This window comes from Silene latifolia, chromosome 10 (assembly GCF_048544455.1).
Source record: "Silene latifolia isolate original U9 population chromosome 10, ASM4854445v1, whole genome shotgun sequence".
In the NCBI taxonomy this organism is placed as follows: Eukaryota; Viridiplantae; Streptophyta; class Magnoliopsida; order Caryophyllales; family Caryophyllaceae; genus Silene; species Silene latifolia.
In genome coordinates, this window is record NC_133535.1 from 162,796,409 (window position 1) to 162,868,497 (window position 72,089).

The window sequence follows — 72,089 nt, forward strand, 5'->3', positions numbered from 1 at the left end:
TTCTTTGTCGGCATGATGGCTGCTAGCACCCAATGAGTCCTACATCAAGAGACATCATCATTATTAACAAGTACATATATTAGTTATGAAAATGCAATTGTAGGGGGAAACGTAATATTAATTTGTTTATTACCCTTTTTCATTATAAGGGGCAAAAATCGGCTTCTTGGTTGTCGCCAATTCTTTGAGCAATATAATCTACCCGATCTTCGAACGAGTATTCCGGAATAAATAAAGATAAAATATAGGGGCACAGGAATCCGTATTGATCAGATGGAATCTTCTTCTCGGGGATAACTCTCAATTTCAATATCCTACATTATTACGGTATTAATTCCGGTATTTAAAACACTATCTAGTAGTCAGAATATTAAAAATGAAATTATTTATTAAGAAACTTACTTCATCCAAACAAATAGGTGTTGGTCATCAATCTGGTCTAGGCCAGCCCAAATGGCTAGCATATCCCATGACATAAGTGTTTCGCGCTCAACCCCTAGAATATCCTCCTCGAGCGGAATAATTATCAATTGCTCGTTGGCTATGCGACGGCAAGCCTCCTCATGCAGTTTCCTCATCGTCACCGTTCTTACTTTTTGCATGTAATCCTTCCCATAATATTTTGTGGAGTTTAAACTCCTAACTTCTTTCAGTTCGGGGAAATAATGATTCTTTGATTTTGTGCTACTACCACCAGCCTACACATGTAGATAATTAAAATAATAAAAAATCCAAAGGTAACATATCCTAGTTGGAGTAATAAAAATAAAAGCAGGTATGACTGGGGACTTAGGCTTATCGGTCTTTTTTGTCCCCTACATAAAATTTTCATGCTTTTTAGAAATACAGACAAAATATAAATAAAGGGAGCGAGATTTTTAAAAAAATGGAGAAGTTAATTAAATACCTCATCAAGTTGTTGTCTGGACGAGGTAGTTGGCATGTCCGGGGACTTAAGCTTATCCGCCTTAGCCGACTTTTCTGTTCCCTACATACAAAAAATTTCCATGCTTTTTAGAAATACAGACAAAATATAAATAAAGGGAGCGAGGTTTTTAAAAAATTGGAGAAGTTGATTAAATACCTCATCAAGTTGTTGTCTGAACGAGGTAGTTGGCATGTCCGGGGACTTAGGCTTATCCGCCTTAGCCGGCTTTTATGTTCCCTACATACAAAAAATTTCCATGCTTTTTAGAAATACAGAAACAAAAAAAATTAAAGGGAGGTTTTCATAAAAATGGAGAAGTTAATTAAATACCTCATCAAGTTGTTGTCTCGACGAGGTAGTTGGCATGTCTGTGGACTTAGGCTTATCCGCCAAAACCAGCTTTTTTGTTCCCTACAAAAAAAAAATAACATATAAATTTAACATATAAAAACATTCAACAATTAAAAATGTAACATATATATAAAGGTATTTCTTCTAACCCTAACTGCTTTCGGCTACTGAGGCGGAGACGACCGAGCTAAGTAGATGTGAGTTTCAGGCCATTGGATGAAACTTCCAACCGCATCTCGCAGAATGGTAATGTCGTCACGAACTGGGACAGGCAGTTGAAAGTTTTCATGGCCTGGAAAGACTATAGTTATCTCTACTTTTCTATGATTCGGCAAAAGTTTTTCGCCATGAACTACAGTTTCCGCTACTGATTTGGTGTGCATTTCTACGAGACCTCGGCCAACACGCACATATGGATTTTCGAATTTAGGGTCAGCAAGAATAATAATCGGCCTCTTGTTTACTTTGAAGAATATACACATACATTATTATATCCCAAAATTTAATAGAATTCATATAAATTTAACTAATTAAACACTTCATGCATACCTCTTGAAAACAGTGAACCGACTTGAAGGGGATGTATGCTGTTTTCCATCAGCCGTCTTCTCAAGTTGCATCTCCTTTTCAGACCCATTATTTACCTAATAAAATTAACCAATGGCACGATGTCAGAAGTTATAGCATTAGAGCTAGCAGGGAACACACCCCCTGATCTTACCAAAAAAAAAAAGAAAAGAAAAATAAGGAAGTATTAGGTACCTGATCGGCTTTAGTTGTTACAACTTCAGAAGTATTAGGTACCTGATCTTTCTGAATCTCGTTGACCGATACTTCCTTCTCATGTATTGCCAAGGTAGTACCGGCCTCTTGACCAATCTGTTGTACCTTATTACCCCCTTTATAAATGACATCATCCATCATCTTCACTTCTTCTTCGGAAAGCTTGCCTCCAGCATTCAACTTTAGTAGTACGAATGCCATTAACTGAAGCTGCGTGCCAAGAATGTAATGTTTCAGCAATTTTATCCCAACAATAACATGTGAATTGAACTTAAATGAAAATAATAGAATAAATGGTACCATGTCAGCCTTCTCAGACTTAGTCTTCCTTTTCTTCTTTATCGGGGCAGTTGTCCCATAATATTTCGTTACTCCAACCTGTAACGGGACGCCCCTCAATCGACCTGGATGTTCGGGTCGGCCAATCGCTCTAGCAAGAACGTCATTACGACCATTGAGAGTGAATTTCCCTTCTTCTACCTCCTTCAATACGTTGTCCTATAATATATTAAATAAACTTCAAATTATATTTGTGACTAAAATAATAAAGTTAGTAATGAACTCGTCTTAATAAAATAATGCTTACTATGTTGGCCAACACTTCCTCATCATATTTGTCACGCGACCGGGATCCTTTAGGCGTGTGCCCTTCTTTATAAGTTACATGCCGATCCAAGTTGGTCACTCCCTTTGCCACCTACACATTAACATGGTAACATTTATACATGTAAATGTGTATCAATGCAAGTCCAAGTGTGATTAAAAAAATAAAGTCTCACAGGGGAATAATGCATGCTACTTACGAGGTTCTCTTCTATCTTTCTGTAACCGCCTCGAGAACCATACCATTTCCCCTTCTTGCATGAAATGTTAGCACGATTTCTTCTGCTAACGGCCTTCAAATAATTATATAAAAGCGCAAGCAGATGAGATAATAAAAAGATTATATAAAAGACTCATTAATTAAAAAAATGATAGGTAAATCGCTAAAAGGCGAGGATATTTAACCTGAAACTTCTCAGTAGTTCTCATCTCTTTGAAAAGATCCCATTGTTCCTGACTGATGGTGGGACACTTATTGTCTCCCGGTGGGTTCTTACGCATCTCCCCCGTTGCCTTGTCCACATACAACCAATCCCTAGCAACGTCACACTTCCACTGCCTTCGGACATCCGCTGCCTTATGCATTAAATACTTATCATGGCATTCATCGGGTATAATAAAGGCTTCCTTTACACGAGCCAAGTATAATTCCGCCAATTTTGGATTCAAATTTCTAATGTCATCTAAATGGATAGGCACAAACTGTCTTGTGCAACATCCAATCCAACTGGATAAATAACCCGCATTTGGACTAGTAGGGAAACCCTTCGAGCTCCATGTTATTTCCATCGGGTCTTTAGCGGCTATAGCTGCAAGGGCTTTCTGGCACTTCGTAGCACCCCTCTCACCAGGCTTATTATCCCAGGCTTATTATTCTTTTGACTTCTTTTCCGTTTTTCACCCATGATAATCCTAAAACCTAAATATGAATGATATAGGAAATGAACAACTTAACAACGTACATGCAGAGTATTATCTAAAACCCTAAACTCTAATAGGAATGAAAATTTAAAACAACAGATTGAGCTTCTAAAATCCTAAACCCTAATAAGAGGAGTAAAGTAGATGATGCGGGATGATAAAGATAACAAAGAAGACGAAAAACAAACAGATGCATGAAAAAGAAAAAAGATAATCGTCTTAAAACCCTAATGACGAAAAACAAAATTAAAGTGAACATACCTGATGATGATGACGATAAAGAGAACGAGCAGGATGATAAGGGAAGGCAACGAAATCTGGGCGTCGGAAACTGGGCGACGGCCGGCAACGATAATGTAGAAAGCGAGGAAGAGATAAGAATAAACTCAGGATACCAACGGTTGAACTGGTGTTGTGTGTGTTTGTGTGGTACGCTGTATGCGTTTGTAAATTAGTTTTTTATTAAGACAAACTATTGACAACGGGTGCTCAAAGCAAAACCGTTGTTATATGTTAATAACAACGGGTCAATAAAAGTCAACCGTTGTCAAAACTTTATTACAACGGTTAAAATATACCCGTTGTAATATATTTTCACCAAATTTGAGCCAAAATGAATTATGTCAAAAAAATCAATGACAACGGGTAGGGGTACTACAACCGTTGTTGAAAGTAATAACAACGGGTAATGTAACTATAACCGTTGTTGATTGTAATAACAACAGGTAATGTAACTATAACCGTTGTTGAAAGTATTAACAACGGGTAATTTAAATATAACCGTTGTTATTGTTGAACCTTTTTTTTTAAAAAAAAATTACTGTAATTCCATTACAGTCCAAACCTGTAACAATACATACTTTAACAGTAGAAGCACCATATACTGCAACATTATTCAGCAATTTCAACACCAGCATCCACATCTAATAATAAGATCAAGAAAATAAGACAACACCAGCATGCATGCATACTGCAAATCTAAGCTACATGATTTACCATGCCATGCAAATTTGGGAATTTTTATTTAACAATGACCATTATTGATTTACCAATAAATTAAACCATCAAATTATTGGTCTGAAAATGACTCAAAATGTTGGTCGTCCATATCACTGTGTCTTGATGAACCATCTCAGGATCGGGGACGTTTCTTGGATGTCATAATTTCTTCGTTAACCCAAATACCTTCACCATGGTCATCACGCATATAGATGCTTTCAGTGTCCTCATGATCAGTGTCAACATCGTCGAAATAAGATACAGTGGTAGAGTGATCCATTCCCTCAAAAACGACATCCTGATCATCACCATTATCGGATGGACTACTTCTTCTACTCCTTATAGACAGTACAACAGACCACTTCTTATCCATAGGATCGGTGACATAGAACACTTGTTTAGCTTGGGATGTCATTATGAAAGGATCATCCTTATTATTGCCAACCTTACCCAGATTGAACAACGTAAATCCCATCTTATCCTTTCGGACAAAATGGAAGTTGTTATCAACCCAGTTACATCGAAACAAAGGCATTGTGAAATCAATGTAATCTAGTACCAATATTTCTTGAATAACACCATAATAAAGGCATTTTCCCCAAATAGGCTTTTTATCTTTTGAAGTAGCAAAGTGCATTGCCTCAAATTCAGAACTCACACCACTATTTTGCATTGTGCTCAACTCATCTTGCTCACGGGTGTAAAAAGTATATCCATTAATGGCAAAACTGCTGTAAAAGGTGACCCTGGAATTTGGACCTAAACCAAGACGTAGTAACCTAGGAGAGATGTCATCACCAGTTTGATTCGTACACTCTAAGACAATATTCCTAAACCACTCTGCAAACGTCTTCGTATGCTCGTTTGCAATCTACTTCTCGGTCTTGTTTGGGTGATCGTATTTGAGTTCATCTTTGTGTTGTTGAATATAAGGTTGCACCTCATCTTCGTTGTTTAGCACATACGTATGTGCTAAATGCAACATTTCACGTGTCACAATTTTTTCAACCCGGCCCCTAATACCTTTTCCGGTCATCCAGTCACTATGACGATTCTTAGGAACGCCAATCAACTCCTCAGGGGAGAGATGAGCGTAACAATATGAAAGAGTTTCGTCTAAAATAGCGCGTTCAGCAATACAACCTTCCGGACGATACCGATTAGATGTATAGTCTTTGTAGACTTTCATCAATCTTTCGAAAGGATACTGGTATCTCAAGTACACGGGCCCAAGGTACAAAATTTCCCTAACCAAGTGAATGGTCAGATGAATCATGATAGTGAAGAAAGAGGGTGGAAACTACATTTCCAACTGACAAAGAGAGGTTACAACGAGGTCCTGCAATGAATCCGCGTCATCGGGATCGATGACTTTCTCGCATATGGACTAGAAGAAGAGACAAAGTCTAGTTATAGCATATCTTACCTTTTCAGGTAAAATGGAACGAATAGCCACAGGTAGTAATTGTTGCATCAAAGTGTGACAATCATATGACTTTAACCCGGTGAGTTTTAGGTCTTGCATCGACACTAGGCTTTTGATGTTCGGCGAATAACCATATGGCACTTTAATTCCATTCAAGCATGCACAGAACTCTTTTTTCTCATTCCGTGAAAGGGTATCAGCTGTTGGCGGTAAAAATGTACGATTACCTCTCTTCTGTGGTGCCAACTCTAGCCTAATACCCATCATTTTCATATCTTCCCTAGCTGCGGCGTTATCCTTTGTTTTACTAGGAACATTCAGAAGGGTATTGATAATATTATCACAGACATATTTCTCAATGTTCATGAAATCGAGGCAATGCCTGACCTCCAGGTCAGGCCAATATGGAAGTTTATAAAAAAATATGGATCTTTTCTTATACCCACGAGTAGACAATTTAGAGCCGCTCTTCTTCCCATAATCTATCTCAATATGCTTTACTTTCTGATAAACTTCATGCCCACTCAAAATTCTAGGAGGTTGACGAAGTTCTTGTCTTCCATTGAATGCTTTCTGCATCTTGCGATAACAATGGTCATGATACAAGAACCTCCTATTTTCCATATACACATACTTACGAGAAGATTTCAAGTATTCAGACTCGATATCTTCCCCACACAATGGACAAGCCTCTTTCCCATGAACTGTGTGCCCAGAAAGGTCGCCATAAGCCGGATAGTTAGATATTGTACACAATAACATCGCTCTCAAATTGAAAGTTTCGTTCTTAAATGCATCAAATACTTCTATCCCACTATCCCACAACAATCGCAAATCATCTAGAAGAGGTTCCAAATATACATCTATATCATTTCCAGGTTGTTTAGGGCCGGAAATTAACAACAACATCAAATACTTTCTTTTCATGCACACATATGGAGGTAAGTTATAAATAGCCAACACTACTGGCCAAGTACTATGTTGGTTACTCATGTTTCCGTGTAGGTTCATTCCATCAGTGGACAACGCTAGACGTAAGTTTCTAGGTTCATTGCCGAACTCGGGATACTTAGCGTCGAACGATTTCCATTGCATACCATCTACCGGGTGTCTTAGCTTTCCATCATTTATTCTTCCTGTTTTATGCCAAGTTAACATTTTTGAATCATTGGGATTCGCATAAATCCTTATGACTCTTGGTATCAATGAAAAATAGCACAACACCTTAGCCGGGATCCCTTCCTTATCCTTATAACGCCACTCCAAACATTTAGGGCAATTGATTAAGTTTTTATATAATTTCCGATACAATATGCAATCATTTGGACATGCATGTATTTTCTCATATTTCATACCCACTCCTCTTATTAGTTTTTCGCCTCATATGTCTTAACAGGTAGAACATTACCATCAGGAAGCAACTCCTTTATCAAGGCTAAAAAACAAGTGAAACACGTGTCACTCACCCCATTTGCCCCCTTGATATTATACAACTTCACCACAGCCGACATTTTTGTGAACTTACAACCAGGATACAGAGGTGCTTCAGACTCACACAACTTCTCATACATGTTGTTAAGGTCATCCCAATTACTAGTGTCATCACCTACATCTTCAAAAGCAATCGACTCATCATCATTCTCTTCATTATCTATAGACCCAACATTCAACTTCTCTACTTCCAACTCTTCCAACTCAAAAAACTCGGCAAACTCAGGATCATCAGTTAGCCTTTTGTGTACCTCAACATCATCTTCTTCAGAGTTATTCTCTTCATCTAATGATTCCCCATGAAAAATCCAACGTGTATAGGATCGACTAAATCTCCACTTTTCTAGGTGTATTTTAACGTCCGGAAAAGCCATATAGCTAATATTACCACATCTTTCACAAAGACATGCAATACTAGAAGAACCTTTCGAATTGTTCGAAACGAATTCATAAAATTCAGCTAAACCATCCTTATAGTTGCGGTCACTCATATTTGCATCAATCATCCAAGTTCGAGTCATTATTCTACATTCGTAATAATAGGCAACTAATTCAGAAAATACAATAATAGGCAAACAAATAAACGAAATTCAGGAAAGCAATTAAACTAAATTATCAACTACTTAGATAATAACCCAAAAAATCCTATATCTATAAGCGTTGCTAAGAAACATATATATACTTGATTGATAAACACGATGAGGGAGAGAATACGGTGACAACAGTGACGGAGATGAAGACAGAGAGACGATCAGGGAGGAATGGAGGATGATATAGTAGCAGTATTAGCTTGTGTTTGTGTTTTGTAGCGTATAGCAGAATAAAGAAATCTGTTGTTCTTAAGATTTTCATAACATTAATAACAACGGTTATTGAGTCTACAACCGTTGTTAAAAAGTATTAAAAACGGGTTCTAATATAACCGATGTGATTACTTTTCACTAATTTTGCGCCAAATTATTAACAACGGTTAAAATGTATTACAGATTCAACCGTTGTTATTAGTTTTTATATTAACAACGGTTTTTCAAGTATGACCCCTTGTTAAAACCAATAACAACGGTTAACAACACAGAACCATTGTAATTAAGTTTGGTAAAATTCGGGGCATCAATTCTACAACGTGTTTTGATGATTTTCGTGAATAAGCGTTGTTAAAGGGCCGTTGTAGTTGCCTGTATTTGTAGTAGTGATATAATAGACTATCACGTGCATTTTATATTAGCTTTAGATCTTCATATACTAAGAAAAATGTCGTCTCGTTCCGTCATAAGTGTATTTGTAAATTGGTGTATTACAATGTTGGAAAATAAAAATAGGGAGGAATAATTTCTCAATCATAAACTCCGTATATTTAAGCTACATATTAGTTATGAATAATACTTTTTGTAGAAAATTTAAATTTAGATGATCTTACACCATGAAATGGTTTTTCCTTTACAAAAATCATTTATTTATTATTGCTAACAAAGAAAGTGAATTTTATACAATTGGACTGTCTTAAAGTATGAGACCGTCTTATACGATAATCACTACTTTGCACCACATGTTAGTGATGAATAATACTTTTTGCACAAATTATAAATTAAGATGACCTCATATCATAAAAATGATCCTTTTCTATTAAAAAATAAATCATTTATTTATTGTTATGAACAAAACAGAATGAATCTTAATACTTTTTGTGCTTTGCTCAATTTTATTTAAATCTAGTATATATACTATACTAGTTTAGAACCCGTGCAAAGATGCACGGGTATATGCAGATAATATTTGTAAATAAGCTGTTAAGGCTTTGTATATAACATTATGAGCATGTTTGGCCTCGATTTTCAAAAATGAGTTTTTGCTTTTCAATTTAGGGTGTGTTTGGCCTATTTTGTAAACGTATTTTTTGGACTTCAAACATTTTTTAAAAGTTAAAAAAAAATCCCAAAAGCTAAAAATCCATTTTTTTTGTTCATAAAAATAGAAGCATCAATTTGGTGCTTCTGTTTTTGGAAAACACTTTTAAAAAATTAAGCTTGAAAACCAAAAATTCATTTTTGAGAATTCAGGCCAAACATGCTCTAAATTTTTCAAAGGTGTTTTTCAAAAGCAGAAGCAACAAATTGCTGCTTCTATTTCTATGGGCCAAAATATGGAAATTTATCTTTTGAGAATTTTTTGTTTAACTTTAAGAAAATAGTATGTTTGGCCAAAAAGTGTTTTTGAGCCCAAAAACACTTTCAAGCTAGGCCAAACACACACTATATTAGTTTTGAATGTGAAACTTCTTATGAAAACAATTTATATTAAATAGGAATTATGTACTCAAAAATCAACTCAAATACCTCTTACAAAGATAATAGATAAATAAATGATTGTGAGAAATGGAATATGTATAAGGACAAATACAATCGATAATGAGAGTAACATTCATCTATTTAGAGCAAATGAATTACTCTAATTGCTATTATAATCAAGATTTGTTTTTGAAAGGCTTGTTTTAATTGTTGAATTTATTATACCGTATAGGCATATACATTGCTACTATGAAGATATAATTATAAATTACAACCTTGTAACATGTGAAATCGAGGGCGAATCCACGTACAAAACTTTTAGCATAGTTGCAGTACGAAAAGTCCCGGCAAAAACGCAAAAACACATGTTGTATGTGCTATTTATATTGTATTGAGGAAACACATGGGTGCTAGAAATGCTCCTTTTGTAAGGTTCTCAATTCACTACTTTTAACTGAATTTGTAAATTAATTAAATTGAACGGATGGGGTCATAGTAGGCACAATAACACAGGTAACCAATAAATAAGGGAATACCCTAAAATAAGACTACTTGAAATAAAAAGTCAATTAAGATGTAGTACTAAGTAATATTGTAATGTCAACTAAGGTAACTAATAAGGGGGCGTTTGGTTTGGGGGAATAAGGAAAGGGAAAGAGAATAAAAATGGTTGATTCCTTTTGTTGTTGTTTGTTTGACACAAAGAAAGGGTAACCCATACCCCCCCTTACCCCCAAAACCATTCTCATCCTTACCCCTCCTCCCTTGGGTAAACCCATAACCCCATAATCCCTTCTTCCTCCTACTCCCTATTTCCACCACTCCCACCAACACCCACCACACCCTCTCACACCGTCAACCACTGCCACCTACACCCTACACCTACCACACCGACACAACCACCATCAGGGACGCCGAAACAACCGCCGACACAACCACCACCAGGGACGCCGACACAACCACCACCAGCGACGCCGCCTGTCCACGCTACCCCATATCCTCAACCACTAAACACCACACCAACACTTTCAGTAACTCTCCCACCCCACCAACCACCACCAACACCTTCCTCGGCCACACAACTGCAACCGCCCGACGCCGGCCACACCAGATCTGGTGTTTTAAGGGGTGGGAGAGGGGTTTTCGAAGGGTTGTGGATTTTTTAGAATGAATAAGGTGTTTGGGGTCGGGATTGTGGTGTTTGTTGAGGGCGTGAGGCGCGGTGATTAGGTTCGTCGTGGGGTACCTTGAGGAAGATCGTCGGCGCCGCTACTTGTGGTGGTGTCGGTGTAGATAATGGTGGCAGGTGGTGGGTAATGGTGGTGGAGGTGGTGGATGTTGGCTTTTAATTCCCTTTTCCTCTAATTGTCAACCAAACACCCAAGTATAATATGGGTGATCCCATTCATTTCCCTCTCTTACCCTTTCTTGATTTCATTCTCTTACCCTTTCCCGTACCAAACGCCCCCTAAGAGTATCACAAATTCTCATTGAAGACATGACATATCCGTCACAAGCTGAAGACGGATACCATTTTACCTCACAATGTACCCACTTTCTCTCTCTCTGCAACACTATTTATGTGGTCCCCTTTCTCCACTAACCCATTTTGTTACCATTTTATCTCACAAAATATCCGTCACAAATGGTAACCCGTCACAAGGGAGACCAATTGTAAGAGTATGGTGAAATGGTCTCCGGCACGTTACATACCCAAAGCCTTGTCAAGTAAACAAATTGGGTTTAAGTAAACCATGCCATGCACCAGAACCACTCTATTTCCGTAGCAGGTACCGTTGAGCGTTGACTTTAACATGTTCTCACTTTTTTTTAGTCCCATCTGCCATATCGTACGCAAACCCAGCTCCATCGCTTTGGCTTCCACTATATCCGGATTCCGCAATTCCTTGACTTGTTGAACTCCTGCCCATCGAACACCTCCGCCATGGTCCCGAACTACAAACCCCCGGCGCATCAACATTCACTTTATGTTATCCCTCCCTTGGTCGTTCCCTTTTCGTACCATGTTCCCTGCTGGCCGTTTCTTTTTCTATCGCTCCTAGCGCTTCTTTCCAAGCCCACCAGTAGTTGATTGTATTGTCCACAATGTAAGTCGACTCCTTCATAGTAAAGTCTACAACACAACCTTCCACATATATTCACATGTCATAGTCAAGCATTAAAGATGGGCCATTATTTTCCAATAAACAGAGACAAACATTATCCTCTTAAAATGCTCGGAAGTATCAGACTAATGGAGTACTTAAGGGGTAATGAGAAATAAGTGTAGCGTTTAAAATTTCTTATATCACAGATATGTAATGACCCTCGACTGAATCTATGTGAAACCCCACCTAGACATGAGTTTTAGGAAAGACGCTTGTATTACTCCACGGTAATACACTGGGTTTTTTGCACTCCCTTTGATTTCTTATGTGCTTATATGGGTGGGAATTTCTCCATTGGATATCTTCTTTGTTACCTGATTTGCAGGTTCGCAGTAGTTAAGCAAGTATCGATGTTGAGAAACAGTGTTAACAAAGTGATATAGTGTATGATGATATAGTTACACTGTGACTCAAAAGCAATAAAAAGAGAGATTCTGCAATGTAACTACCTTGTTCAACTTTGGGTATGCTGATTGCTGCAAACAAACAAACGGGTATGAGATTACTACGCCTCAAAAAGGGAGAAAATGCAAAAAAAAATAAAATGAAAAGCATACCACTCAATTTGAGTTTCTTGAGAATATTGACAAATTGTGAGGTATCAAACTCCCATACATTTTCTTCTCCACTCGAATAGCTAAATTTCCAAAACATTTCACCCGTGATTATCATAATTAACTACTTGTATTTTACATAAAGGTAAACAGATAAATAAAAGGGAAAAGAAGGGACCTGTGCAATCCTGCTTATTTTGAACATGAATGTATCCTTTCATACCTTGCTTGTCTTTGCCAACAACCTAAACACCTTCATCATTGAATCAGACATTTGTATAAACTGAAAAATCGGGGAAAAAGATACTAATATACGGAGTATAAAATAAAAATGGCCCTAGATCATACATGAATCCAAAATCTATATTTTTGTCCTATGTCCATATTTGCCAATTGCCATCTTCTACAAAATTTGAAAGCGCGAAAAATTTCGAAAGAAAATAAAGAGATAACCACTAATGTAAGCAAATCTAAAAGACACCATATATTCAAACTGTAATCAATACCATGAATATGCCAAATAAGAAAAGTGTTGTAGTTCAAAAGAATTAGAGGGAGTATCAATTAAAAACCAGGGAAATAGATTGTACCAAATTGATCAATCAAAAATGAGAAATTTGATATCATGGAAAAACCCAAGGTAAGTAGGAAATAACCAATTAATCAATTGAATAAACAAATTAGATTGGAAAACGTTAGAATTAATGCTTGTCATTGCTTGATACATATATATAAATGGCTTACTTGATTTAATTTCTGAAGAATTGGCGAAGTTGGAAGCCAAGTTGGAATGACAGGCAAAATATGACGGCAGATGCTTAAGATTAATAGGGAGAAAGTAGGGTTAAAGAGACAGGTTAGGTGGGAAAATAATCGCTGTGAAGAGGACACGTGGACAGTGGTTATTCTTTTATAAGTTTATATAGATAGATAGATATAGATGCTTGTTTATCCCTAACCTAATCCAAACTACCTTATTGTTCTTTCGGTTCTCCCACATTAAAAATCAAGTATGCAACACTCTAAATCATGATCCCCCAATTCATAACGTCGATTGTAGATCTATATTCCAAATAAACTCACTTACCTTGAACGTCCGTTTTTAGAAAAAATTAAGAAAAAGAGTAAGGATTTTCCATACTTTTTCGAAAGAGTAGTACTCCGTACAGCTTATATATGGAGACTAAAATTTTTCCTCGTCAGCTGTTCTGTTCAAGATAAGACACCAAATGTTAACCTCATTTGTGAAAGTAAAATAATACTCCCTCCGTCCCCGGTCAATTGTTGTCCTTTGGTTTTGGCACAAAGACCAAGGAGAGGGAAGGAGGCCAATTGTAAGATGACATGTGGACCAAATTGAGTTTGAAAGATCAAATTGTTCATTAAATACAATCCTAAAATAGTGATGGGACATATTCTGCACCGCTGACCAAGTCAACATATTGAGCAAGGTCAAAGATATCCACAACAAGTCAACGACTTAGACAGTCTAGCCGATGCATCCTGTCGGCCTGTCACCTGGGGTCTCGGCATGGCAACCAGCCAGCCGGGACACATATCCGCGTACTCATATCCAAGGACCCTCGGCCGGCCTGCCATGGGTCCATCGGCCGAGGGTAGAACGGTCTTTCCACCTGCTAGCCACTTGGCCACTTGGCCACTACGTGACAAAAGGTGAAAGCCTATAAATACTCCTCAACCTTCATTGAGGAAAGGATCCACAAAAATTGACCTAATAACCACTATTCATATGGTAATATTTTCCTTATCTCTCTACAATACACTCTTAGCCAAGTTATAACCACTTCTCTCTAAGTTTACTGACTTGAGCGTCGGAGTGAGTACGCTCGGCCAAAGCCGAGCCCTCAGTTTGTTCATCATTTCAGGAGACCGTAAGGAGAATTCAAGCAAGGACATCATTCTGCGAGCTACGAGTGGTAACAAATATCTGCTCTGGAATTACGCCCGGAACAATTGGCGCCGTCTGTGGGGAAAGCACACTAGAAGCTAGTCACATTCATTCCCAAACAACAAAAACAAAAACACAAAAAAAAACCCACCCAAAAAGCTAAGAAGATGTCAAAACAACAAGAGGTGTTCGTTAATGACGAAACCGAGCCACACCAAGATGACACATTTCACCATTCTGGAGTCGTGCAGCCCTCCACCGGCGGAGTAATCCAACCGGAATTCGGAATGCCGACAATACCGGACACGCCGTCGCCCGCCAACCAGGTCACCATCATGGGACAGGTGGTTGACGTAGCAAAACTGAAGACGCTCCTGGACCTAATTGGGAGTGCGCCGGCTCACACTGTCACGCCGACAAGAGCGGCGGAAACCGTCCAGGAGACCAGGGCCCAAAACGTGACTCCGAGAAACTTGAACGGAGCGCTGGGAGAAGCCGACCCTATCAAGACGCCGGAGGAGCCCAAGGTGGTCGTGGTAAACATAAGTCCTTCTCGCACTCGGGAGAGGACAGTCGCCGAAGAAGACCGACGCGGCACGCCCCGGAGGAACCAGAGAAGCCCGACTCAGGAGAGTCGGAGAAGAAGCCCAAGTCGGAGAAGGAGTCCTTCCCGCTATGAGGAGCGAAGCCGGACTAGGAATGCGAGGAGTCGGTCGCCGCGTGTCATTCGACACGTGGTCAAGCAGCCACTCAGTGATTATGTCCTTGACACCGCCGTGCCAACTAAGCTGAAGTTGCCGGCGTTCACGTACAAAGGAGATAGCGACCCAACCGACCACGCCGAGGCCTTCGAGTCTTACATGTCGGTATGGGAGCAGCCCGACGAGGTCTGGTGCCGAGTCTTCCCGACAACTCTGCATGGGATGGCTCAGAATTGGTACAAGGGGCTCCCCGACGGTTCGGTATACTCTTTCGCCGACCTAAAGGACGCTTTCTTAGCCCAGTACTCCTGCAACAAGAGGAAGGCCGTGGAGACATCGGACCTCCTAACTATCAAACAGGAGGAGGGCGAGTCTCTACGAAGCTATGTGAAGAGGTTCAACGGCAGGGTACAGCAGATTCGGGAGATCAACCCCGAACTAGCGGCTTTTTCACTGATGAAGGGCCTCCCAAAGGGAAGCTTAAAAGACGAGCTCATCAAGCACGGGGGCCTTGGCCTAGATGCCGCTAGGAAGATGGCCGACCAGGCCATCAAGGTGGAGGACTATCACAAGACCTGGTTAGGCCCCAGCGAGGCTGAGCCCTCAGAAACAAAAAGCCGCCGGGATGACAACCCGGATGAGAGACGTCGTGACAATAACGGGTCACGGTCCGATGATAAACGCCGTGGCAATAACAGGTCACGGTCTGATAGATCCGCCAGGAAACAGGACTCGACGGGCGCCGGGGGGAGTTCGGGAATGTTTTACCAAAGGCATTACAATGATAAAACCCCTCTGATCGCATCGGCCGCCGACGTTTTCGCCCTGAGCAGGAACGAGGGCCAGAAGTGGGAACGGCCTCCCAAGCCAAAAGGAGACGGTGACACGAGCCAGTACTGCGAGTATCACGGTTGCACCGGTCACCTCACTGACAACTGCCGGCATCTGAAGAATGCCATTGAAGAGCTAATCCGGAAGGGAAGCCTCGACAAGTATGTGGCCAAAGGCCAGAAGACTGACGCCAGCAGCTCTGATAAGAAATCCGTTTTCCAACGGATAGGAGTGATCCATGTGGTCATCGGGGGAAACGAAACGGCGGGTCGGTCACCATGGGCACAAACGGCACCTAAACGAGCTGTATCAGGCCATCAACTTTGTGCCCAACACAGCGATCGCCCCTGACATTCCCGATATGACTATTGGGAGGAAGGACTACGAGGGAGTCATCGCCCCTCACAGCGACCCGCTTGTCGTCAACTTGGACATATCCAACCACCTGGTGAAGAGGTGCCTGATTGACACAGGCGCCTACACGAACATCATGTTCAGGGAGTGCTTCCACAGCCTCGGCCTGAGAATCAAGGACGTGAGCCCCTGCACCCATCCATTATACAGCTTCTCCGGGGCTGGCCTGGTACCCCTGGGTTCAATCAAACTACCGGTGATGTTCGGCGAGGGGAATGCGGCCAAGAATGTCCTAGCTGAGTTCGTGGTCATCGACGGCTCGTCAGCCTACAACGTTCTCATAGGCCGAGTCACTCTGAGCGAGGCCGACGCGGTAATGTCCATCCGGGCTCTTACACTTTTGTATGTCTCGGACCGGGGGAAGCAAAAGCTCGTCTCCAAGGACGAGAAGGACGAGGTGGTCAACGTCCGGATATCCGCGGAGGATGCAACATGCAATCCCTCAAAGTGGCAAAACAGTCAGAGAGGGGAAAAGCCCCATCCTTACAACAGGAAGGCGACCTCATGGATGCAACTGACGTCTGACGAGGGGGGTGAGCCTTTAGCAAGCCCTTAGGACACTGGCGATTTTGCGAAAACTTTGTATAGCGACGGAGGTGTCCAAAACAGTTGTGGGCACCCCGACGCATGTTTGTATCTAATGTAGAATAATCTAAGTTTTCCCATCAAAGTGCTCATTTTTCCCGCAGTCATTATGAAGAAGCAGACGTCGTCTCATACTGTCAATTAGACAAGAGCGGTGGTCTCTACCAAGAAGCCGACGCCGTCTCACACTGTCCTTCCGGCAAGAGCGGCGGTCGTGTCGAAGAAGCAGACGCCGTCTCATACTGTCAATTAGACAAGAGCGGTGGTCTCTACCAAGAAGCCGACGCCAGCTCACACTGTCCTTCCGACAAGAGCGGCGGTCGTTATGAAGAAGCAGACGCCGTCTCATACTGTCAATTGGACAAGAGCGGTGGTCTCCATGAAGAAACGTAGCGCTGTGGCAGTCACCCCAAATAGTAGACGCTTCGGCAGTCACTTAAAGTGGTAGACGCCGCGTAACACGCTATCCATTAACAGACGCCGGCTCACACTGTCATAGACAAGAGCGGTGGTCTCCATGAAGAAACGTAGCGCTGTGGCAGTCACCCCAAATAGTAGACGCTTCGGCAGTCACTTAAAGTGGTAGACGCCGCGTAACACGCTATCCGGTAACAGACGCCGACTCATACTGTCGTACCGACAAGAGCGGCAGTCTCCGTCAGAAAGAAGACGTCGCGACAGTCGCGGCCGGCACGGTTGATAAACAATCAAAATGGCTTGAAAGCGTTAAATACAGTTGAGATACACACTCTAAACTACCTCGGTCAAGCCAGGGCGGAAACCAAAAGAAACACTCAATTAATAACGTAAGAGGGCAACTCAGACAAAAACGAGTAAAGGCCTCGGCCATGCCAAAGGCAAAAGAAACAAACTCTTGTTAATAATAACAGGTTACAGGTGAAAAATAATGGAGATAACAGCCGTCCCCATTGGGATAAGCCAAAACTCAGCCTACCAAAGTTGTACAAAATACAAGGAAAGAAAAGCAAAAGCTACAATTATGTCATTTAAAACACCAAGGTTGGCAGGGAGAAAGGGCTTCATAATTGGCTCCCGAACAACTGAAGCAGATCTGCTGTAAACTTGTTCTCATCAAGCAGCACATGGTAGTATATGAGGAGCTGAAGCAGATCTGCTGTAAACTTGTTCTCCTATGCCTGTTGCTGCTCGCCACCAGCAGCAGTAGCCGCATCTTCTTCAACAGGCAACCCAGCAGCTTTCCTAGCAGCCTCAGCCTTGGCTTCGGCAGCATCAGCTGCCTTCATCCTCTCGGCTTCCTCCTTGGCCGCCTTAGCTTTCTCAGCAAGAGCTGCTTTCTCCGCAGCCGCCTCTTTCTCCATCTTCGCCCTCGCCGCCTCCTTGGCCTTCTCCGCCACGGCTTTCTCCTTAGCCTCGAGCTTGTCATCAAGCAGCTCGTCAAACTTGCCCCACGGAAAGGAACCATCGAGAGGGAAAAGCTCCCCGATCACCTCCCTGGCAGCTCCCTCGGCCAAGTCCCGGAATTCAGCGCACAGATTGGGAAGCATGACGGTTTGGAGCATCTCAATGTCCTCCTCCTTTTGCTTGATGACGGCCTCTTTACTCCGAATCACCTCCGCCTGGGCCTTAAACAGGTCCCTGGATTCGTTCCTCTGCTGGAGATAAAGGTCGGCATGCCTCTGAACGAGGTTACACTTCTCCAGCAGCTTCGCAGCTTCGGCTGCCGCAACCTCGGCCTTGGCTCTCTCAGCAAGGACCTCCTTCTCAGCGTCCTCCCTGAGTTTTTTCTCAGCCAAGAGCGCCTTCTCAGCAACTCCCCTAAGCCTCTGCTCGTTGAGGAGATCCAGCTTCGCCGACGCAGCCACCTGCTTAGTGGCATTGCGCTCATAAACAGCCCGAGCCACGGCTTTCTCCTGCTCCATGAGACGAGCACCGGTAACCACGTTCCACCTCGCCAGCTCCCTAATTAGCTTCGTGCCTTCCTCCATAAGCTGGGAGACGGAAACCTTCTGGGATGAAGGGACGGTAGTGACGCTTTGACCGACAGCCTGCGGCTGGGAGAGGGAAGCCTTCTGGGATGAAGGGTTGACGGTGGCGCCTTGATCACCAACCTGCGCAGAGGTCCCCTCCACCTGCTGCCCAATGAGAGCGAAAGCCGACAGAGGCTGGTCTGCAAAATTTTAATAAAGGCATCAGTATCAACATGTATCGACATACCAGAAAGCCTGGCTAAACTTGAGCCACAGGATAGATAGGTACCATGTTTGGCCTTCTTGGCCGGAGTAGGCACTTCCACGCCAGCGGCAGAAGCTATCTTTTTCCTCTTGCGGATAAGGGGAGATCCCTCCGCATCAGAGTCCCCCTCATCAGGAATATCAACAATCTCCACCTTCTTAGGGGGAGGGATGGGAGGTGGAGCCGGTGTCGAAGCCGTTGCCGCCGAAGACTTTGTTTTCCGCGTCCGACGCACTACGCCGCTAACAACCTTCGCCTGGGCCTCCTCCCTGCTCAAGCTTTTCAGCCGTTGCTCCATAAGGTCATTCGGCGACACCCTGCGGTCATGGGCTAGAGCCTTGGGATGCAAGTTAGCAACGGTTTTATCTCTGTGCAGCCCCATTCTCCGGAGGATATCCTCAGACAAGTTCGGTCCAAAGTGGTCTGCGAAAGAAACAAAGGAAGAGTTAAGTAGAGGAAGTAAACCGAAGTTCGAAAAACAGGAACATTGAGAGCGGTGATGGGCCTCACACCGACCCCACTCACCCTGTGCCAGGGCCGGTATGAGGCCGACATAGCAGAGCGGCTCATCCTGAAGAATGATCTGCGTCGGGGGAATCCATCTTTTCGGCACACCGCTCTTGTCCACCTCAAAGAGCCTCATTGCCAGCCTCTCATCCTCCTTGAGATAGACACTGCTGGCATCCATTTTGAGCTTCGTCCGGGTGACCCATCTGTCGTGCTCCGCCTTAGTCTCACACCGCAAATTAACTCGTTGCTGGAAGGAGCGGGGCAGCGGATAGTCATCCGGCACCTTGACGTACACCCACCGATCTTGCCAACCCTTGCAAGAAGAAAGTTTGTCAACAGAGACATAACCCTGCTCCATTTGCACACTGTACCATCCGACGCGGCCAGAGATTGATGGCTTGAGGTGGTGAAGCCGGCGGAATAAATTCACCGTCGGGGCCTCTCCCTTGAAGAGACAAAGCCAGACAAAACCAATTATGGTCCTCATAGCCAACGGGTGCAGTTGGGCAACGGCAACGTTCATGGCTCTAATTATGGCCATAACGTATCCATTCAGCGGAAACCGGAGCCCGTACTCCAAATGCCGCATGTATACGCCGATATGGCCTGGTGGAGGGCAACAGACGGCCTGGCCCTCCTCAGGGATGACGATTTTGTATCCCCTACCAAAGAAGAAATGGCCCCCGAAAAGTTTCTCGCCGGAACAACTGGCGAGCTTATCAGTCCAAGTACGGTCAAGACGGATCTTACAGACGTAGCCGTGATCCATAACGTACTGCCTCCCCTCACTAGGACGAGGCCTTTCCACCTCATCACCAAAATCATCACCAAAATCACCACAGGAATCATCATCCTCCCATTCCTCCAGAATTCGAGGATCAACTTCAGGAGAAGGGGACCTGGGGCCCCCCGACGCAGGTTCACTAGGTCCAGCACCAACAGAAGACATATTCACAACAAATACTAACAAAATAGAAGAGAATTTATTTGTTTACCTCGAAGAAAAACACTCGCCGGATCGAAGACTAAAGATTGGAAGAAAAAGCAGCCCTTGAAAGTTTAGAGAAATGAAGATTTTGGGAGAAAATTTAAGAAAATTTGAGGAAATGAAAGTAATGGCCAAAATCACGGGAAAACTGCCCTATTTATAGGAAAAAGCCCATGGAAAAGGACCAATCAGAGCACAGCCCATGAAGCGTCAACCAATCAGCGAACAGACACGTGTCAGACATGCAACCACGGAATGTCAATCGTTGCAACAGTCGAACGTCAATCAATGCAACAGTAACCAAGCGTTTCCAACACGCCCATTCACATCTCTTCGCCCATTCACCTTCCTCAACATATTCCTAAGTACCTGCTCTCCGCCGGCCACCTGATCAACCAAGCTAGGAAGCACCGGCCGGGGGCAATCAAAAACAACCGACACTCCCAGCCCTGGTCTCGGCCAGCGTCACATTCTTTTCCACATCGGATGCCCTTTACACATCCATGTGGAGGGGGGATATGGTACGGCCTAACAAGAACCACGCCGACACATCAGAAGAAGCCGATGCTGAAAATTTTGCAAAAATACTTGCGCAGAATATACGCTCAACATACATCGGAGCCCATACCACGGCATAGACTACGCTGGGGGCAAATTGATGGGGCATATTCTGCACCGCTGACCAAGTCAACATATTGAGCAAGGTCAAAGATATCCACAACAAGTCAACGACTTAGACAGTCTAGCCGATGCATCCTGTCGGCCTGTCACCTGGGGTCTCGGCATGGCAACCAGCCAGCCGGGACACATATCCGCGTACTCATATCCAAGGACCCTCGGCCGGCCTGCCATGGGTCCATCGGCCGAGGGTAGAACGGTCTTTCCACCTGCTAGCCACTTGGCCACTTGGCCACTACGTGACAAAAGGTGAAAGCCTATAAATACTCCTCAACCTTCATTGAGGAAAGGATCCACAAAAATTGACCTAATAACCACTATTCATATGGTAATATCTTCCTTATCTCTCTACAATACACTCTTAGCCAAGTTATAACCACTTCTCTCTAAGTTTACTGACTTGAGCGTCGGAGTGAGTACGCTCGGCCAAAGCCGAGCCCTCAGTTTGTTCATCATTTCAGGAGACCGTAAGGAGAATTCAAGCAAGGACATCATTCTGCGAGCTACGAGTGGTAACAAATATCTGCTCTGGAATTACGCCCGGAACAAATAGAAAGGACAACAATTGACTGAGACACCCTAAAATGGAAAAGGACAACAAATAACCGGGACAGAGAGAGTATACATTAAATATTTGATTTGAATAAGCTCATATTTAGTAAATTGCCTATTAATTTATCCCCTTACGGATCGTTTGACATCTCCGTCGGATAGAGTTTGGGTAATGGATGAAAATTCTTATTTCGTATAATAAGAGATATATTGTGGAAGTAATACTATTACATGTCTAAAATTTATATAATAGGAGTCCTTAAAACAGGTAACTACATACACTTCACAATGTAAATCCCTCAAAAAGTAAAGGAATAATTTTTCAAGAAACAACCATAATTGTTATTGTTAATTATTAATTCTATGATATATGATTCCACAAAACTCATTTTACATATAACTTTAAATTTCAAAGCTTTTATATTTATTTCGAAAAAGTAATCGTGAACAATTGTAACTCCATATATGCTATGTAAAGCCACTTTTGGAATACTACGCAATTAATAAAAGTTAGTACGTATTACAATACTACTGAGATTTATTTGTTTGTTCTAATAAGCTTGAACTTATTATAGTAATAAATATATGCATATAGGAATGGCTACTCCTTTTGTTAAAAAAAACCCAAAATTTCAGCAACGCGGCTTATTCATATCGTGAATAAAAAATACGATAATAAAATCTTATAGAAATCTTAGCTTTGTGACACTAATATTGGGAACAGTTAATTTCCACGTCCACAAGACTGCATGAGGAAGGTTGTACGTATAAGGGCACCTAATCTCCTAATAGAGATTGATCAACCAAATCCATATATTTATATTGGGCATGATCTTGCACAATCATCTTCGAAGAATGTAATGAAACCATGTCCTTTAAAGCCGAATAAACGTGACTACGTGAGCTGTAAAGATTAGAGTTTGAATCAAGAACAACGACAAACACATTAGTAGTCTCAAACAAACAGAATTGGACTTAAAGTTTTATATGTTGGCTAAAAGTTTGCAACTCAATCAGAGCAATGACCATATTATAAGCCAATAAAAATGATATAATCAATTAACAGGGAAAGTGGAAACTAATAAGTTTTTTTTTTTTTGAAACCCAAAGGGGTAAGTATATTACTCTAACGAAATATAGCGACTTACTACATCAGGTAGTTTTTCCATCCAAACAGAGCGACCCGAGACTACTGGTAGCGCATGAGCCAAAGCGTGAGCTACCTCATTGTTCTTACGAGACACAGAAAAAAAAACAACAGAAACAAAAGAATTACAAAGACGTAAAATATCTTCCAACACAAGAGCGAAAACACTGCGACCCGTTTTCCTTGAATTCAGTCCGTCTATAACTTGAGAACAGTCACTTTCGACGATCACCGCATCATGACCTGCCTTGACCGCCTCTTCAAGACCTTCGAGCACTGCCACCGCTTCAGCAACATGGGCTTCCCACACCTCCAATCTCCGAGCTGCCATACTCCATAACACCTTCCCCGCACTATCCCTACACACCCCACATATCCCCACACTGACACCTTCCTTGACTCCCGCATCAAGGTTCAATTTAACCCAGCCTTCCCCAGGAGCCGTCCACCCCCTTCCGTGCTCATTCTGTCCCTCATCCGCCAGCCTCCCCTCCCGTTTGGACTGCGCCACCCTATCTCCCTCAACCTCCTCCAAAACCCGTTGAATACGTCTAACCACCCTGTCAATCTCTCCCTTCTCTCCCTCAAAAGCCGCCTGATTTCACACCTCCTACAACGCCCAACACCCAACCATCAACAGCCCATAATCCCTTTTGTCCATCTCCCTCCAACAACCCTCCACCCAATCCCTTATCCCACCAAACCCCACGGCCTCCTCAACCTGCACCTCCAACCTTTCCCAAACCTCGCTAGCAAAACCACAATCACGAAATAAATGAAGACTTGACTCGACTTGACACTGACACAAAGGACACAACACATCCTCCCTACCGACCCGAAAAGATAAATTTACCTTGGTGGCTAGCGCGTCATTGCACAACTGCCAGAAGAAGAGCTTAATCCGTGGCCACACTTGAACTTTCCAAAGGTTATTCCATATCCATTTACTTCGTTCCCATGTCGATGGCTCAGAAGCATCACTCTCGAACCCCAATAAAAGCTTATAGGCAGAACGAACAGTATACTCACCATCCCTCTCCGCAGCCCAGTACCACATATCATCATGGTCCTCTTCACTCAGCCGAATGTTGCGCACTCTTTCCCTCTCAAACGACAGCAAGTACATCGAAAGCTTCTCCTCACTCCAAGCTCCTCCACCCGTGACCATAAGCTCAGACACCTTCATTCCCACATTCGCCCCAAAACACGGAGATAGGACCTTCCCCGTCTGAGTATTCGGTACCCACTGGTCGCCCCAAACCAAAGTGTCTAAACCGTTCCCAATACGTCGACGCAGGCCATTTAACAAACCCTCCCTCGCCCCTAAAATGCTCCGCCAAGTATAGCTCGGATTATGTCCCAGGTTTACCGTTAAGAAGTCACGCCCATGGTAATATTTACCTCGCATCAAATTGAGCCCAGAGACAGTCCGGAGAGGTTAACAAACGCCAAGCTTATTTACCTAAGAGAGCTTGATTCGACTTGAAGAAATCTCGAAATCTCATTCCCCCGACACACTTGGGTTTACACATTTGATTCCACGACACCCAAGAAATGCCCTTCTTACCATCCTCATGACCCCACCAAAACCTCGAGATCATTCTCCGACGATCGTCACAAAAAGCAGCTGGAAGTTTAAAAATACTCATCACATAGGTAGGGAGCGAATTGGCCACAACCTTTATAAGAATCTCCCTACCAGCCTTCGACAAAATCTTCCCCCGCCACCCTTGAAGTCGTTTAAGCAGCTTATTACGGACGATATCAGTAATCTGTTTTTTAGACCGCCCGATAACAGTTGGTAAGCCCAAATAGCGCTCCTGCACCTCTACCTTTCGAACCCCCAACAGCCCCACAATTCTCGCCTGTCTCTCCTCCGACACTCCACGACTAAAAAACACAGTTGTCTTATCCAAGCTAACCAGCTGACCCGAGGCAAATTCATAAGCACGTAAAATATCATTCACCTTCACAGCCTCCTCCTCACACGCCTTCAGGAAGAAAATACTATCATCCGCAAAAAGTAAATGAGAAATTACCGGTGCTTGTGGCGCAATGCGAATACCATGAAGCGAGGCATCCTCCACTGATTTCCTTAGAATATTTGATAGAACTTCGGCGCAAAGAATAAAAAGATATGGCGATAAAGGATCCCCTTGTCGAAGACCTCTACCCGGCTGAAAGAACTCCTTCACATTACCGTTTATCAAAACAGTTGACTCAACCGTAGTTACGCACATCATTACCCGATTAACCCAATGCCCATCAAATCCCATACCACGCAAAACACGGTCCAAAAAGTCTCATTCCACCCTATCGTACGCCTTCGCCATGTCAAGTTTTTATAGCCATATGCCCCTCCTTGCTCTTCGAATTTTTCATATGGTGAAACAATTCAAAAGCGATGAACACATTATCCGAAATCAATCTTCCGGGGTGAAAGCGCTTTGGTTAACAGAGACAATTTCAGCCAAGAAAAGCTTCAGACGATTCGCGAGAGTCTTAGACACCAATTTATAAATTACATTGCATAGACTGATCGGTCTATAATCACAAACCTTATCTGGAGCTTTTTTCTTCGGTATTAAAACGATATGCGTATGATTAACCTCATCCGGCATAGGAGCACCATCCAAAATTCCCAACACCGTACTAGTAACCAGTGGACCAATGATGTGCCAATATGTCTGGTAAAATAAACAATTCATCCCATCCGGACCTGGAGCTTTCAACGGGTGCATTTGATTAAGAGCTTCAAGAACCTCCTCCTCACGATAAGGCTGCCTCAAAACTCGGTTCATCTCGTCATTAACCCGGCCCTCCATCCCATCCAACACGTCTCCAAAATCACGCCTAGGAGCCGCTGTAAAGAGCTCCTTAAAGTAGTCCGTAGCAACCCTCGCAACCGCCTCATCCCCATATCGAACCATCCCATTCTCGTCAATAAGTTTATTAATATGGTTCTTTTCTCTTCTCTGTCTCGCCTGCTTGTGAAAATAACTCGTATTACGGTCACCTTCCTTAAGCCAAAGAGCCCTCGATCTTTGCCTCCAGAACTGTTCCTCTTGCCTACACAAATCAGCCACCTCACCCACAAGCTTCCTTCTCCTCCGCACCTCCTCCACCGTACGCCCCCCCCCCCCCCCCCCCCGCATTAAGTCTCTCAATTTGCTTGCGTTTGGTGGCAATCAATTTAACTATCTTTCCTATATTAACCCCCTTCCACGCCTGAAGCTCCTCCGCACTCTCCCTCAACGCCGTCATCATATCCCACCCACCTCTCTCGAAACCTCTCCTAACCGCCTCCTCACTCCCAGCTTCACCCACCCTAACCTGCTCAAAACGAAACCGTCTCCTCCCCTGCCCTCCCTCCTCCTGCCTATCCATAATCAGCTTAATGGGTGAATGGTCAGACCACTCCCGACTGAGGTGTATAAGTCTCGCGTAGGGAAATTTGTCAAATCATTCACTATTAGCCATAGCACGATCAATCCTACACTGTCTGTTATCCGCTCCAGCTTGCCCATTATCCCAGGTGAAACTATACCCTTCATAACGAACATCTACAAGCCCACAATCATCCACCGCTTCCCTAAAATTATCCATCTGCCATTGTGCCCGTTGCCCTCCCTTCATCTCATTAGCATACAAAATTTCATTATAGTCACCAATGCATATCCAAGGTAAAGAAGATTGTCTACCCAGGATACACAACAGCTGCCAAGAAAGATGACGGTCTGCAACCGCAGGCCACCCATAAAACCCAGTCACTCTCCAATCCCCTCCCTCCTCACGGATCACAAAGTCCATATAGTGTACTGAAGCCGAAACAAAATCACACCGGATCCCCTTCTTCCACCAAAAAGCGAGCACACCGGACCTGCCAACGCTATCCACCTCCATACCCTCGTACCCATCAAACTTAGCCCAGACAGTCCGCATTTCACGACCACTGAGTTTCGTCTCGCAAAGAAACACCATGGTCGGGGCCTCCCATCGTATCAAGTGACGGAGCGCACCTACTGCATCGGGGTGGCCCAAGCCCCGGCAGTTAATACTTATAAGACTCATTGGGCCCGGCGGGGTTGAGATCTCTCAACCACCGCCTCAGGTTCAATGACGCCCCCGTCTTGCATAGCATGAAACCTCTTATTACCCCCTACTAGCTCCTCCTCCCCACAAGCCCGTTTTTCCCCCACGCCAGACATCTCCAACACCCCACCTTCCCCGCCACCCACTCTTTCAGTCCTGACCCATTTCCTCCCCTTTCCACTGCCCACACCTATCACCGCGTGTCCACTCTTCCCCTGTCCACCCTTCCTCACTTCACTAATCCCCTTCCCAGCTGCCCCCAATCCTTCATTCATATCCAGAGAGCTTCCTTTCCCCAAGTACGTCTCCACCTCCCTGTCAGCCTGAAACGGCCCCTCAACATTAGTAAACTCTTTCCTACCTGCTAAATTATCAACACCCCTCACAGCATCTCTGTAACACCCCGTATTTTATTAAGTTAGATAAAATTCTTTTAATTGCTATTTTGAATTTAATTACATCATTTAACGATTTATATATATATGCTTAGCTAATTAATTAATTTCATCATAATTCGATACGTTAATTTTAATAATCATTAATAAGTTTATTTAAAGTTAGTTCGAGTTTATTGAAGTTAGTTCGAGTTTATTTATTTAATAATTTCCGTTTCTTTACGAGTCCTTATGAAAGTTGTTTTAAGTGAACCCGAGATGGATTTTGGGAACAAAACCGTCCAATTAGCTATTTTGAGCTTATTTCACTAAATTAGCAATTTTTTTATTAATATCCGTTAGTTTCGTAAAAATCGCTAATAATTCCGTTTCAAGCCGATTTCTTATTATTTACGTTAACTAGCTGAGTTTATTTTATTTTCACTCATTAAATTTATTTATTATTAATTCCGTTTTATTACTGAAACTTTTACTTAAATCGGTTAAATTTAACTCGAAACGGTTTTAATAACTATCGAAGTTTCTTAACGACGAAGAAACGTACGTATAATAAATAGCAGTGGCATTTCTTTCGCCTCATTTTCATTTCCTACGTCTCTTTCTTCTTCTCCCTTCCTTTTTCTTCTTTTTCACGTTTCATTTTTTTCTTTCGTAAAATCGATTTTCGGTCGTCCGTTTCTCATCCGTTTTCAACTATTTTTGTTCCATAGCGCTCCTCTCGTCGTTCTCGTCAATCCGTTGTAAGTAAAATTCATTTTCGTCATGTATTTTTACAAACCCATTTATATTTTCAACTTTATTTATTATAAGACGGTTGTAGGTACTAAAATAGACGGTCTTGTAGAAGATTTGTTAGTCATAAATGATTAGTTCAATCGGAAAAAGGTAACAATTATGGATTACTCGATATTACTTGTAAAATATGTTTATTTCGAATCTTTGGTTAGTCTGTTTTATAATTAAGACGGTGTATAATTATATATAGGGATCCTTATGGATGTTAATTAGTCAGTTGTATAGTTGAGACGGTGTATACTGATATGTGGAGATGATTGAGACGGTGTATACTGACCTCTAGGGATCATTTAGGATGCTAGCTAGTAAGTGGTATATTTAAGACGGTGTATGCTGACATGTATGGATTGTTTTGGGTGATAATTGGTGTGTTTTATAGTTGAGACGGTGTATACCGACATGTAGGGATTGTTTTGGACTAATTTGGACTCGTGTTGGGCGATTTTTGTAGTCTTTAGGGACTGTTTTTGAGTTGCTTTATACTTGTGGATTTCCGCTCTAAAACCGTTTTAAATGCTGACTTAGTTGGCTCAGCTAGGACTGTTTTTAGGCGCGAGAATGGAGTCTTAAGGGGACGATTGGTACTCTTTGGGCAGGACGAGAGCCGTCATCGTGGGTTTTCACTTTGCATTTGAGGACTGGAGTTGGGGTCGAACTTAGGCATCTTTTGGGTTCTGTTTTGGACTGATTTTTGGGTCAGGTTATGAAGTAGGGTGAAGGGTGGCTATGGGTAGTCGGGTGGTGGTCGTGTCGGACTCTTTGTGGCTTGCTTTTAGGCGAGTCTGATGGCCTGGCTGTAGCCTAGCTGTGGCTTGTCCTAGCTAAGTCACGAGTTTGAGGCCATGTGTAATTGGTGGTTAGGCCGAGTTTGAGGTTGTCATAATAACTTTTGAGCCGTGCCCATAAATTGTTTTGACGCTAGTTTGGTTTATTTAAAATATAATTAAATTAATTTCCATCTCATATTTTATATAAAGATAATTCGTTAATATCGTCCTTTCACATAATTATTTTAGGTGGCTCATATGTGGTTGAAGATGAAGAGTAATTTTGGGTTTTAGAAGCTTTCTCAAGTTATTACTTGTCTCTTTGCTAGCGTAAGGTAACTATTCCGAGTTACTCGACGAATTAATGTCACATTAGTAGCTGATGTTGTGTCTGTTGTTTGTTAAGTATTTAGGTGATTGATAATGTGTTACTTTCGTTTTTCACATGATAGAAATTGGAAATAGCATGAGAATAATATTGCGATAAAATTTGTGATTTGGGCCAAAGTAGGCCAAGACTCGAAAGTGGGCAGATTGACCGAACGAGTTTGGTCAAACTAGGTTTAAACCGATCAACCTCGATTTGACCGATGACCCGTCGCGGGACTCGGGTCGAGGGTTTGTCTTTGAGGTGAGATTGGTTGTTATTGGAGGTTTTATGTTATGCCTTGATATTTGTAATTATCATTTCACATGTTGGTTGTTGGATGAATTGGCTGCCTTATACTTGATCTTGTTGCCTCTTTGCCATTTTAGCTTGTTCTCATGAATTATGAAATTAACGGTTAGTTGGAATTTGGATTATTATTGATAATGGAGATATTGTTGGATTGTCAGTTGAATTGGGTATCCTACTTGTCTTGTGTGGTGTGGGCTAAAGTATTCAAGTTTGGGACTAGTGGGACTAGGTCCTAGGTGAGTATTTCGGCCTTCATCATAGATAGGTCATTATAGTCTTTGACGAGTGTATGTTCACCGCTTAATAGCCTTTGTGTTCCTGACTTGGTGGGTTTATATCCAAGTTGGGGCATGACCTCGTTACTTATTTTGAGAGTAAGTGGTCGGCTTAAGTACTAGCCAACCCTTTGGTGGACTCCTTAGGGTACTCACATGGTTTTATACAATTGTGGGTCTTGGGTGCGGTGGTGTGTATCCGCATGTCTAGGTCTGCGCAGATTTTAGGCTAGGGTTGTGTTGTGTCTTGGCCATGTTTTGATAGAACCTCTGAGCCAAGATACCGGTTCGATTACCTTCCCTACCTCGTGGTATAGACTCGAGTTCTGAGTGACTATTGACCGTACTAAGAACTTATGCCTGCCTTTGATATATTGCCCTTTCTTGTTTGATGATTCTATGAATCATAGAAGGTGAGATGCAAGCCGGCTATGGTTGATAGAGTTTGGATTCCTGGATGTTATGTGATTCACATGATAGTGTAGTATGAGTCGGTCTAGTATTCACATGCTAGGACTATGTGTTGTTATATTGTTGTTCACATGATAAGCACGATTGTCTAGCATCTATATGCTAAGGCTATGTGTTATTCATATTCATATTCTTATGTTTACATGTTATATTAATTATGACATTTCGTGGCTGGGAGAACTCGGAGTTACTCCCCACTGACTCTGGCTTTCGTATTTGTATAAAATGCGATTGACAGGTAGGTGATGCATATATGGGGTACATGGACGAGCTAGCGAGAAAAGTAACCTTGGGACCTAGATTGACTTTATTATATTGTGACCCTTAAATATTTTTATGTCACATACTTTTTAGGGACATATGTCTCCCTTTCTCATATTTGGTTTGTATAACTTTGTTTCGCGACTTTAGCGATGTTTCATTCATGAGATTTATTTTGGACCTTGCATGTTTGACACCTTCCCATTTGGATATCTTTATAACAGGTTCAGGTTTTAAAAATTACAGGTTTTTACTATAATGAACCTATTACAAACATATCCATGCAGTTTTATTCTAGAATTACGTGTTTATTTTTCCGCAATAAATGAGGGTGTCACAATCTCCCCCTTCTCCACCATCATCATTTCCTCCCCCTCCTTCCTCTCTATCCCCCCTTGTACCTGCAGCGACTCCCCATCCCCCTTCTTTTTCACTCGCATCCCAACAGCGATGCTTTGTAGTTTCTCAATAATTCTAGCAACCGCGTCTTCCTCACTACGTCTTTTCTCAAGCTCAAACTCGCTGTTCAAAGACCTAGCAGCCTTACCACACCCCTCCTTAACTGTTTTCGTGATTTTCCATGGAGAGGCTCTCAGCCACTCCTCATACTGAAGTTCATGCTCCTCAAAAGGACCCTCCTCACAGTCTTTTTCCCCATGCCTTAGCCTTGCGCACCCATAGCAAAAAGTGGGCAAGCGCTCATACTTCACCTCGAAAGGCACCTCACGACCACTACTCATCTTTATAGTGATTAGCTTCTTCAATAGTAGCCTAACATCATGAATAATACGGACACGAATAGCTCTATCCATTTCCGGGTTCGGCCCTAGCTCCATACTAACATACTTTCCCAACATCGCTCCAATTTTCCTCACATTCGTCTCATTTTTCCTACCCGAAATGGGAAGATCATATACACAAGCCCATAACGGTAAATGATATAGCGGAAGATCAGTCATCTTACCCGTCATACTCGGCTCGTTGAAACACCACACGAACTTATCGAAATGCCATGGTTGATTTTCGAGAACACGCTCCTTATCACGCATCACCCCAAATCGGAAGACAAAGGTCTTTTCTTTAGCGTCAATCACATTTCCTATGATGGGTTTCGAAGGATTCCAAAGCTTGATCATTGTCTCAATTGCCGCCTTAACATTTATAGATTTCTGAGCCCAGATTCTTCCCACTAGCATCAATCGCCCATATTCGTCTTCTTCTGTTGTCCCTTCATCCCATAGAAACGATTCCTCATCTCCACTATCATCTCCTCCCATTAACCCTTTTCCCTTGTTCGAAGATGTGGCCATCAGATCACGCTAAACCCTAGCCCTGCACAAAAACGCAAAAACAAACAAAGCAAACAAAAACAAAGAAAGAAACCCCTAGCAAATCTCACGTGGAAGCGTGAGAAGAGCCTCGAGTCGGAGGAGAAAGCCAAGACCTACACCTAGACCTAGACAGGAACCATAGGAGAAAACCCTAGAAAGTACTAGTCGGAGGCGTTGTATTATTATTTTGATTACCTGATAAAATTACGTAGTTGAAACTAATAAGTTTTGAATAGCAATGAAAGGTGCGGTAAAAAACAATTAATAATATGGAGTATGTCCTTTACAACCAATAATCAATATGTCGTATTGATTTACTCGAGCTCAACCGTTTGCAATATCGTTGTTCAGATGGATTCATGTTTGTCCATTGTGCAACATACCTGCAAAATAAAATTGATACAAAATTAGAAAGCTGAAAAATATAACAGAAAGAAGAAAAAAACGATCAGCAGAACGTTAGGAATGTGAATGCATGATTTGCTAATTTGGGAGACAATAAATCATATATATATATATATACATATATATATATATATATATATATATATATATATATATATATATATATATATATACATGCACACATGATAATCATGTTGCCTTAATCTTCCTACACCGTATAAAATTCTAATATGTGCAAAACTCAACCATATATTAATAACAAACCTCAAACCATAGGATTTTTATAAACTAATTAACTAGATTTTGTGCCCGTGCGTTGCACGGGTTTCAAATTTGTTTCTCCTTTAATTGTTGTGGAACTTTTTTTACCATTTTAAACGGTGTTCACAATTATAAATATGACTCCTTAGTCTTGCGCATATAGCCAATTTAAGTTAATGTTGAATTCTATCTCACTAAAATATGACATCTTATCAAATTCTCTATCTTTTAAGATTTATTTTTAACTTTTAAAATAATTTTAAGATTTAGTTTTAATAATATTAATTTATTAATTTAATTTAAAATTATTTAGGTGTTTTAGAATAGTTGGAGACTCTAGAATTGCCTGATTAATAGGTGTTTTAGAATAGGTGTTTTAGAATATCCGGGCGATGTCCGGGCTAATTTGTAATATCTTATGATTAATTTTACTAAACTGATCTAAAACTAAACTGGACATATATGAGCTTATAGAAAAGTGGGGTTTTTTTTTTTTTTTTTGATGACGAGGGGGTTGAATCCCCCCCGGGCCCATGCATTCCCGCACCACCACATGGACCATGTAAGCCACCCCTTTCGGGAGGCTGCAGTGGCCAAGTGATCATCGCCCCAGCTGGTAGTCGAACCCGGAACCTCTCAACTCCTGCATTTCTGCAAGCTTCAAAGTTTGACCCGGCTACCACTGGACTAACACCACTTGGTTTAGAAACGTGGGTATTAATTGAGCTTAACTATTCATAACTGAACATATAAAATCTGAACTAAACTTATAAGAGCTTAGATATAATTCCTTCTCGCCTCACCGTTTATACTAAACTTAATTACATTATGCTTGTAATTGGGCCACTTTTAAAAGTGACCGAGGACCCGAGTTTTAGCCTCTACGAAGCCTTTTTTCACTCTTATTTTCATAATTGTGAACCCCGTTATTCTCGAATCCAACTTTGCTATGGCATGCTGCTATCTTTTTCATTTGTAAGGTTTTCAATACTTCGTCTCCTTAATAAACCTATTTGGCATGTACTTGTGCGTAAATGGCGAAAGAACAAATGGTCAACCATAAATAGAAATACAAACTCTGTACCTTGTTACAGTTGGTCTTACTTGTGACGGATAGTGCCCGTCTTTAATGAAATTTTGTGTTTTAACATAATTTATAAATTACAATTATTAGTTTAGAATAAAGTCATTCGAAATAGTGCATCATGAAAGTCTTAAAATATAACTTCTCTCTTGTTGTTGTACATTGGTGCACCAAGACGAAAAGAGTGTGTAACATTTCATAGAGCAAGATTTTAGAATGTGTATAATTTATATTGGTCTACATGGAGTATTGGAGTTATATTCTACCATGGCTCTTTTATTTTTAGCAATTGCCCACCTTACATGATCTTAGGCTTAAATATACAAACTTCCGTATTATTTACTTTAATCTCATGAAGACTCAAGTTAATTATAAGCAGAAGAAAGTCTAAAACTCGAGTATATGAAATTTAGTCTAAAACTTGAGTATATGTAATTTGATTTTTATGTAGCGCGAAGATTTTTTTAGTGAGATTTTAAAAATATCTTCTAAAATTCATATAATATCATCTAAAATCATATCCGTCGCATGTGTCCGCTTCTTATTTTGATTCTACAAATACAAAACTCTATCATTGCGCTGATCACATAGATGAATGTATAGTAGATAATAAAATTCTAGAGTTGTGTTAGTGGAGATTTGTGTGAATTTAATATTGCTTTATAGTATTAACACAAAATCTGAATTAGCCACTTCGTAATTTGCTCTCTATATTCCACTTATCCTGCTGCATTAACAATCAAGAATGAATCACTCCAACTATTGATTAAAAGTTCCCTTTTAATTTCCATTTATGTTTTAGCGGCGAGCCGGCAACATCAATTTGGTTTTATTAAAGAGAAAATAAATTAGTTTTAGAATCCTACTACACGTATATCTAAACTTGATCATTACAAAGTATTCATGAAGAATTCGAGAAAGTGTTACTAAAATATCCACCCAAAAGCAGAAAAAAGTTCTTCTTGTATTAAGATTGTAATAATCTGTTTTTTTTTTCGACTTCTCGTATATCTCAAATAATTCTCACGATCATGGCCAAACCCGTAATTTAACATAATTCCTTTTTTTACTGTGCATTATCATATCGAGCATTACTCCTAATCTCTATCTTATTTAAATTTTATCATTAATATTTTTTTTGGAGGATATTTTACATATTAATACAATAAAAACGAGTGCTATGAAGACATACTTGGAGAGAACATAAAACGTAACATTAGAATTTTAATGGTGTCAATCCCTACTTGCCCAATCACCTTCAGTATAAGGAAGAGCATGTTTATAGGCATTAATCTCTAGTAGGAAAAAATATGCTCGTTTGATATTAAATCTCTACGCGGAATCAGACGTCGTAACATGATCTTAGTTGTTCTGTCTCAAATCAATAGAATGATAAAAGAGATTTAAAAATCTAAGTACATTTCTTCTCAATTATGAGAGCTTTCTGTTCATCTACTTCAAAACTTCTAGAAAAAAAAAAAGCAAGTTATGTAAATACATATTATCATGAAGATCCAATAGAAAGAATGTGCAAAAAAAAAAATCATCAATAACCTATTTGGAGATCTCTATTTGCAGCTACTCTATCTCGGTATAAATTCGGTAATAGCACAATTAGTCAATCCTGAAAAACAACAATAGTTTTAGTGTAAGACGGTCTCACCCGGTTAGACGATCTCTTTGCTGAAAACTCATTTATTAGTATTAAATGAATCATTTTTTTTTATAAAAATAGACCGTCTTATCGTGTAATAAGCTATAATTTTTGAGAAACAACTATTTGGACAAAAGAAAAAGGTCTGATAATCATAAATAGGGGAACAAACCTTAATAGCTGAGTATATTAACATGGGCATCAATTCAACTTTTCCTGCAATCAGACGTACAAAATTCACTAAATTAATAACATTAAAGAAGTAGAATATGTATATTAGATTGCTAAATAAATTATGCATGTCAAGCAATTAAATAACGGAATAAACAATCATTACTCCCTATAAAACAAAAAATATGGAAGATCTAAAATATGCAAATCAAGAGAATAAGAAGTTGGCTGCTTTATATAAGAAGGGTTACATATAGATGTGGGATCTAACTTAAATTCTATCTAATTAATTTAATAATTTATCTATCTATATAGCTCAAAAGTATTTTGATAAAGTTCTCTATCTTTTAAGATTTATTTTTAATAATTTATCTATCTATATAGCTCGAAAGTATTTTGATAAAGTTCTCTATCTTTTAAGATTTATTTTTAACTTTTAAAATAATTTTAAGATTTAATTTTAATAATATTAATTTATTAATTTAATTTAAAATTATTTAGGTGTTTTAGAATAGTTGGAGACTCTAGAATTGCCTGAAAAAAGCCTCTTTTATATATATACTAGATTTAATGCCCGTGCGATGCACGGGCCTATTTATAGTGTAAAGCCGGGTATAACCTTAAGGTGTGACACTAAAATTCATGTAAAAAAACTCTCTCTTATATTAATTGATTGAAAATTGCTACGCTATTTTTCAATACAAAAAATCTCATATTCTAACAGATCTAAAATTCCAAAGGCGATCTTTCCCTAAGTAATTGAGATGTCATTATAACGTACCCTTCTATGACGGATCCAAAAAGTCTCAAAAATTTATTGGGAAGCCGTCTCTATAAGACTTACTCTTTATTTATTCAATAGGTCTTGGTATAGACGGGTGAGGCGAAAAGACGGGTAAAGACCTCTAATAAAATGAGTAGGAGGAGACAAGGTGGGGCACTCCCATGTGCTTCCCACTTTATGGCAAATGGGTATTTTGTGAGGGGAAATAGTATTCGTCTATACATATAGACGGATAGTGTCCGTCTATAATGAGAATTTGTGTTATTTATTATCCTAAAAAGATAGTGATGGATAATAGCAGAAAATAGGCAGAGTAGACCATAGAGTACAAAGATGATCCACTCATTTGCAAATCTTTATTGGAGTATGTTCGCAACAGGTATGAAAATAACGATTGTGGAATACCATTGTATGTAGTTATTCAATTGGTCTCCCTTGTGACGGGTTACCATTTGTGGCGGATATTTTGTGAGATAAAATGGTAACAAAATGGGTTAGTGGAGAAAGGGGACCACATGAATAGTGTTGCAGAGAGAGAAAAAGTGGGTACATTGTGAGGTAAAGTGGTATCCGTCACAAGCTTGTGACGGATATGTCATGTCTTCAATGAGAATTTGTGGTAGTTATTGGCCTTTTGTCTACTAAATCAAATTATGGTACGTAGGGGAAATAGTTAGTTTCTCCTTCTCTGTTCATGATCTCAATTAGTAGGTCTTCTTTGCTGAATTGTTGCGAGCCTTGCATGCGACTTTTTACATTTATTTTAGTTATAATAAATTATGGACTCTATTTAATTGTTAGATCCGTTATTATAAGTAATAGTTATAGAAACAATCCCATCATCACCAAGTTACCAAACGCATACTAATGTAGTAATGTACAGATTAATAAATTGCTTTATGGAACTAAAATCCCATATTCACTCAAATTCAAGTTCATTGCCGGAGTGGAATCCATAAAAAATTGAGGTAATAGGTATTTTATTTTCTATACATACTAATCAATTCTTAATAACTCACAAACACTTTTACCAAAAAAAATAAAAAATCACAAACACTACATGAAGAGTAGTCATCTTATTAACCCTTACTATTAATCTGGAATCTTAATATTTTTCGACGGTCATTCAAAAACATTAAACTTTCTAATACTCCTATTATATTGTAGTATCTCATAATTTATAAAATTTTATTTATCAAAAATTGAATGGGAAAATAGTGGTATGAATCAAACTATCACGAAGATCTACCCGTCACCAGCCAACAACGACCATTAAGCTAAGTAAATCTACCCGTCACCAGCCAACAACCACACTAAGAACCCAAGAAATAAAATATAACGAAGATCAAATAAGTTACTATAAGGGTGTGTTTGGATTGAGGGATTTGAGAAGAAAGGGAGGGGAGGGAATTGGAAGGACGAGAAATCCATTGTTTGGTTAGCAAAATGAAGGTAGAGGGATTTTGAAGGGAGAGAAAATGGATCCCTCCATTTCCTCCCTGCGCAAATTATTTCCCACCAACATAAAAAGAGATTTGGAGGGAAAATCATCTCCTCCATTTTCCCTCCCCTCCCCTTCCCTTCCTTTCTCTTCCCTCCTTCCCCCTCCCCTTCCTTTCCCTCCTTTTTTTCTATCCAAACAAGGCCTAAGTCTATGGAATAACACGATTGTTGGGCTCACATGTTAATTGTTCTAGGCGGAAAAATTACATAATTAGTTTCACAAAATCTAAGTCAATAATTAATACACTAAAAAAAGATTTGTACTTGTCCAATTTGAAATAAAAGAGGACTATGGACGCTCGATAAATAAATCGTATATGGTAATAATGCATCAAATATGTATATGATCCTCGATAAGTTCTTCTTTAAGACGATTTACCTTGTACCTGCATTGTATATGCAAATAATACATGTTAGTGAAAATAACGATAATCCTTAGCCACTCTATTTGTATTTCACATTGGATATAAACTAACAAAGCACAAAAACATAGTTTTAAAAAAAAACACGTAAAAAGAAATACTCCAATGATGTAATAGTAATGCAAAGCTTAAATAGTGAGTGTTGTATGACAATTGGCCATCCCGTAATCTTCTTGAATAATATACTTAAATTAAACTTTGGATCGACGGTTATTATTTATCCCAAATTAATAAATCAAAGTAAAAAAAATACATAATTGAATTTATAATTACCTTTATACGAAATCGGAAATTTGCAAGAAAAAACTATTATTGTTGATGGCATTAACAATCATTCAGCAAGCTAGTAATTTGGTGTTCTTGCTGTTGTCCCTATAAATATTATGAAAACCAATGATTAGATGTGTATGTTAAAAGAATTGGACATAATTTACTACGGAGTACATAACTAAGCGTAAATAAGATAAAATAAAAATTGGCAATGCATGCACAATAATAACAATAAGCAAATAATAACATAAAAGTGGTCGACATAGATGTTAGGGGACTAAATACATAAATTTTGCGCATGAAACTTTCCTTTTATATACAAAATAAATCACCAATTCTTTGAGAGTTCTATTTCTAATTAACGTAGAATTTTATTAGCATTACACTTTCTTTACGGTTGGGTTATTATGGCTACGATGTGATAAAATATTATCTTCTCCAATATTAAATATTTTAGGTAGTTTCAAATAGTTGGATTCTCTATAATCGCTCGAAAAAAGCTTCCTTTATTAATATAGATAGATATTGATATATTGATTGATTGATTTATTCTAGGTAGTTGATAAATAATGGACTCTCTATAATCGCTCGAAAAAAGCTTCCTTTAATAATATAGATAGATATTGATGATTTGGTTACTAGTAATTTCTTATTTTTTGTACAATTAGATCAAATTATGGTTGATGCCCGAATTATGTATAAACTCTTACAAAAACAAAACGATGATGAATTAAAAAGGTTACTATAAATTAAAATTAAGCAAATGATCGGAATAGAGATAGTAGTCAACTACTCGATAACTTGATTAGTCAACAACGTGAAGTAATTTGTCGACGATTTTTAACACCACTCAATAACCCCACACCAAAAAAGAAGCCCAGCCCAAAATTAAAACCCCAATAATCAACTCATAACACGTTACACCATATAAACCTCCAACCAAATTAGGGTTTCTTTCACTTCTCTCCTTCTCTATATCTCTCAATTGCAGCAGCTTTTCCGCATTTGCGCCGCCATTTTCATCCCCATCTTCAAGCTGCAACAATGGTGATTTCTCTAATCCTCTCTCTTTACTTTCATTAATCAATCACATTTTTTGATTAATTATTGATTGTGTTTTTAATGTTTTTGTCTTTGTTTTTGAACAGATTATGACGGAGAAGAATCGCATGGAGATCTCTAAGTACCTCTTCCAAGGTTCGTTTAATCTTCTTAATCTTAATCTCTTAATTTTGTTGTTTCATTGTTTCATTGTTCGAGAATATTTGATTTTTGTGTGGATTATATGATTTCATTTTTAATTTGTATGATTTTTGTGAATTATTTGCTTTCATTTTTAATTTGCATGATTTTTGACAGTATTTGATTTTTTCTGTGTGAATTGTATGCTTTTCTTTTGGTAATTTTTGAATTTATTTAAGAGTAGAATTCTCGTAGTTTTGCTGCGACACATTGTTCTTGAATTTCCGAATTCTGCCTAATAAATTACGAAAGAATCACGTAATGTTGCTGCGATTTGAATTTGATTATAGTTGTTCTTTTACAATGATGAATGTTGTTTTGGATTAATAGTCTTTGCTCGATTAAAATGCTTGTGGTAGTAACATTTGATATGCTACATTATACCTCCTCCGTCCCACTCGTTTGTCTACCCTGAATTAAAATATCCTTCAAAAAGAGTAAAAAATAGACAAATGATTGGGATGGAGTGACTGTAGTAAATTTTAGGGTACATGTACTGCCACTCGCAAAATGCTCATGTACATTGAGTCGTGCAGCTGATTTTCCCGCTGGTATTATCACTCCCCTAATTTTCTCATGACATTATTTCCCAACGATTTACTATCACTATTGCAAAGCTGTTGGAAACTAATGTACTGTTGGAATTAGGGTTTATAATTTCTTGTTATAATAATGCTCTGCTTAAACTGAGGGGTCTATTGTTTATTGTTTTACCTACTCCGTAGTCAAACAAAATGCAACGTGTAATGATAGATCACTTTTAAGGTTTTGAACTTTTTGTCAATGTTCCGTACTTCCACAGTTTCTATAGCATTTGGAGGAAAGTCGAGTTTAAGTCAAAGTTACATGCCTCCGTAATTCCTGTATTACAGGCAATTTTGTGTATATATTTTTCTTAATTCACCCTTACTAAGAATACTGATAGTTGTGTTGATTAAGCAGCGACATTTTCCGATTTCCCTGTGATGTGCGACATAACAGTTTGTTTTTTATATTGGAATTACAGAGGGGGTATGCTATGCCAAGAAAGATTACAACCTTGCTAAACACCCGGACATCGATGTGCCAAACTTGCAAGTGATCAAGCTCATGCAAAGCTTCAAGTCTAAGGAGTATGTCCGTGAGACTTTTGCATGGATGCACTACTACTGGTACCTGACCAATGCTGGTATTGAGTTCCTAAGAACTTACCTCAACCTCCCAGCCGAGATTGTTCCTGCTACCCTTAAGAAGCAGATGAAGCCTGGAGGTCGACCCATGGGTCCTGGTGGGGATCGTCCACGGTATAAACACTGAACCTTTTGTCTTAAATACTTCTTTTTTAAGTTCCTTTCTACTTTGAAAAACTTGTACTTCCGCGCCTCATATTCATGGTTGAGTAATATGTGCATGCCTGTCTTATTATACTATACAGTGGTCCACCTCGTGAAGGTGATCGACCAAGATTTGGTGATCGTGGTGACTATCGTGCCGGACCTCGTGGTCCACCTGGGGAATTTGGTGGTGAGAAGGGTGGAGCTCCAGCTGACTACCAACCTTCATTTAGTGTAAGTTCTACTTCAGAATCTATGCATAGTTTACAGCCTGTCCTTAGTGCCAGGAAGTTGCTGTTCTCCGTTTTCACTTAATATTAGGCATAGTTGTTCGTCCTGTACAAGACTGTCTCACATGTTACACCGTCTCAAGTCCTTGTAAATTCCTCACTTGACAGTTGATAGTTAGGGCTTTATCTTTCATATTAGATGTTCTATATTTCTGATTGTTTTCAACATTTTCACATGTTAGACGATTTACTTAAATCCAAGGTTACTGAATTCGCTCGGTGCCCTACGAATTGCGAATTTTTAAAAGTGAATTCTATCATGTTGCTTTCTGAAAATACATATAACACGCATTCTATAAGAGCGAATCTCGAATTGGTAAGGACTTGTTCATAGTGAATTCGGTAACCATGCTTAAAACAACCTGTTAATATTTCCATACTTGGGTTATAAACTCACTTTCTACTCGTTTTTGGGAGAGTATATTTATTGGTAGTTACTACATATTTTTTAGCATGACTGGCTATCTTATGAGAAGTAAGTTTTTTGTTAGTTACTGTTTTAATTCACCTTCAATCTGCAGAGCCGAAGGGGAGGTTTTGGTCGTGGCGGTGGAGGTTATGGTGGTGCTGCTGGTGCTGGCGCTGGTGCCCCTGGTGCACCTGCTGCTTCAGGTTCATTTGCTTGAGGGTCTTACTGGGGCTTTCTGTGTCATATTGCCATGTAGCTTTGTTAGGCGATAAGGTCGAGTAGATTTTTGGTCAGGACATCTGTTTTATATCCTTGTTTTTAGATTTGCGGTTTAAACTGAATGAGCTACTCGTAATTTTGGATCATTTGCATTCTTTTTACTTCAGAGTTTATTACATTTGCCCGGTTGAACTGTTTAAAAACGGTATCTATGTTTTTAACACTTCAGGTAAGAAGTAAGAACTTTAGAGGAGATTTTGGTTTTTTCGTGTCCAATGGACCACTCGAATCTCTAATTCAAACATCGGTCTCTGCGGTTTTGTTCTATACGAAAATCAGTTTTTTCTTCAACGTCTCTTTATCGCTTGAGGATCTGAAGCTATGTTTCAAAGTGCCCCCTCACCGGTTAAGTCAAATAGAAAAATCTTGAAGTGTATATTTGAAAATGAAACTGCACATTTGCACTTTCAAATTGTTTTCCTCACATTACAACCACCTAATACTTTAAATACGTATTTAAAGAAATTGGATCGAATTTGTAATGATTTCATATTTGACTTTCCCGATTTATAAACGGGAAAAGCAAGAACAAACAGAAAACTATGTACTTGAAATTGTAATACGTGACAGAAAATGGAATGAGATTCGTACTTTGTAAAAATAAAAAACTTTGATTAGTAAATTTCAGTTCAATATTATGCAACAAGACACTTAATAAAAGTTGAATATAGCAAGAATCAATAAATAATCTGTTTTGATTTTGTTGGTCTCCTTTTCTACTATCCTAATAACCATTTCTTTATTCTTGGGTGCTCTTACGATGATGTAAACGGTTGTATGGGTTAGGATCCCTGGTCTTATGTTAAGGAATGAAGTGAGCTATCACCAATTCACCACACCAAATCCATTATTCTTATGTTAAGGAATGAAGTGACCTATCACCAATTCACCACACCAAATCCATTATTCTTTATGTGAAGACTGCAAGATCTCAAATTTGTCTTTCACTACCTAATGAAGACAATCTATATTGATTCCTGATTTATTGTTTCAATATTATTATAGTTTAGTAATACGGAGTATCGTTTATCAATATATATCTACCATTTTAGTAAATGATACGCGATATAAAATATTACCCAAAAAAAAAAAAACTCGATCATGTACAAACCCAAAACGATGTCCCAAAATCAAATTTTCATAACATAGAAACAAATAATTAGCAATAAAGATTAAATAATACGAAGAAGAAAAACTTGTGATTCATTACATCATACACAAGTTACCAATTCACAAATTCTCATTCGTGACGGAGAAAATCCATCACTTTGAAGTTTGAACAAGATCCTTTGTTACCAATTTACTCCGTACAATGCACGCTCTTGTGTTCACCATTTCTTTACTTGTTTTTAATTTAGTCAAGCTATTAAACACTTGCGTTGCATTGCCTCGTGAATTTCATAAAACTCATTCTCCTCGGCTTTATTCCGGAAATTGTCAATCAGTTTCCTCATGATCCTAAAGCTTATACTGAGGTTCGATTTCTTTGTTTCGATGTTTACATTTGATCTCGATTATCTATCATTTTGAATTTTTATTCCGTTTAGCAAAATATTAGTTTTGCAATGTATACGTCTACAAGTATTTACCTGTTCCATCACAATCATTTATCTACATTTATTTAAAATACTTTTACAAAAAGGTAAAAAAGGAACGGAGAACGGAGAATGAAACATCATTGCTTGAATTTTTTTGTCCACCGTGCCATGAAAAGTGTTTCATGTCATGATAAATAGTAACATCACATTCAACAGTTACTCGAAAATATGGTACATTTGACGCGTTGACGATCAAAAATTGACCATGTCATGCTAGAATTGAAATTTGACTTAATAAAACCCGAAAATTTGGTGAATAAAAATCAACACCACTTAATCAAACATCAACTCAATATCAAATAGTAACCTTTTAACAATATGTGTCCAACCTGCCTCAAACTAAAATCATTTCCAGATGACCTGTAATCCCGACTCAATATTTACCCAACCCGATATTAAACATTGACCCATGAGTGATGAGTCATGACTTGGTCATACTCGAGACACCAAAGTTGGTAGAAAAATTCCATGACATCAAACTTTGTAATCACATGTAACTCCCAATTCACAATCTACAACAAAATCACACCAAAACTTAAACCCAATGAATTTACTCAACATGTAAAAACATACAAACAACATCGTGTTTTTCATGACGAACAACAATCTTTACCTTTAATGGCAGCAGCTACTAGTAATGGATCGCATAAAAGGAGGACTAAAACTCAGCGATCCAACCCAGTTACTAACTCAGAAATGGCTGCCATTACTACTCTTCCTTCTTCTACTTATAAATGGTTGACTCGACTCAGTGTTACTGCTATTCTTCTTTCTTTTTTCTTTCTCTTTGGCATTTCGTCGAACACCTTGTTTGCATCACGGAAAACTCAGTTGAATCCGTTGGTTTATTCTGTTGAGATTGTTAATGAGTTTCCCCATGATCCTAGGGCTTTTACCCAGGTTAGGGTTTTTGAGTTTTTGTTGTGATTTAAGGTTTTTGTTTGTTTGATCAATTTGGGGATTTGATTGTTTTTGTTTGATTAAGTGTTAATGATGCTTTTTTGGTTTGTTTATGTATAATTGGCTATAATTTGAATTGGGTTGTTCTTAGTTTTTTGTAGGGATTGTTAAGTTTAGGTGTGGTTACATTGTTCGATTTGCGAGTCGCGATCTAATATGTGAGAGGGATTTTGAAAATGGTATACAATTGTTAAGTTTAGGTGTGGTAAAATTTAGGTTTTTGTAGGGATGGCAAAGTTAGGTGTGGGTACATTGGTTGATTATCGAGACTAGATCAAGTGCTGTTTTTTTTATCCTATAGACGTTGAAAATATGCGGCGGTGATTTTGAAAATGTGTTCAATCAAATAGAACGGAGGAAAAAAGTATACAATCAAATGGAACAGAGGAAATATTTATTTGGATGTTGACGGTTGCCTATAGCATTGGTGTAATGTAATAATAGAAATGATCAATGTGGATATTGAGTTGGGTATAAAATTGGTCTTTGTAAGTTTGTGAATTGAAGTGGGGTGGTACAATTTAAGCACACATGCAGGAATGAGAATTCTCCTAAGCGATAGCGATTTTGAATTCCTAAGGGTTATCTTTGCTTCAATTAGAGAATGAGCCCGAGGAAATGATGATTAATGCAAATATCTTTGGAAGGGAGTGTTATGCAATGCTGCATACTATTTTGGGTTTTAAGAAGTTATGTTTTGGGTAGTGGGTACAATTATAGCAACCTATGTTGCTCTTATGAAATGCCTGACCTTTAGTTTACAGTTTTATACGCCTATGATCACTTCTTCATTTTGTTTGTCCGAAATTATGGATCACTACCCTAGGACTCTAGGAATGATGATTAGTATGCTGCATGCTATTTGGGGAGTTCAGAAAGTTATGGTTTGGGTACACAATTATAGCAATCTAAGTAGTTCTTTTGTAATGCCTGACATGTAGTTTATAAGTCTATGATCACTAATTTATTTTGTTTGTCTGAAAATAATGGATCTCTATCTAATTTTAATGCTAGGTTAGTGTATAATGTAATCTTTCTCTATTACCAACTAGTAAGAAGGTATACTTTTGGGTGCAATTGTAGAGTTAACCATAAATGGGTAAAAGAGTAAAATACTGCTGCATTGTTATAACACACAAAAGGAGTAAACAATTTTATCTATTTGGGTACACTCTCCATGGTACCCTGCAAAGTTGTTCCTGATTCTGGAGAAACGCAGTCATAGTATCTGATTTACTTTGAGTGAAGATTTCCCTCATTTTCTTTAAAACAAGCCCCCATTGACCAATTATTGTAGGGGGGAGGGCTGGTAGGTTTCATTTTCGTATCAGAGGAGTAGGACGTCGTTTCCCCAACCATTTTCTTTTGCATTTCTGTTAGTGCCAGAGTATGACATAATTTATTACTGACTACAGGGTCTTGTCTACTGGGGAAATGATACTCTATATGAATCAACTGGTCTTTATGGACAGGTGAGTGTTAATTCTTCTATAGTTGCTCTTTAATTTTCTTACATAAAGTGGTGAGGTTCCGCAGGACTTCGATATGGCTTGTATTAACTATTAGGGCTTGACTGGGATCCTTGTAATATTTCCGGGGGTAAATATTCTAGTGAAATGATTACCAGGGAGTTTAATCCAGGGGGAAAATGTATCCCAATTTTTAGGTTTGGCATATAAGGGAGATGATTACTGGAGTAATCATTCCCCAAGTTTGGTATAAGAGTAATTAAATGAAACTCTATGCCATATCTTAAATCAAAAACTAATTTTAGCAAAAGACATAATAATATAAGTTCTCAAAAAATTGTTACACGGAGGACAATGTTTTACACCAACATTATTCAAAGTCATTAACAAACTAAAAAAAATGTCATCAAGCTTCATTCTACCGTCGAACATTCAAATATTCGTTACCTCCAACACAACTTTAAGTTCCGAAAGTGCTGAAGAGGAAAAAGCCTGTTTCTGCCACTTTCATGTTTTTGATACAAAATGAATTTATAGTCACTTTAACTTGTTCTCATAATCAATGTCTGTTTATTTTGTATTTTATCTGTTTCGTGGTTATCTACGTATCCAAGTAGGCAAGTATACTGTATACACCAATTTATTTCCAGATTTAAGACTACATTCCTTCATGGTTATAAGCGTTTTTACCATTCAGTTTATGCTATAGATTATGACATTGCTGATGATGTTGGTTCCATAAGGCTTAATGGTTGTCTACTACTGATGGCTTTATGGATGTTGGTGCTATTATCTTTTGTAACTAAATCTAGTTTTGTTCTTGCAGTCAACAGTTAGGAGAGTCGCTCTGCAAACTGGAAAGGTATATCATTTTCGTTTTAATTTCTCATCACCTTCACTTAGACCTTTCTTATTGAGCATGTTTATTATTCCCATGAGATTTTTGAATTGAGATCAAATGTGGTCTTGGAGTGGGGAAATGCTTTGACCTGTGAGTTACCTTGCTTTGAGCTTTGACACACTGCTAGTTATCTATATGATGTTAACTAGATTTATTATGCCTGAGAGTCAAGTTCCTGATGTGGTGAAATTCAGTTGCTCTTAGTGTGCTTGTGCGCGCTGTATGTTTGTTGTGTGTGTATTATGCATGAGGAAAGCACTGTATTATTAGGATTGAACAAATGCTCGAGTCAAGCTATCCAAGTGCCCAAGTCTATGATTACATGGGGAGTGGAAATAGCAGTCTTTTTTTTTTTTTTTTTTTTTTTTCCCCCCGCTCTGTGAAAGGTTATGCTTGAGTGTATTATAGGACTTCTTAGTATTACTACTCCCTCTATACTTTTTTTTTCCCTTCTTACTTCTTTACGCGGCCTCCAAGACGCCGCTTTGAGTGCTTTTTTTCCATCTATATGTTATGGATTATTTAAAAAAGAAATAATTTGGATAATTTTGAGCAATAAATATAAATATCCGATGAATTGCTTTATCGGAGCCGAGCCATGAGGAGTCCGGATTTGGCCATGCTCCCCAAAAAGTCTTATTTGCACCTTGGTTCCTGGCTCTAGGTTGTTTAGAAAAATGTGGTTTGAGGAACTACATGTTGTTTCATGTCATATATCATGTTTCGTTTTTTATCTATTTACGATCAAGTTTGGAGAATTTGACCAAAAATATGAAGTGGGAAGAAAAAAAACAGTATGGAGGGCGTATTAATTAGTGTAGCCGTGTAGGTGTACTTTTTTACTCCATCTCAAAGTAATTTTCTTAATTGTGAGTTAGATAGAAAATCAATATTTTAGTTAAATTATGAAAGCAGAGAGAAAGGGCAAAGTAAAGAGAAGAGGGAGAAGATAAATCAACACTCAAAAAGAAAAGTAAGAATATTATATTAGGACACTCAAAATGGGAAGTAAAAAGATTATTTTGCGATAAAAGAAATTTCTTCTGTTTCATGCTGACTGATTTCATCAACAATTTTGGGTTTTATAGGTTGAGACTCAACATAAAATGGATCGATCTATTTTTGGGGAAGGATTGACTCTCCTTGGTGAAAGGTTTGTAACTTTTATGTTTTGCCATTATGCTTATGCATTTTCCTTTTTGAATCTGCAAGTTATGATTTGTTATGTAAAGTTAGGGTTGATATGAGTGTCAGTTATGAATTTTCTTTCTCTCTGTGATATCACCTGAAATTTGGCTTTGTTGAGTCAACTTTCATGTATGCTTGCTCTGAACTTGAGCGCTGCACCATACTAGATATTGTTTAACATGACTGTCTTTTTTTATCTTCTGAATTCTGATGCATCACAAATGTAAAAAGGTCATTAGAAATTGTTACTTCAATTTGGGAAGTATACTTGGAAGGAGAAAGCGGTGATTCAACGAGTCCTTCATTCACATAACTTCTATTGAGTCATAATATTCTGTGTATAAGAATCAAAGTGCGTAGGGGTCTGGTGGTTTAATAAGCTATGATAGCGGAGCTGAAAGCACGAACAACAACCTGAACAGTAATCTCGTGCTCTTTCTGAAATTTCCAGTCAAAATGAAATGAAAAGAAATAAACTTATAAGGGCTTTTTCTGTTAAAATTCAGCTAGACAGCTAAACTGTCATTACCTAAGCAATAAGTTTTGAAGCCTGACACATGAGTAACATTACTGGATTTAAACATAAATGAAGTACTTCATATCTTATTTTCTCTCAGCTGTTCTAATTTTCTGCATAACCACTTTATTTTAGGATAACTCAACTTCAAACTAGTTTACCTCATGTCTCTCTTATTCCGCTAAGGCTTGTGAGTAATATTTAGAGGCTTCAAGTTTTAAAGTTAACCACCAAGATTGTACAAGTGCTTTAGACTCTACTTGTGATGTTATATACTGGGTATTTGGGATTAGTGTTTGTGGTGTTTTTTCCCTAGCATATATATGAGGGTATAAGGACTAGCGTGAGTTGCGTCGACAGAAGGAACATTGTGTGATGCATATGATCTTTTCTGTGTTAATTCTTGTTCAATAATCCTGGGATTTGGGTCTTATTTATTCAGTTTCTTTTAATATATGAAAGAGAAATACATTTGTATTATTATTTATATATGCAATGATTTCACAGCTAACATAGGCTTTTGGGGAACTTTGTTTGCCGGACCCCTTTTTTTCACTCTTATGACTTTATGAGATGCTTCAGTTGTCTGCTTTGTGAATGTGAAAGGGCATGTCTTGTTCTAATTCCAGGATTATACTTTCTCTGTAGGTTGTATCAAGTAACATGGCTACGGAAAACTGGTTTCATTTATGAAAGAGAAAATTTTAACAATGTCTGTAATTCATCTTTTCTGCCTTGGCGTTGATATTCCTTAGTATTTTACATTATTTGATTATTTACAAAATAAGGCAGATAGATTCCTTAGAATTTTTCTGGACAACGTGCATGTGAGTTAGCATCAAGGTGCTTGAAATAGTTTCATTTGTAGATTTCTATTTCTTAGCTTCTACTCCCTCCGTTTCATATTATAAGCCGTTTTAGAAAAATCAAATATTTCTTTTTATATGTCGTTTTACATTTTTCCATGCATTACATCTTCACTGCATTTTCCAAAACACCATTTAATTAGGAACACCATGAACAACTAGCTATTGGATTGGTGGAAATGTTTATATTTTTCTATTTTCAGAAATCATTATTACTACTGCAACAACATTTTTCAACACTTTTCTTCATTCATGTGCAATCTCCTAAAAGGACTTGTTAAAATAACGGAGGGAGTATCTGATTTCTGAGAGCTGTTGAAATATTTCATATCCCGTACTTGATATGCTGTTGTATGAGAGATGAAGCAAATTTGGAAGTTACAATAATCTTACTTCTAAATGAATAGTATTGGTTTTTGTAAACTTCCCTGTTCTTCTTCCTAATTTATTGGCTCAATACAACTCTGTCTTTTTAGCTAATTAACTGAGAGATAGCTAAGTCTGCCGCTGTGGAACTGATGGCGAAAGTGTAAATGGAAGAAAGCTCATAATATGCTAGTTTATGCTATACTAGCGAATATCTCTTCTTTGCACCTAGTTCAGTGTACATATGTTTGTGTATTCATTCTCTTCTGTTCAGTATACACATTAGTACGCATGTTTTCTATTTAACAAAGTGGTTCATTATATATTTATATGCTCGCTAATAGCAGTGTTAATGTGAACGCATGATACTAGAACGTATCACTTTCTGCTGTTTCTCAAATCATTCTCCAGCTACGAAACCCATCTTGTTACTTCTAGAGTCATAATTGATCCTAGTTTTGTGTTTTTCAGTTTGTATTGTTTGAGTTTATTACTATGGTGCTTGATAATTGTCATGCATTTTTTTCACAGTTAACAACATTTTCTCATCATATGGAAGATGGTTGGGGTCTTGCAACTGATGGGAAAACCTTGTTCGGAAGTGACGGCTCTTCAACATTATATCAAATGGATCCCCATACTATGAAAGGTACCTAACATAAGATTTAACTTTTCTGTTTTGTTATTTAAGTTTCTTCGTCAGTTTTACTGTCCTCTTAGGCCGTAGCTGCTGCTGTTGGCTTGGATTTCCCTCAATAGTATCCTACTATGTATTTAAGTGTGTTAAGTGAACTCCAACCTTGCAAGGGAGCCTTGGTGCACCAGATAAGGTGTTGCTGTGTGACTGAGAGGTCACAGATTCATGTCCTTGCAGTGGCCTCTTGGCAAAGGAAGGCTTACCCCTTATTACACCGTATGGTGGGACCCCCACCTCGCAGGGATCCCCCCCCCCCCCCCCCCCCAATTGAACTCCAACCTTGTTCCCTTCACATATCGAAAAACTAAGAAAAACAAGGCCATATAAAAAGCTCGGAATAAGAAGGCCCAATATCATATCTGGTCTCACCTTCTTGTTATGTACTCCGTATTACAAATAGCTTTATCAATAGATTTTTCACTATTTTCTTGTGCATATGATATACCTCAGTCCTCAGTTGATGTTAACTTCAGGATTTTATTACAGTGATTCAAAAGCAAACTGTCAAGTACGAGGGTCATGAAGTGCGGTACCTCAATGAATTGGAGTTCATAAATGGTGAAATATGGGCAAATATATTCACGGTAAGACTCTGCTTTCAGATTTTATCAACTCTTCAGTGCTCGCTGTCCAGTCACATCTTTCTTGCTTAAAGAGGTCCATGATTTTTCAACTGGAGGAACATTTTTGAAGCAGGCTAACTAGGGCTTCCTCTGTGCAAACTTCACTGTTCTAACTTTACTATAGTACTATATTGATGTAGAGTTCCATTTCTATCGAGTGGTTGTCGATTCTAAATGGCACTTTATAGCGAGACTTCTGTACTTCTGTCTCGCATCAAGACCCGTTTAAAAATTTAATTTGCTGAATATGTAATTTAATACAAGTATTCTTCTTGGTTATCCTTTCTCAGTTTTAGTTTTAAGCTGACATTTATTTATTTATTTATTTTGGTACGATTAAGCTGACATTAATGAAGCAGGATATGACTAGTATTTTGCTAATTTTAACTCTCTGTTTTACATCAAATAATGTCATTTTGCTATATTATAGTCAAGTGCTAGTCCTGATGTCATAGTTTGCACTTTATTCGTCCTCTGGCGATATATGCCCCTTACAAGATTTTTTTCCCTGGACAGACAGATTGCATTGTTAGACTATCTCCTAGTGGCAATGTCGTCGGATGGGTTTTTCTTCACAATTTAAGGTATTGTTACCATTCATATTCTTTATATGTAGACCGTGATTCCATATCATTTTTTTTATCTCCCTAACATCAGTTCACTTGCTTAATAGAGAGTCATTGATACAAGCTGGAGCAAAGGTATGTTTTGACCGCATCATGTCATTTGCTTCTCGTGCTTTATCCTCTCATTTGACATTCTTCTAATGCTCTTATGTATTGGCAATAACAATGTTCCAGAACTTGGAGGTTCTGAATGGCATAGCATGGGATAGTGACAACCAACGCATTTTTGGTAAGCTTATTTTCATGCTTTTCAGTATCAGACCTAGTTCGTCATAGCTGGCTGTTGCTCATGTTATGTGCACACCCGGCCCCCCCTCTTCCTTGGGTTTCAGAAGAGCTAGATGTTTACACCTGTTCCCTCCTTACTTTGTCATAGGCAGGATTTTTTTTCGAGAATTTTATAACTTCAAGGGTACCGAGTGAATTATCCGAAAGAGTGTTAATGATGTTTTATGTATACAGTTGTGTTTTTTTTTATTTTTTCGTGTAAAGAGAGCCATGGGGGCTATTTTGTTGCTAATGGATTTGAACCCTGGTCATGAGCACCACTTCTCATCTGCCATGACTTGATCAACTAAGTTAGTTGACAACTTGACATCTGTACAATTATGTTGTGTTATGAACAGAGAAGTTTCTCGTTCGTTCCATTGACATGGGTTGCTTCATTGTGCTACTTTTGACACACCACCACATGTTCATAGGACCGAAACCATCATTTCTCACTATTGGCTTGTTTTGCAGTAACTGGTAAACTTTGGCCGAAACTATTTGAGATCAAGCTGCATCGTATGAAAGATCATTCTCATGTTAACATTCAAAAGCTTTGCATGCGAGATGTTGATCTTTTCTAAACCTACGGGTAAGAGCGGCAAAGCTGCAAACAAGCTATGACGCACATTAAACTCCATACCTCTTGGTTGATTGACTGGTGGTTGTAAATTTGCATATCATCATTGAAATTACATATGTCAAAGATTATGAGGCACCTTCAAACACCATTTCTGTACAAAAACGTGATGTGCTACAGTATTTTACAAGATTTGAAATTGGACTGTAGAAACCCGTTACGATTCATTTCGCTCTATTCAAAATTCGATTTACGACAGAATAAATTGTTCTTTTTGTAGCTCAAAGAGTCATGGTACAAGTCTTTGCAGATCTAGACTCCTAAAAAACGATGTTAGTAAGTTTGTATAGGATACTTTCACATATCACATTGTATAGTAAAAAATTATTACAAGTAAAATAGTACAATTTCATTACATCAATGATCAATCACAATTTAAACAGACTCTGGAATCGTAATATGATATACTTTTAATATCATTATCATTATAGTCTCGCCCATTCAGATCAAAGGTAACATTAACTCACTTGTTGTGAGGAGAAAAATGGGCTCAAAATGGAGTGTATTATACACGGTATTCGCGATATTTGGGTACTAGAATAAAAATGTCCATAAATAACACGAACAGTTTCTTGGGTCTGACAAAACGACCTCAAAAAGTTTAAGGAGCAGCAAATGACATTTGCGGCTGTTGGTGTGAGATAAACGTGTCTTGGGTGAAAATCGCATACTCGTTAAAAAATGGTTTAGAACTTGTTATTTGCGACTAGAATTGAATATGGTAACTCCTGAAGCGACCTCGTAAACGTGGTATAAAAACCGGGAGAAAAATAAACACAACTAGATATGGCCTCTCGAACGGCTCAAAATGGAGTGAGTGTATAATACATGGTTTTCGAGAAATCAGGTTCCCGGAACAAAAATGTCCCTAAATCAAACAGACGGTTTCTCAGGTCAGACAAAGCGGTCTCAAATTGTTTTAGGAGCAACGGATGACATTTGAGGCTGTCGGTGTGCGATAAACGAGTCTCGCGTGAAAATCGGACACTCGTTAAAAAATGGTTTAATAATTGTTATTTGAGGCTGAAATTGAACAAGGTAACTCCGAAAAAATCGGACACTCGTAAACGTGGTAAAATACCGAGAGGAAAAAAAACATGACCATATACGGCCTCTTGAACGACTGAAAATGGTGTGTATAATACATGATTTTCTCGATATCAGAGTCTCAGAACAAAATTATCTGTAAAACACACAGACGGTTTCTCGTGTCAAACAAAGTGGCCTTAAAAATTGTGAGTTGCAACAGATGACATTTAGGGTTGTCGATGTGCGATAAACCAGTTTCGGGCGAAAATCGGATACTCGATAAAAATGTATAAATATTTGTTATTTTTGTGTAAAATTGAATAGAGTAACTTCTTAAGCGACTCTGTAAACGTGGTAGAAAAACCGAGTGAAAATAAAACACGACCCGATACGGCCTCTTAAACGGCTCAAAATGAAGTGTATAATACACGGTTTCCGGGATATCTGGGTCTCTGGATAAAAATGTTCGTAATAACACTGACGGATTCTTGGGTCTGACAAAGCGACCTAAAAAATTTTGAGGAGCAACGAATGACATTTGAGGCTGTCGGTGTGCGATAAACGAATCGTGGGTGTAAATCGGATAATTGTTAAAAATGGTTTAATATATGTTATTCGGGGTTGAAACTAAATAAGGTAACTCCTGAAGCGACCTCGCAAACGTGGTAAAAAAACTGGGAGAAAATGAAACACGGCCCGATACGGCCTCTTAAACGGCTCAAAATAGAGTGTAAAATACACGGTTTTTGTGAAATCAGGGTCCCAAACAAAATTGTTCGTAAATCACATAGCCGATTTATCGGGATAGACAAAGCAGTCTCAAAAACGAATGACATTTAAGGCTTTCGGCGTCAGATACACTAGTCTGGGGCGAAAATCGAATGCTCGATAAAAAATGTTTTAATACTTATTATTTTGGGGTGAAATCTAATAGGGTAACTCCTAAAGCAACCCATAAACTTAGTAAAAAAAATCGGGTGAAAAAGAAACACGACTTGATACGGCCTCTCGAATGGCTCAGAATGGAGTGTATAATATACGTTTTTCGGGATATCAGGATCCGGAAACAAAAATATCCGTAAATGACACGGGCGGTTTCTCGGGTCATAAAAACGACTTTAAAAATTTTTAGGAGCAACGGATGACATTTCAGGCTATCGGTGTGCGTTACACGAGTCTCGGGTGAAAATCGGATACTCGTTAAAAAATGGTTTAATACTTGTTATTTGGGATTGAGATTGAATATGGTAACTCCTGAAGCGAGCTCGTAAACGTGGTAGAAAACCGGGAGGAAAAGAAACACAACACGATACGACTTCTTGAACGGCTCAAAATGGTGTGTATAATACACGATTTTCGGGATATCAGGGTCCTGAAATAAAAATGTCCGTAAATCACACAGACGCTTTCTAGTATTTGACAAAGCGGCCTCAAAAATTTTGAGGAGCAACAGATGACATTTGAGGCTGTCGGTGTGCAATAAACGAGTCTTGGGTGAAAATCGCATACTCGTTAAAAAATGATTTAATACTTATTATTTGGGGCTGATATTGAATATGGTAACTCCTTAAGCGACCTCGTAAACGTGGTAGAAAAACCGGGAGAAAAATAAACACGTTTCGATACGGCCTCTCGAACGACTCAAAATGGAGTGTAAAATACACGGTTTTCGGGATATCAGGATCCCGGAACAAAAATGTTTGTAAATCACACAAACGGTTTTTCGGGTTGGACCATCTGGCCTTAAATTTTTTGAGGAGAAACGGATGATATTTATGGCTGTCGGTGTGCAATAAACTAGTTTCGACCGAAAATCAGATACACAAAATGTTTTAATACTTGTTATTTGGGGGTAAAATTTAATAGGGTAACTCTTGAACGACCGTAAACGTGGTCGAAGAACAGGGTGAAAAAAGAAACACGACTCGATACGGCCTCTGGAACGGCTCAAAATAGAGTGTATTATACACGATTTTCGAGATATCAGGGTCCCGACACAAAAATACCTGTATATCACACAGACGGTTTCTTGTGTGAGACAGAGCGGTTCAATTTTTTTGAGAAGCAACAGATTACATTTGAGTCTGTTGGTGTGCGATAAACGAGTCTCGGGTGAAAATCGGATACTTGTTAAAAAATGGTTTAATACTTGTTACTTGGGGCTGAAACTGAATAGTGTAACTCCTGAAGTGACCCCGAAAACGTGATAGAGACACCGGCAGGAAAAGAAATACGACTCGATACGACCTCTTGAACGGCTCAAAATGGAGTGTATAAGACACAGTTTTCGGGATATCAGGGTACAGAACAAAAATGTCCGTAAATCCCACAAACGGTTTTTCGGGTTAGACAAAGCGGCCTCAAATTTTTTGAGGAGCAACGGATGTTACTTAAGGCTGTCGGCATGCGATAAACCAGTTTCGGGCGAAAATCGGATGCAAGATAAAAATAATGTTTTAATACTTGTCATTTGGGGGGTGAAATTGAATAGGGTAATTCCTAAAGCGACCTCGAAAACGTGGTAGAGAAACCGAGAGAAAAAGAAACACGACTCGATATGGCTCAAAATGGAGTGTATAGTACACGGTTTTCAGGATATCAGAGTCCCGAAACATAAAATGCCCGTAAATCACAAATGCGGTTTCTCGGGTTAGACAAAGTTTGCTCAAAATTTGTAAGAGCAACGGATGACATTTAAGGTTGTCGGCATGCGATAAACCATTCTCGGCCGAAAATTGGATACTCGATAAAAATGTTTTAATACTTGTTATTTGAGGGTGAAATTGAATAGGGTAACTACCGAATCGACCAAGTAAATTGAATGAAAATGTTTATTACATTACTTCAATTTTTTTACCATTAAAGTTTTTTTTACTTTTATTTAGTCTAGTTATTTTGTTAATAAATAGAACTTTTCAAACTACACATTATGGCCCTGTTCTTTTGGACTTAATTTTAGTTCTAATAAGTTCAGTTCAGTTCAGTTCAGATCGGTTCACATTAGTTATTTCATCATTAATATTATTATTCTTTTTTTATATTCTTTTTTTTTATCTTTATTGATATATTAATTTATTTTCGATTGTAATTATTATTATTATATTATTTATATTATTTTTATATTTATTGTATTACTATTATATTAATTAATAATTAATTTGTATTGTTTTTCATTATTATATTTATATTTAATATATTTATTTATTTATTATAATAATAATTATTATATTATATTATATTATATTTATTCTTTTATTAATTATTCATTATTATTATTAATATTATGAATAAAAAATTTATTATTATTATTATTATTATTATTATTATTATTATTATATTTAATATTATCATATTAATAAGTTACTATATTAGACCTATTATTATTATTATTATTATTATTTATATTATTATATTATTATATTATTATTATTTATATTATTATATTATTATTATTATTATTATTTACTTTTTTAGTTGTGTTATCATTTATATTATTAATATATTATTATTACTATATTTATTTTTTATATATCTTATTAGATTATTATTATTATTATTAATGAATAATATTATTATAATAGTTATTATTATTATTATTGGTATTATTGTTATTATTATTAGTATAATCTTTTTTTTATTAGTTCAGTTCAAATAATTTAAGTTCAGTTCAGTTCAATTCAATTCAAACAATTTCAGTCCAAAAGAACAAGGGCTAAATCTAATTGTCCAAAAGAACAGGGGCTAAATCTCATTCATTTTGATCAATATTAAACTTAATCATTGTCGGGTCGGCAACATAGTTGGGTCAATACCAAGTCAGGTTCGGGTTCTGGTTCAAATCATTGATCATCGGATTGTATTTGGTTTCAGGTCACAAATGGATTTGTACGGGTCGGTTTCAAATGGTTAATTTTTCTTGTGTTGAGTTGGTCAAGTTTGTTAGCTCCACAAAGTTTCACAAACTTAAAACGAACAAATAAATAATTGACCAGACCTTGATCTAATCCGGTTGACCCGAATATAAGGCAAACCCAAAATGTCTTGATCAACCTTTTCAAATCGGGTTGGTTTTCAAAGTCAAATGACCAATACTCTAATACCCATTGGTGGGAAGGTGGACTAAGTGATGAATGGCTATAGATATAAAAAAGGGAAGTGCGGAATGTAGAGTAGAAGACGTGGCGGTGTAGGTGTCGAAGAAACACTTTGTGCTTATTAATAATACCGCGTGTGACGAACTAATAAAATGGAAGGTAGGCCTCCATGCATATGCCTAATTGCCTATCTTAACTAACTTAGATTACCTTTTCAGTGATCTTGATGTTCTCACTTTCCATACTCTCTATTATCTTGGTGCAATTGTGCTTGCATCACATTTTCATTATCTTTTGCTTTTGGTGTTCTACGTGCCAAGTTTTCATGAGCCAATTCTCTTCAATTAATTTAGATTGTGACACATTTCTATATGTCTATTATTATACAACGTGAGCATTTGTTATCGAGCTAAAGGCGTAAAACGGGGGAATGTTACACCCCTAAGGGCCTAGTGATTACGACATCCATTTTTAATTTTAAATTATTCTTTGGTCGTTAAGGTCTCTAAATGTTTCTATTTCAAAATATATGTCAATTCTGATACTCTATATCATTTTTATACGGTACAGAGGACTATTAATACACTACGATGCAAATTTTGGGACTTCTTATTCCGGGTCTCAGCTGGCCCGAAACAGTGGATAATAATTACCTTCGGAATCGGTTGTTTTCGGCGATCCCGAAACCCTAATGGTTTTTTACAAAGAAAATTATTTATTTTTGGTTCGTGGCACTATCATTTTAGTTCGTGGCATTATGTACCCCCTATTTTTATGATTGTACATATGGTATATCCTTTAGGTCTCAATTTTATGCACAATCTGCCCTTAGTCATTAACTCTATCAAATTTTGTTGACAATAAACTTTTGAAGTAATTTTTGGAGGGAAAGTCGATTGGAGTAACTAATATTCCGTCGCAAACATAGTTCTGTGAGGGAATAGGTCAAGGTCAAAGCGAAGTCAACATCGTCAGATCACTCTGCGAGGGAAATCGTTGCTAATAACCTTCCGAATTGGTTGTTTTCGGCGATTCCGGAACCCGGAATATTTTTGGTTGTATTCTTTATTATATGAGCTATTATATCCTAAAATAAATATTGAATTTTCAAATATTTATCAAAACAATATAGAATAATGTGTACAACTTGTTTTGTCTATTAATAGAACAATGTTAAAAGAAGTGTTAAGGACTTAAGGTCTTTATATGTCTCAATTTTAAACCGTATGCCCATTATAATACCTCAAATCATTTTTATATAGTATCTATGGTGTGAATTTGAGATTTCTTATTTCGGGGCCTAGTCGGCCCAAAATCGTGAATAATAACCTTAGGAATCATATGATTTTGACAATTCCGAAACCCGAAATATTTTTTTGCCGAATCCTTGTCTATATGGGCTATTTTAGCCTAAGATAAATATCGTTTATTCGGATCTCTCTCAAAACCACATAGAATAAGAAAATAACTTGTTTTGTCTATTATCTACACACCTTTAAAGTAATGTTACGGTCTCTAAATGTCTCTATTTCAAACTGTATGCTAATTCTAATACTCTTGGTCATTTTTGTACGGTATAGAAGTACTATGGTGCAAATTTAGAGACTTTTTATTCCTGGACGATTCAGCCGAAAACCATGGATAATAACCTTCAGAATTAGTTGTTTCGACGATTCCGAAACCCAAAGTTTTTTTGCCGGTTCCTTGTCTATATGGCTTATTTTGTTCTAAAATAAATATTGGATATTCGAATCTATCTCAAAACCACATAGAACAGTTATACAACTTATTTTGTCTATTACCAACCTGATCTTAATATTAGTATTAATTAAGGCTTTGCCAATGTATATATCTCGATCCCATACCTTAAGTTAATGATATCTGATGCTAATACTGCATTTTAGATAGAAGGGTGGTGAAATTTGAATATATGACTTCTTGATTATGCTGACTCTGATACTATAGGAGAACGGCCATACACTATTTCAACCAAAATATTAAGGTGATAATTCAGATCCAATTAATAATTTTATACTTTTACAAGTTTAGAAATGAATTCATAACAGGAGTACATTTTATATCTTTTCTAAACCAAAAAATCTACTTGACACAAAAAACTATACTAGAACAATCTATTCAAAAAGTCAATTCAACAAAAATGAAATAAATGTATGTCATACATTGATTCGTTAGTTGTCCCCTTGCACACTCATACCAAGTTGGACATACCCAACATGTCACTTAATGTTTTTTGTACTAAAAAAGTGCAAAGAATTGCATGGTAAGGTAAGATGTTATGTGTGTGACTTGTGGCCTATGACTCGCAATCTCACACCTTCAAGGGTCGAACATGTGTTTCCCCGTCACTTCCCTCACCTTCATTTCGTACCATTCCTTTATAATTTCTAAATAATAAGGCATATATATGTGCTTATGTGTATGTAACCCTTATAATGTGGGGGTGTCCCTTGTTTTTTACCTCAATTTGCATGCAAGTAGTAGGGCAGCTCTTAACATTTGCCCAATTTCCAATTTTTGGTATTCGGGCGTTCTATTTTTGGAATTTGGTTCCTAAATTCGGGTCGGATGAAGTCACATTGAGGTCATGTATACTCCCTCCATTCAACTCCACTTTGCATGTTTCTCTTTTGTCCACTATTCATAAGCGAACATTCAACTTCAATTTTCTCTCGATACATAAGTTAAAATATATTCATGTGGGATCTTATTTGATTCGGTTTTAAGAGTACATTAAAAATATCTAACTTTTATAATTTTTGCAAATACGTAGCTAAATATATTTACCGCGTAAAAATCGCGTTGGCAAACGTGATAAAGCAAACATGTAAAGTGGAGTTGAATGGAGGGAGTATTATATAAGGTTCAAGAAGAGTTAAGAAAATATCAAACTTATACGGAGTAATTTATTTAATTTTAGTTATTGAAATGTGTATAAATTATAGAGTGATTTATAGCGAAATAGGTGATCTTGCTAGCATATGCTATGACATTATTAGTGGCAAAATGCATAGTAATAGTTTATGTACATTTCCTACCATTGCAAACTACTTATTGCAAGTTACTCCCTCTTATTCTCTAACATCTTCCATATTTCCTTAAATGACAAATTCAAGATCTTCTACTTTCCTTATTAGTCTATAATTTGTGGTTCATAGGACTTGTGACCCATATTTTCCCTCTTACTTTTCATTTCCTCCATTTTCCACAACAAATTTCATTCCTCTTAAAAACTACCCAAAAAAGTATTGTGGAAGATCATAGTGAATAGGAGGGAGTAGTTGCCATTGATTTATATCTCAAAAAAGATCTCTTGGAAGTTGCAGTTGTCCTTACAAACTAGCTATTGCATTTTATATATAATGTCAATTGCAAATACCTTTCTCTTTGTTAATTAACTAGTTTAGATCTCGTGCAAATGCACGGTATTTTAGATTGTAATATATAGAGAAATGAGCATTATTAATAATTACACTTTAAATTTACTATTAAAGCATACAATATTGATGTGTTCTATTAATTATTAAGATAGAAAAGGGAAAACTTGAGGACAATTTTACATATGAAAAATCAAAATATCATTACAATTACTATTTTTAATAAATATTGTGTATTTGATGTTGTATTTTAGGAAGATTTTCTTATTTTATAAAATTACGCTAATTAGTATTTCGGCGATATATTTTTCAAATAAAAGATCGAAGATATTTGAGATGGAGAAAGTTTTTTAATAATTAAAATATATTGATGGTTAAAATTTGATAATAATAATAATAATATGAGTAAAATATATAGTAATCTTACAAACTGACATATATATCATAGAATATAGCATACGTAAAATGTATGGTAGTCTAAAGTATTTCACAAAAACTCCAGAGAGACAGTCTCTCAATAACTTTATTGAGAGACCTCTCATATGATAGGGTGAGGGTCCCACTATATTTCTTTTTTTTTGCTATTATGTCTCTCATAAAATTAGTGAGAGACAATCTCTCATGAGACCTACTGAAAGTATTTCAGTGTAATATATTTCTCTACAAATATTGAGAAATAAGAATTATAAAATAGCCAACATTTGTATAGAATAAATAAAAGTTTAAGCCCAATATTTGAGAATAACCAAAAACCTACTCCCTCCTATTCCGAATAACTGTCCAATTTGGACAATGACACGAAAATTAAGGAATGGAGTTAAAATAATGAAAAGTGTTGTATTGGAGTTAAAATAATGAAAAGTGTTGTATAGGGGTAAGAATATAGGAGTTAAATAATGAAAAGTATTGAATATGATGGTTTAGGGGTGGTAAATAAAGAAAAGAACCAAGGTTAGGAAAGTCAAAAAACTTGTCCAAATATGGCAAATGGGACAGTTATGTAAATAGACGGAAATGACAAATGAGACAGTTATTCAGAATAGGAGGGAGTATTTACTATTAAAGCCCAATTTGTAGTTGAGGGTGATTTGAGCGGGAAAATAACTAGTTTCACCTATTTTTTTAGTAAATAGGGGATGATTAAGATTTCGTTTGGGGTTAAAATGGAGGGATCGGATGCATTCAAGACATTCCATCTCCACCTCAATTTTTTCACCATCACAAGTAAATCTATGCCGTCGATTTATTCTCGAAATTAAATCGCATCTATTGATAAGTAATGGAAAGGGTTAAGTAATGGAGAGGTTCCATTGCCATGAATTTGGACCATTTCCTACCATTACAAACTAGTACTCCATCTCATCCACACTAAAGGTCATATGGACTTTATCACACTTGCTGAGGTGCGTTTTGCAACGCGATATCTTTAGTTATACATTATTAAAAATTATAAAATTTTGATATCCTTGTAGCATTCATGACGATAAATCAGACAAAATCTCACATGACCATATGTGTTATATGTCCATATGTTCTCTTATAGAAATACGGTATATTACAAATAATATCTCAATGTTTTCAGGATCGGGATTCTACTTTGGATCGATGGGGAGGGTAGGATCAAATCGGTAGATCATAGAATCGTAAGCTTCTACAAACTCAACAATTATAGTTATTTATTTGGTAAAAACATATCATTGAGGATCAAAATACTTATTTATTATCATATATCCATAAAATATTGATAATTAATGATTTTAATATTATTATATGAACATGTTTCTACAACTTATCCGAAATTTGAGTTTTACGATGTCATTATATAAAAATATATATTAATTTTTTTTTTACTATGAAATCGAATCGTATGATCGTATTATGATTCTACCTCTAGAAATTTTCAGATGATTAGGATCGTAATATTCTACAACCATGGTAGAATCGTACGATCCAGGATCGGTCAAACATTTTTAGATCGTAAAATCGTAGGATCGAATCGGGATTCTGACAACAATAATAATACCAAATCTTTTTACAACCATAAATAATGCCAAAAGGTGATGTAGCATTTGGTTTGAATGAGAAGGGGATGAATTTAGACCACGCAAAACATACACTCCTATATAAAACTGAATTTGCACCACACAAAAGAGGGACGAAACTCCGAAATAATAGACTCACAAGTAGGGATGGCAGTGGGTCGGGGACCCGACCCAAACCCTGAGGGTCGGACCCTAATGGGTCGGGTATGGGTCTCATTTTTTCAGACCCAATGGGTATGGGTCGGGTATGGGTCTTAAGAAAATATTTCGGGTCCGGGTCTAAGTTATGAGACCCATACCCGACCCTTAGACCCTTTTTTTTTTAAAAAAAAAAAAAATCAAAATCACAACTTTTCTGAATTCATACTGGCAGACCGTAGAAACCTAACTAAAGTCTCTTTCTCTTCCCTCATCCCATAAAGTGATAAAATCCAACCAAACTTTTCTGACAATACCACCACTCCACCACTGACACAAGAAAACCACCACCACAACACTGATACGCGACTGGCAACCATCTCTAACTCTAATAGGCGGCGACCGACAACCACCATTAATGGTAGCCAGCGATGGTCAGATGGAGACGGCTATCAAGTACGGTATTGATTTTTGGGTTTCGAGTTTGATTCTTTCACATGTATTTGGATGTAAAATTAATTTAGGTCTTCTTTGTCTTTCTTAATCTCTTTGGTATGTATATTGGATTTGGTAGTGTACAACAGAGATTAATAAACTCATAATGTTAAAGTAGTATGATTTTTTTTTTAATATTATAAACCCCATAATCGTTAATCCCTTATTCTTAAAGTGTTGAAATTCGGACCACGGGTACCTGAGACCTACCCTTACCCATAGCTTCCGGGTAGGGGTCCTCAAATTTTAGACCCTTGCGGATCTGGGTCGGGTACGAGTCCAAAGGGAAAATCTCGGGTCCGAATCCGGGTCTAGGCAGACCCTACCCTGCCATCCCTACTCACAAGAGTGGTAAAATCCAAATCCCCAAAAAAAAATCTTCATTGCCACAAAGTTACTTATTCACATCCACAATTTAACAAATTAGAAAATGATTTGAAAAAATTTCACCAACTCTAAAATAAACTCATTTTTTTTAATTTTTATTTTTTCAAAACAAAAAACAAAGACAAGGACTTGACTATAAAAAGCATCATGGGCTAATACTCACTACAATTGTACAAAACTTTGTCAAATTCCAGAGCATACGCTTCAAACAAGTGGTCTTCATTCATTCAATTCCATTCAATTCAACACCATATAACCCAACACAAACTTTCCCCACAATTCTTCCACCTCTCTCTAAACCTCAACTACCAACCCGACCCGAATGGCAACCGGACTCTCCATGAGTCCACCTCCACTACCACTTACCCGCCCCATTACAAAGCCCACTTTCTTAATTGGGCCGGTCTCCTTCCTCACCACCCCACCCAATTACCGGCACTCCCCGCTATTCCGGTCACTCCGGACAAGAACCAAGGAGCGGTTCGGGATTTGCTTCGTGTTGGAAGAACGGAAATTGAGCAGTATGAGCAGTACGAGTACAGGTCCAGGTTCCGGTTCGGGTGAGGGGGAGGGGGAGGGTGGGAGTGATAGGGTGACGGTGGTGAGTATAGAAGACGGTGACAGACGAATGGCAGACGCACGATTGGTGAAGAAATTGGCAAGGAAGAAATCGGAACGGTTTACTTATTTGGTTGCGGCTGTTATGTCTAGTTTTGGTGTTACTTCTTTGGCTATTATGGCTGTTTATTACCGTTTTCATTGGCAAATGGAGGTAATTACACTAATTCTCGTATGGGACGGTTTTATTTTATCGCCATTCTATTTAAAGATCGACGTGTATAAACACACAGCACAAAATAGTTAAAAAGTTCTACGGTTATACATTTACTTGCTAGAATAATGCTAGACCTGGATAACTGAATTTCTTTTCGCACCTTAACTGTAAATCCTGGCTGACGAATGACGATAAATGATACTTGATGTCGTTTGACCAAATAGCAGTGGCGGAGCCACGATTTGAACTTAAGGGGCGAAAAATTTTAGGGGGGGCGAACGACTAATTTCATAAGGTACACTCGATAAATTTTCGAAGAATTTAACTAAAAACTTCAAAAATTTCATCCATCGGGGGGCGACCGCCTCTGCTAGCCCCCTAGCTCCACCACTGCCAAATAGCATAATAAAAGAATTAAAAGTTTAGCTACAGTGATTTTATAGTTTATTAGTGTGATAATGCGTATGTGTGATTTTCTTAGTTACATAATTAATTTCAATTGGTGGCGGTCGTGTAGGAGACTAATTGAACTGTTTGATACAAGAATTTGTGAAATTTAACGATAATTGATACGAATATCATATGAGCATATGATTTAGCTGAATGTAGCAGTATTTTAATAAGGAATTCTCCAATTTTGATCTGTAAATGATACTATCATACGCGTAATTCTAATGAATTTGTTACTGTTTGATATGTAGGGAGGCGAGGTGCCAGTTACGGAGATGTTGGGTACATTTGCTCTATCAGTAGGCGCGGCAGTAAGTTTCCTGTCTTTCTGTCGATTTAAAATGGAGTCGCGAGGATAGTACAATACAATCCTTGATTTAATCACTAGTTAAAGATATCTTCTGTTGCGTTCGGATTATTTGAACATGATGCTGCAGTTCAATGATTTACGTTAACGATCTAGACCAATTATGAATGTTGTCTCATGCTAAATATGTCTAATTGTTTATTAAGTTCCGAGCTGGTGTGTAATTTGTTAATCTCAACTTGCTGGAAAGTGTAAAGTTAGTTGATATCGAATAATTAATCATTCTTTTTCTTGGAATGAACTACTTAAAATCATATTTAAATTATATGTTCAGTTCGCACATCACCGACCAATTGAATTTTTATGTTTTCTCTGTTTCGGGGTCCATCTGTATTGCCTCCTCAGTGGAATTATATTCTGAATTTCTGATGGTAATGTTTGTCACAGGTAGGAATGGAGTTTTGGGCGAGATGGGCGCATAGAGTTCTTTGGCACGCGTCTTTGTGGCATATGCACGAGGTTACTTTACTTTCTATATCATACTGGAGTAATTGAACTAAACTAACCTAAACTAAATTTAAGAACATATGCCCCAGAATAGTTTACCAAGACTCACAATAGTTGCATTTAAATGTGCCTAATGAATATTGGTTCAAGTTGGGTTAATTTGTGGAAGAATGGATTGAGTTTATTTTGATCTACCAAGTTGTACTAATTCTTGGAGCAAGTCCTAGATCGCGATTTAATACCATGGTTCACATTAGCTATGAAAGTTAAAACTTCAGAGAATCAACCATTTGGAGCACGACTTTTCAGTACTTACTATGTTGTGTGCATTGTTACAGTCTCATCACAAACCCCGAGAAGGACCGTTTGAGCTAAATGATGTATTCGCAATAATAAATGCAGTCCCAGCAATAGCCCTTCTCAATTATGGTTTCTTCCACAAGGGTCTTGTTCCTGGTCTCTGTTTTGGCGCTGTAAGTACTTAATTACTTGTAACATGTATTTGTGATCCCGACTTCTTAAATGAGACAGTCTCACCTCAGCTTATCACAAAATTAATCCAAGGCTCATTTGTTATACTGGTGATTTCATTGGAACAGGGACTTGGAATTACAGTATTTGGAATGGCCTATATGTTTGTGCATGACGGTCTTGTTCACAAGCGATTTCCAGTCGGTCCTATTGCCGATGTCCCCTATTTTAGAAAAGTTGCTGCTGCTCATCAGGTAATTAGCCGCTTAAACTTTTTAGTTAACCAATTGTTGTCTTCAGCAAGTTTAGCAAATAATTGGGATTACAGATCTCGTTTCTGAACGAATAAGAGGGAGTCAATATATGCATCCTTACCTGGTGAACATAGCTGACTAACTGCATTTGCTTGCCGTATCATACACTTCATAGTTTGTCATATGCTTTACTCTTCTCATGGACTCATTATGATAGTCTAGTACTCTTGATTTAACTTATTTGCGAACGGATTTGATCATACGAATTTTATGAATTCAAACGTATCAATGGAACCAACTATGTGCTACCTCCACCACTGGTGGACCCATAAATTTTTGTTTACGGATTTTTATTAACAATTTCAAAGATTGTATATAAATTTTTTAGATTATATAGAATTTTCGTCACCAAAACTAGTCATGATACATATCATAAATCATTTGACGGTGTCTCGAGATCCATGTGGTTACACTTGGATCAACTCTTGACCTCCATCCTAAAGGACTACAATTGACTGAGACACCTAAAATGGAATAGGACAACAAATGACTGGGACAGAGGGAGTTTAATGATAGAAGGTTGTAAAAGTCGACATTGTTTCACCATTAGATAGAAAGCCGAAAGGCGACTATATGGATTGGATGAATGAAGTATGGGAGTATATTAAACTTAGATAGTTGGCCATTACGTGACTCTTGGAAATAGCATCAAGTCAAGTAAAGTGAGTCAGCAAACATGAATCAAATATTGGAAACTAGTGATAATGTTAATAGAGGAGTGGATCCAAGAAAAGAATAAAGATGGTTAATTAAGTTAAGTCAGAGATTTGCAGTCACTTTCTAAGTGACCGCTGCAAATTTCCGGGAAAGACGGAAAAAAGTTGCATATTTGAACCACGGAATGCTCGGTTTCCATTTCAGTTGAGAATAAAGAAGTTAATCGAGTTGAGTCAGAGTTTGTAGTCACTTTGTAAGTGACCGCTGTTAATTTTCTGAGTCACGTAGTCATCTTGAACTTAATGGAGGTAGATTGGTGATTTAATCGTCGTCTGATTTAGTATTCTTATTATTCATTGCATCTGTTTTTAAGTCTTCATCACATTCAGATAGTTCTGCCAATGCTTGCTAATATTACGAGTCATTTAAAACACGAGTCATTTGAGTTTCAGTACGCGATAAGGAACGCTTGAAACACTGGTGTAGTGCTTTTACGTTATGTAGTGGAATCTAACGACTAAAGATCTCATTCGATTGTGTTGATTTTTATGACAGTTACACCACACGGAGAAATTTAATGGCGTGCCATACGGACTATTCTTGGGACCAAGGGTAAGACCATATTCTAGATGTACCTTTTTAGTCTTTTAGTTTCGCAATATGTATTTTGTTTCATGTGATTCCGATTTGTATGGCATTTTTTATTTTTGATGACATTTGTACATAATTTTAACATATGATTCCAAAATTGTGGTATGTGGTTGTAGGAGCTTGAAGAGGTGGGAGGAGTAGAGGAGTTGGAGAAAGAGATCAACCGTAGGATCAAGTTATCAAAGGGACCTGATCGGTCGAGATGATATCGTCTTCTATTTTCCGAAAATTTGCAGTTTAGATGGAAGGTTTTTTTGTTTTTCCATTGTTGGGTTTTCCTCTTTAGGGAAGAGGGAAATTTAGGAATGCTTATAGTGTTGATTCATGTAGAAAAAAAAGAATGAAATGATACTGAAAATAGATGTCTTTTGCTTATCTTGTCTTATAGAAGTGGAGGATTTAGAAAAATTCATCCTCTGTTGTAAATCATGATTAATTGAGTGGAATTATTAATCCATTAAGAAAATTATATTGAAGTTGAGTGGAAAGTTTTGTCAATATTTACATTTATGTAACATGATCTTTTGCTGAAAAATCCAAAATTTATCGATAATTAACACATGGCTAATCAAATGTCAGATACGGGTTGGATTATGTTAATCAAATACCAAATCAAATATTGATGCTTCTTTTAATCCAAAAGATTGTATTTTTTTTTGGTTCAAATAAGCGTATTATGTCAGGGTTGAGAATCGAACTTCCAATTTTATAATTGGGGTAAGAGTGCTTTAGCACTAGCTTTTACAAATGAGTAATCAAATGTCAAATACGAGTTGGACTATTATTGTAATTAGATCATTTCGGTGTGCTTTTATCAAATCATTTTGCACAAGTTTGATATGCAAGTTGAAATACTCAGCTCAAGTTAATTCAGAATGTTTTAGTGTCATTTCAAATTAAGTCATGTTTATGTCTTCTTCTCTTACATAGTAACACATGTTTTACTTAAAAAAAATCTGGCGCATTAGCTATTAATACATGTGATTATACTTGTTAACGAAAATGAGAGAACTTTGTAAATTAAAAATAATTCTTTTCATTTGAACAATATTTTGAGATAATCTTCATTTTCTATTATAAAGTTGGTTACCAGTAAATTATATCATGCTCCCAAGAGTAGGGAGCATGATACTCCCAGGGAGTTATTGAGGAAAAAAATAAAAAACAAAAATAATAAAAAATTATAAAAACAACCACCTACTAATCTACTATGTTATAATTCAGTTACCCTGTTCCTCTAAGAGCAAGTCCAATGGTAAGCTAGTACCTACTAGCTTACCTTTGCCATATGAAACTTTAAGCTAAAAAATTTTTGAACTAAGAATGCATTCTAATGGTTTGGCTTAATTTTTCACTAGCCAAATTGGAACCACATTTTAAGATACTAACTTTTTATTGGTTGTTTCCTTGTAGTAGGTCCATTTAAGCAATTTCAAGCAACTAGCTTAATGAAGCTAGTAGCTTAAACAAAGCTAATCCATAAGGACATTTCCAATGGCTTGGCTACTAGCTTGCAATTTTAAAAAATTGAAAGCAAGTCCCTAATCCAAACCATTGGACTTGCTCTAATACTTATGTTATTCTAAAAAAAACTCTATCATGGATCTATTATTACTCAATTACGTAAATTTCATGTCTTTTGGCAAAATTATTTTGCATTCTTCGCTCCGCTATTGTTTATGAAGCAAAACGTTTATGATGATTATTTCGTTTATTTGAACGATTCCGCAAATGAAGATATCGACATTCACAAAATATAAATAAGTTATAGATTCACATGTTATACATTGTGAATACGAAGTTTATGTTTTGCGTATATGTAATCTATATGCGATGAATACGTAATTATATTTTATGAATATGTAGTTATACTTTGTGAATATATGTTATGTTAGATTAATATTTATGATAACCTCTATGTATTTGTCATTACTATGAATATGTATTTGTGAATATGCTTATCATATTGTGTGAATATGTTTATTAATTGGGTGAGTATGTGAGTTCTAATTTGAAAATAAGAAGTTTGATTTATATGAATATGTCAATTATGTAATGTGAATATTCTATTGTTATGAACATGTCAATTATATGATGTGAATATGCAAGTAAAATTAAAATAAACACCAAAATATATCAAATACGATCTCAAATTATAGAGGAATGAAAATCACGAATAATGGTATAATTTTTATATTTTTCTAATTGATGAAATTTAAGTTTTAAGGGTTCTAAAAAACTAAATTAAAGTAGGAGTAGGATGTTTTATAACCTCACTCTTTGAACAACAAAACCCAAATTGTGAGAAGCAAAGTAAAACACATCACCAAAAAGTGGAATAATAATGAACACTAAAAAACGAGTAAAGGAGTGACAAATGTCCATCCAAAACTTGGTAGACGGTTAATAATAGATAAAAAGATAATTATTAAAGTAAATAATTCTATTTGTTTAGTTGAAAATTGTCAACCCAATTTCAAGTATTGTCCCAACCTATCTATCACTTTTTGCCTACATGATCACCATATTATAATTTCTTGTTGCGTTACGTGTGAGGTTAATTAGTTAATTCTTTGAACTAGCATTGTGGCCCGACTACCTTTTTAGCTTTATTATCCCTTTGACTAATTATGAGTTTTAGACTTTTAGGTAGTCATGCTCAACTCTCAATTAGGATCAAAAGGTAATAAAATTTTATTTTCTAGTCATTTTGTCCCTAGTTGCTTTCTTTTCAGACGGGTTATTTTAGTCTTTTTAAAAAAGATTGGATTTTAAGATTATTTGACACCTAAATGTGACCATTGTGGTTACATGTGACCATTTTTATAATCACAAAATCCCGTCTTTTTGAAAAACGAAAATTCCGCCTGAAACAAGAATTTGTCTTCCGTCCCGGTCGTATAACTTCCTTAACTTTGCTTAGGCCTTGTTCTTTCTGGCTAACTTTCAACTGGTTTCATTTCTTCTCAGCGCTATTCAGTTTAGTTCAATTTAGTTTCATTCAATTCAATTCAACTAATCTTTTCACATATTAATTCTTAATTCAAATCTGCTCAGTTTAGTTAAGTTTCATTCAATTAAGATCACTTCAATTAAGTTCAATTCAGCTACTTTCAACCAAAAAAAAGTTAGTGGTAAAATTAGACTCCTAGTGTTCTATTTGTAATAAACGAACCACATAACTTTAGTCAAAAATGAAATTAAACTCTATTATTTATTTTATCATGAATATTTTACATCCAACAAATCAAATATAAAATTCAGTTTTATAACCATGCATATATATTTTATAAGTATATAAGACAGTCTCATACCGTGAGACAATCCACTTTTATAAAACGTCTCATGAGAGACTTTCTCTCACTAATTTAGTGAGAGACATAATAGGAAAAAAAGAAATTTAGTGGGTCTCTCACCCAATAATGTGAGAGCTATTGAGAGACCGTCCCTCTGAAGTTTTTGAATTTA

At 37.7% G+C, this 72,089-nt stretch overlaps 5 protein-coding genes across 6 annotated transcripts; 3 read left to right on the plus strand and 2 right to left on the minus strand.

The window, feature by feature from the left end:
• Positions 1-23,012: 23,012 nt before the first annotated feature.
• LOC141608847 (uncharacterized) lies at positions 23,013-24,224 on the minus strand. Its single transcript, XM_074428194.1, has 2 exons — positions 23,892-24,224; positions 23,013-23,633 (listed from the first exon to the last, which is right to left on the minus strand). The coding sequence occupies exons 1-2, from the start codon at positions 24,222-24,224 to the stop codon at positions 23,013-23,015; spliced, it is 954 nt and encodes a 317-aa protein (XP_074284295.1).
• A 2,276-nt stretch (positions 24,225-26,500) lies between these two features.
• LOC141608848 (uncharacterized) lies at positions 26,501-27,019 on the minus strand. The gene has a single exon (XM_074428196.1). It carries the CDS (start codon positions 27,017-27,019, stop codon positions 26,501-26,503), a length of 519 nt encoding a protein of 172 aa, XP_074284297.1.
• A 12,537-nt stretch (positions 27,020-39,556) lies between these two features.
• Positions 39,557-42,334, plus strand: LOC141606805 (small ribosomal subunit protein eS10z-like). Its single transcript, XM_074426126.1, has 5 exons — positions 39,557-39,705; positions 39,807-39,855; positions 40,907-41,183; positions 41,315-41,447; positions 42,025-42,334. Exons 1-5 carry the CDS (start codon positions 39,703-39,705, stop codon positions 42,127-42,129), a joined length of 567 nt encoding a protein of 188 aa, XP_074282227.1. The 5' UTR covers positions 39,557-39,702; the 3' UTR covers positions 42,130-42,334.
• A 1,720-nt stretch (positions 42,335-44,054) lies between these two features.
• On the plus strand, positions 44,055-53,114 carry LOC141606806 (glutaminyl-peptide cyclotransferase-like). 2 transcript variants are annotated; one of them, XM_074426128.1, is made up of 11 exons: positions 44,055-44,689; positions 46,165-46,221; positions 47,045-47,080; positions 48,208-48,272; positions 49,473-49,536; positions 50,588-50,705; positions 51,240-51,337; positions 51,893-51,960; positions 52,050-52,077; positions 52,177-52,231; positions 52,744-53,114. In XM_074426128.1, exons 1-11 carry the CDS (start codon positions 44,258-44,260, stop codon positions 52,851-52,853), a joined length of 1,131 nt encoding a protein of 376 aa, XP_074282229.1. In that variant the 5' UTR covers positions 44,055-44,257; the 3' UTR covers positions 52,854-53,114. The 2 variants fall into 2 exon arrangements, with proteins under 2 accessions (XP_074282229.1, XP_074282230.1); XM_074426129.1 differs by lacking the exon at positions 47,045-47,080 and having other exon boundaries at positions 44,203-44,689.
• An 11,537-nt stretch (positions 53,115-64,651) lies between these two features.
• Positions 64,652-69,102, plus strand: LOC141606807 (beta-carotene hydroxylase 2, chloroplastic-like). The gene is made up of 7 exons (XM_074426130.1): positions 64,652-65,261; positions 65,966-66,025; positions 66,469-66,540; positions 66,867-67,001; positions 67,128-67,253; positions 68,526-68,582; positions 68,738-69,102. Exons 1-7 carry the CDS (start codon positions 64,812-64,814, stop codon positions 68,825-68,827), a joined length of 990 nt encoding a protein of 329 aa, XP_074282231.1. The 5' UTR covers positions 64,652-64,811; the 3' UTR covers positions 68,828-69,102.
• Positions 69,103-72,089: the final 2,987 nt, after the last annotated feature.

Coding starts and splice junctions, on each gene's coding strand:
- LOC141608848 (XM_074428196.1), bottom strand. CDS start 27,019: ATGGTGTTTCTTTGCGAGACGAAACTCAGTGGTCGTGAAATGCGGACT.
- LOC141606805 (XM_074426126.1), top strand. Junction 39,856..40,906: donor CTCTAAGTACCTCTTCCAAG/GTTCGTTTAATC, acceptor TTGGAATTACAG/AGGGGGTATGCTATGCCAAG. Junction 41,184..41,314: donor CCTGGTGGGGATCGTCCACG/GTATAAACACTG, acceptor TATACTATACAG/TGGTCCACCTCGTGAAGGTG.
- LOC141606807 (XM_074426130.1), top strand. CDS start 64,812: ATGGCAACCGGACTCTCCATGAGTCCACCTCCACTACCACTTACCCGC. Junction 66,541..66,866: donor CTTTGTGGCATATGCACGAG/GTTACTTTACTT, acceptor GCATTGTTACAG/TCTCATCACAAACCCCGAGA. Junction 67,254..68,525: donor AAGTTGCTGCTGCTCATCAG/GTAATTAGCCGC, acceptor TTTTTATGACAG/TTACACCACACGGAGAAATT.
- LOC141606806 (XM_074426128.1), top strand. CDS start 44,258: ATGACATCAAACTTTGTAATCACATGTAACTCCCAATTCACAATCTAC. Junction 49,537..50,587: donor AAAGAGAAAATTTTAACAAT/GTCTGTAATTCA, acceptor TTTTTTTCACAG/TTAACAACATTTTCTCATCA. Junction 50,706..51,239: donor GGATCCCCATACTATGAAAG/GTACCTAACATA, acceptor ATTTTATTACAG/TGATTCAAAAGCAAACTGTC.
- LOC141608847 (XM_074428194.1), bottom strand. CDS start 24,224: ATGAAGGTGTCTGAGCTTATGGTCACGGGTGGAGGAGCTTGGAGTGAG. Junction 23,634..23,891: donor ATGACGCGCTAGCCACCAAG/GTAAATTTATCT, acceptor GTGTGAAATCAG/GCGGCTTTTGAGGGAGAGAA.